Raw genomic sequence first — 56,938 nt, forward strand, 5'->3', positions numbered from 1 at the left:
TCACCGATTGCTTCTCTCCAGAGATGCTGCCGGTCCCGCTGAGTTACTCCAGCATTTTGTGTCCATCTTCAATTTTCTTGGCCCCGCTCTGGGAATAGAAGTGGGGGCGGATCCGGACTGCAACGGCCGTGAGCCCCAGGCCGAGCTCGGCGATCGTTTGCCTGCTTCTGCTGCTGTTGGAGGTGAGACGTTGCGTCGCGCCAGGGTCTTGGGCCTGTCCCACTTTGGCCGTCAGTTACGCCACAGGCCGTTGGCGCGCGAAGATTTTGTTCACTAATAAAATTTCGGAGCCCCGCGCGATGTCGCGCACAACTACATACCCCTCCGCGCTTCTCAGTGGGACCGGCCCCGCGTGGCCACACGATGCCCGTGTGCCTCAACACGACCACGAGGTTGCATAACTTGTGAGCCAAGGACACGTAAGTGGGACAGGGCCTTAAGAATCTGCAACTGTTTCTATTTGTGCCAAGCCCAACTCACACAGCCTAAAATACACTGACATTCTACAGAACCTGTCCTGCAACTGCTAAAGGTTATTTACAGCAGGTTTGACAGGGAGTTCGTTCAAAATTAATCTACCACTCCGATAGACAATAGACAATAGGTGCAGGAGTAGGCCATTTGGCCCTTCGAGCCAGCACCGCCATTCAATGTGATCATGGCTGATCATCCCCAATCAGTACCCCATTGGGCCGAATGGCCTGTTTCATTACAGTGTAACTCTATGACCACCCACACACAACGTGACTGCAGTTTCTAAGATGAGTTATAGGAGTATATAAAATTACAAGAGGCGTGGATCGAGTAGATAGATCTTTATTGCAGGATAAAGGCTAGAGGGCAAAGCTTCAAGGTTAGAGGGGCAGAGTTAAAAGGAGATGTGTGGGGCAGGTTTTTTTTACACAGAGGGTGGTGGGTGCCTGGAACGTGCTGCCAGGGGTGGTGGTGGAGGCAGATACGATCGTGGTGTTTAAGAGGCTTTGGGATAGGCGCGTGGATATGTAGCTTTAGGATTAGGTTTATTATTGTCAAGTTTACCGAGGTAAAGTGAAAAATATTGTTTTTGCATTTAAGAATAAGGAGTAAGCCATTTAGAACGGAGACGAGGAAACACTTTTTCTCACAGAGAGTGGTGAGTCTGTGGAATTCTCTGCCTCAGAGGGCGGTGGAGGCCGGTTCTCTGGATGCTTTCAAGAAAGAGCTAGATAGGGCTCTTAAAGATAGCGGAGTCAGGGGATATGGGGAGAAGGCAGGAACGGGGTACTGATTGGGGATGATCAGCCATGATCATATTGAATGGCGGTGCTGGCTCGAAGGGCCGAATGGCCTACTCCTGCACCTATTGTCTATTATCTATTGTCGCCCTTTCTACCCACATTTGGCCCATGTCACTCTAATCCTTTCCTTCCTGTGTACGTATCATTTAAGTGTTGATTGATCTAGCAATACAAAGTGGAAACAGGCCCTTCGGCCCACCGAGTACATGCCGACTATCCTTCACCGGTTCACACTAGTTCTATGCTATCCCACGTTTTCATCCACTCCCTGCACACTAGGGACAATTTACAGAGGGCCGATTATCCTACAAACCAGCACGTCTTTGGAGTGTGGGAGGGAACCGTAGCACCCGGAGAAAACCCGCGCAGGTCACCGGGAGAACGTACAAACTCCGTACAGACAGCACCCGAGGTCAGGATTGAACCCGGGTCTCCGGCGCTGTGAGGCAGTGGCTTTACCCGCTGCACCGCCGTACCGACCCTGTATCGTGCCTGCGCCAACTGGAAACGTGTGTTACACAGGGCAGCACGGTGGCGCAGCGGTAGAGTTGCTGCCTCACAGCGCCGGTGACCCGGGTTCCCTCCCGACTACGGGCGCTGTCTGTACGGAGTTTGTACCTTCTCCCCGTGACCTGTGTGGGTTTTCTCCGGGTGCTCAAATTTCCTCCCACACTCCAGAGACACGCAGGTTTGTAGGTTAATTGGCTTGGTGGGTAAATGTAAATTGTCCCTAGTGTGTGTAGAATCGTGTTAGTGTATGGGGATCGCTGGTCGGCAAGGACTCGGTGGGCCGAAGGGCCTGTTTTCACGCTGTGTCTCTAAAACACAGTGGAAAAATCTTTTCAATTAATGACCAAGGAGCTGTAAATAGTTGAGACATTCCTGCATAATAAAGGACAAAGGCTGGGAACTTTAACTGTGATTGTAAGCGGCCCCACCCCACAAGGAGAATATTTGCCTTTCAGTTGCCTTTCCCTGCCGGAACAGCAATATCTGAAGCTGTAAAATAAATCTTACTCGCGCACGAGCCCCACGCCTGTGTTTCAACGTCAGGATTAGAGATACAGTGGGGAAACAGGCCTTCCGGCCCACCGAGCCTGCACCGACCAGCAATAGGCAATAGACATTAGGTGCAGGAGTAGGCCATACGGCCCTTCGAGCCAGCACCACCATTCAATGTGATCATGGCTGATCATCCCCAATCTGTACCCCGTTCCTGCCTTCTCCCCATATCCCCTGACTCCGCTATCTTTAAGAGCCCTATCTAGCTCTCTCTTGAAAGCATCCAGAGAACCGGCCTCCACCGCCCTCTGAGGCAGAGAATTCCACAGACTCACCACTCTCTGTGAGAAAAAGTGTTTCCTCGTCTCCGTTCCAAATGGCTTACTCCTTATTCTTAAACTGTGTGGCCCCTAGTTCTGGACTCCCCCAACATCGGGAACATGTTTCCTGCCTCTAGTGTGTCCAAACCCTTAATAATCTTATATGTTTCAATGGACGACAGATGGCACAATGGGCTAAGTGTTCGGCTGGCGACCGGAAGGTAGCCGGTTCGAATCCCGCTTGGAGTGCATAATGTCGTTGTGTCCTTGGGCAAGACACTTCACCCACCTTTGCCTGTGTGTGAATGTGTGTGAGTGATTGGTGGTGGTCGGAGGGGCCGTAGGCGCAGATTGGCAGCCACGCTTCCGTCAGTCTGCCCCAGGGCAGCTGTGGCTACAGAAGTAGCTTACCACTACCGAGTGTGACTGAGGAGTGAATGAATAATGCGATGTAAAGCGCCTTGAGTATTAGAAAGGCGCTATATAAATCCCATCCATTATTATTATTATTACAATGCTGAGAACTATATTCTGCACTCTGTATCTACCTATAAACATGCTCCGTGGATTGTCACCTTGTCGTGGTGGAGAAGCTTGTGTGGTCCTGAGATCCTGAGAGCGATGCCGTCTGGAGCTATGCTCCTGGTAGGGCCACCCATGGCGGTAAGGTCGAGGGGGAGGTCTCTGACAAAGAGCAATCCAACCAAGACCTCAACGGTGGAACAGGCGGAGGATGATGGCTGACCTTAGTGGAGCGTCACAACGGCTGGGAAGGCGGATGAAGGCTGCAGCAGAAAAGGGTCTCCGGTCGTCTTGGACTCCATGCCACTGGATCCTGACCCAGATCTGTCAAGGACCGTGGGGTGGCTGTCTGTGCACCAGTCTCCCCACGTTAAACAAAGTCACGCACAGGCCTCCTCCATGAGAGGACAGTCATACACGTTTCCAGTGACCGCTGATGCTGATGATGATGGTTCTATCTGGGACATATGACTGTAAACATTCTTGGCTTGTGACTCTTGGTATAACTGATCTGTTTGTGCAGCATTCAGAACAAAGCCTCTCATTGTAGCTTGGTGCAAATGACAATAATACACTGAAACCTAAACAACAGGTTGTATGAACTATCATTAACAATGGCATAAACAATGGGGTAAAATCCTCCGTAAACTGAGGTTCACATATGATGAGCGTTTGACGGCACTGGGCCTGCACTCATGGAGTTTAGAAGGATGAGGGGGTACCTCATTGAAACTTTCCGAATAGTGAAAGGCCTGGATAGAGTGAATGTGGAGAGGATGTTTCCACTAGTGGGAGATGAGAAGTAGAAGGATGAGATGAAGGATCTCATTGAAACATATAAGATTATTAAGGGTTTGGACACGCTAGAGGCAGGAAACATGTTCCCGATGTTGGGGGAGTCCAGAACCAGGGGCCACAGTTTAAGAATAAGGGGGAAGCCATTTAGAACGGAGACGAGGAAACACTTTTTCTCACAGAGAGTTGTGAGTCTGTGGAATTCTCTGCCTCAGAGGGCGGTGGAGGCAGGTTCTCTGGATGCTTTCAAGAGAGAGCTAGATAGGGCTCTTAAAGATAGTGGAGTCAGGGGATATGGGGAGAAGGCAGGAACGGGGTACTGATTGGGGATGATCAGCCATGATCACATTGAATGGTGGTGCTGGCTCGAAGGGCCGAATGGCCTACTCCTGCACCTATTGTCTATTGTCTATTGTCTAAAAACTTCTTTGTGATTGAAGGGCCTGTCCCACCTGCCGATGTTTTCGGCCACTGCCGACATCATTGAATGACGTATCAGCTCACTGAAAAATACACGGTGTGATGATGTATCGACGGGCGGTGTTTTTTCAAGTGTCGCAACATTTTGTTTTGTCGCCGCTGGATTTTGAAATGTTCAAATTCTTTTGGTGACACTGATATGGCGCTGGCAGTCGCCAAAAAAATGGCCAAGTGGGACAACAGGCCCTTTAAAGAATTGTCCAAAGGGTACAAAGTTTAGATCATCAGTCAAGGTGAGATCTCTAACCCAGAGGGTTTTAGTAACAAAATGGAGAGTGAGGGGCATTAGATCCAGCATCACATTTAAAGGAAATTATCTGGCATCAACTTATTCTGGAGAGTATATTAGTTTGCCAGGAATGTAGAGATCTACAGAGAGTGGTGGACACTGCCCGGTCCATCACAGTACTGACCTCCCCACCATCGAAGGCATCTGCCTCAAAAAGGCAGCCAGCATCATCAGAGACCCACACCACCCTGGCCACGCTCTCATCTCGCTGCTACCATCGGGAAGAAGGTACAGGAGCCTGAAAACCGTGACCTCCAGGTTCAAGAACAGCTTCTTCCCAGCAACCATCTTGAACACTACACAACTAAATTACAGACTGTCTTGATCGTACTAAAACCTCTGTGGGGGTATTGGGGTCATTAGATTAGTTTAGTGTAGATTAGAAACACAGCGACGAAACAGCCCCTTCAGCCCATCGAGACCACGCCCATCGAGTCCACGCCTATGTTTCTATGTTCTAGAAACATAGAAACATAGAAACATAGAAATTAGGTGTAGGAGTAGGCCATTCGGCCCTTCGCTATTCCACTTTCTCATCCACTCCCTACACACTAGGGACAATTTTTTTTTTTTAATTATTATTTTTTTTTTTTAAAGAAGTAAGGAAAGTGAGCAAGAGTCGTGAAGGTGCAGGAAAGTGTTGGGAAAAGAAAGCCCCTTAGAAAAGAAGTTAGAGAAGGAAGTAAAGAAAGGAAATAGACCCTAGAAAAGAAATGAAAAAAAAAGAGAAACAATCGCTCTGTTATAACACAAAACTCCGCAAAAAAGGATATACCAACCGTATTTTATACCCCCCGTTACCAGATCCTGGCACCATTTATTTTTTAAATTACTATTGCACCTTATGCTTGTAGTAGTTCCATAAATGCAGACCACGTCTTTTGGAAGTGGTCTGCTTTGCCTGCTAGGAGGAGTCTCATCTCTTCCAAGTGTAGTGTTTCGAACATGTTTGAAATCCACATTTTTATTGTTGGTATAGGAGCATTTTCCCAGAATTTGAGTATAAGCTTTTTTCCCCATTATTAGCCCGTAATTAAGTAGGTTCTTTTGAAACACGTTTAATTCGGGGTTACCTTCCGATATTCCAAAAATGATCCATTCTGCTTTTGGTACAAGTTTTATTTAAAATAATTTTGTGAAGATTTCAAATATTTCGTTCCAGAATTTTTGGATTTTTATACAAAAAACAAAAGAGTGCGCTATGTTAGCTTCTTGAGACTGACATTTATCACAAGTGGATGAGACGTTAGGGAAAAGTTTATTTATTTTAGTTTTTGAATAGTATAGTCTATGTAATGTTTTGAATTGAATTAGAGTATGTCGTACGTTGATCGAGCATTTATGCACATATAGTAAGTGTTTATCCCAGCTCTCTTTTGAAATGTTTATAGCTAGTTCTAACATAATATCTTTATATGCAGACGATGTACTACTGTATATCACAAAACCCCAAATCAGTATACCAAACATATTAAATCTAATTGAGGACTTTGGATCTTTCTCAGGATACAGAATAAACTGGAACAAAAGTGAAATTATGTCGATAAAACCGAAAGACTCAACACATCTCTTAAAATTCCCCTTTAAAATAGCCACAGAAAAATTCAAATATTTGGGAATTGAAATTACTAGAAACTATCACGCTATGTTTAATGCCAATTATAGTCCCTTACTTAAGAAACTAAATAATCTAATCAAATTCTGGAAAACGCTCCCGATGTCTTTAATAGGTCGAATAAATGCTATAAAAATTATCTTTTTACCACAAATCCTATAATTATTTCAATCAATACCTATATATCTTCCAAAAAGGTTTTTCAAAAAATTGGACTCAGACATTACAAATTTTGTATGGGATTATAAATCCCACAGAATACAAAGAACACACCTTAGTAAACCAAAAGAGATTGGTGGTCTAGCACTCCCTAACTTTATGAGCCAAACCAGACCATGATGGAGAAGGTGAGAACAGACTCTACGATGGCCGTGTAGAATTGGACCATCATTGCCCGTGGCAGATTGTGTTTCCTCAGCTGCCGCAGGAAGTACATCCTCTGTTGGGCCTTTTTGACTGTGGAGTCGATGGTAGCCCCCCACTTAAGGTCCTTGGAGATGATGTTTCCCGCTGTTTATTGAGGTTTTTTATCTGTGAGTACTCTCTTTACAAAGCCATTATGCTGCAGCCTCTATCCCATTATCAGTACATATGATAATTATAATAATTATATATGATAATTAAACTCTCCTGACTCTTCACTCTTCAAGCTGCTATTGTTTGCTTCAAGACAACAACTCTTTAAAGCAAGGCTAGTAAATCTGGGATAGATACTGAGTTCATCATTTTATTGAAGTGTATAAATTCATGAGGGGAGTAGATCGGGTGAATGCACAGGAGACAAAAAATGCTGGAGAAACTCAGCGGGTGAGGCAGCATCTATGGAGCGAAGGAATAGGCGACGTTTCGGGTTGAGACCCTTCTTCAGACAGATGTGGGGGGGTGGGGGGAAAAAGAAAGGAAGAGGCGGAGACAGTGGGCTGTGGGAGAGCTGGGAAGGGGAAACATAGAAACATAGAAAATAGGTGCAGGATTAGGCCATTCGGCCCTTCGAGCCTGCACCGCCATTCAATATGATCATGGCTGATCATCCAACTCAGTATCCTGTACGCAATCTCTCCATACCCTCTGATCCCTTTAGCCACAAGGGCCACATCTAACTCCCTCTTAAATATAGCCAGTGAACTGGCCTCAACTACCTTCTGTGACAGAGAATTCCACAGATTCACCACTCTCTGTGTAAAAAATGTTTTTCTCATCTCAGTCCTAAAAGATTTCCCCTTTATCCTTAAACTGTGACCCCTTGTTCTGGACTTCCCCAACATTGGGAACAATCTTCCTGCATCTAGCCTGTCCAACCTCTTAAGAATTTTGTAAGTTTCTATAAGATCCCCCCTCAATCTTCCAAATTCTAGAACAAGGAAGGAGAAAGCAAGGACTACCTGAGATTTGTAGAAGTCAATGTTTATACCGCTGGGGTGTAAACTGCCCAAGCGAAATATGATGTGCTGCTCCTCCAATTTGCGGTGGGACTCACTCTGGCCATGGAGGAGGCCCAGGACAGAAAGGTCAGATTCGGAATGTGAGGGGGAGTTGAAGTGCTGAGCCACCGGGAGATCAGGTTGGTTATTGCGGACCGAGCGGAGGTGTTGGGCGAAGCGATCGCCAAGCCTACGCTTGGTCTCACCGATGTAGATCAGCTGACACCTAGAGCAGTGGATGCAATAGATGAGGTTGGAGGAGGTGCAGGTGAACCTCTGTCGCACCTGGAAAGACTGCTTGGGTCCTTGGATGGAGTCTTTTACCCAGAGTAGGGGAATCAAGAACCATAGAACATAGGTTTAAGGTGAGAGGGGAAAGATTGAATAGGTGATCTGAGAGGAATCTTTTTCACACAGAGGGTGGTGGGTGTATGGAACACGCTGCCAGAGGAGGTGGTTGAGGCTGGTACCATAACAACAATTCAATGACATTTGGACAGGTACATGGATAGGAAAGGATATTGGCCAAATGCAGACAAATAGGACTAATGTGGATGAGGCATGTTGGTCGGCATGGAGGAGTTGGGCCGAAGGGCCTGATTCTATTGACTACGTGCTCTAAGGCATTTAATTCAGTTAGATTTGATTTCTCAAGCGGCATGTTTTGGCAGCAGCAAGGTGTAGCTGCTGGAGGAAACTGTAGTAAATGTCAATACTTGTTTAGTTTAATTTAGATTAGTTTAGAGATACAGCGCAGAAACAAGCCCTTGCCCCCCCCCCCCCCCCCCCCCCCCCCCCGGGTCCGCGCCGACCAGCGATCCCCCGCCCACACTAACACTGTCCTACACACACTGGGGGCAATGAATCCATTTGACATTGTAGACGGATGTAAAACAACATGAAGATCAGACACACACTAGGGACAAGCTCCAATTAGACCAACGCGTGTAGATGTGATGTGTGGAGGAGTCAGAGGCATTGTAGAAAGATGTTCCATGTTCCATGTTCTGTGTTCTGTGTTCCATGTTCTGTGTTCTGTTCAGTGTTCCGTGTTCCATGTTCCATGTTCCATGTTCCGTGTTCCATGTTCCGTGCTTCATGTTCCGTGTTCCATGCTCGATGTTCTGTGTTCCGTGTTCCGAATTCCGTGTTCCGTGTTCGATGTTCTGTGTTTTATGTTCTGTGCTGGGGTGTTCTGCACGGGTTACTGATTGGGGACGATCAGCCATGATCGCATTGAATGGCGGTGCTGGCTCAAAGGGCCGAATGTCCTCCTCCTGCACCTATTGTCTACGTTTCTGTGTGTTCTGTGTTTTGTGTACCGTGTTTTATGTTCTAATTCAGTTCAGTTCATTGTCACGTGTACCGAGGTACAGTGAAAAGCTTTTGACCTTGCACTAAACGTTATTCCCTTTATCATGTATCTGTACACTGTGGACGGCTCGATTGTAATCATGTATTGTCTTTCCGCTGACTGGTTAGCGCGCAACAACAGCTTTTCACTGTACCTCGGTACACGTGACAATAAACTAAACTCAACTAAACTTCACGCAATACTCCAAATGGTTTTTAAAACTCGTTACAAACAGGCAGTGTTAATTCCTCCCTCTGTTTTATTGAAAAGTGTGGCATTAACATGGTTATCAAAGGAGTCGTACACAATAACCAGACAATGAATAGATTAAAATGCTGGAGAAACTCAGCGGGTGAGGCAGCATCTATGGAGCGAAGGAATAGGTGACGTTTTGGGTCGAGACCCTTCTTCAGAATAGGTGACGTTTCGGGTTGAGACCCTTCTTCAGACTGATGTAGGGGGTGGGGGGGGGGGCTCCCCCCCCCCCCCCACCCCCACATCAGTCTGAAGAAGGGCCTCGACCCGAAACGTCACCAATTCCTTCGCTCCATAGATGCTGCCTCAGCCGCTGAGTTCCTCCAGCATTGTTGTCCACCTTAGACTGAATGAACGGTACATTTTTGCAGAGCATCGGGCTGATTGTGTACTGTCATTGAGGTTCGTGGACACTGCAATCACATTGAAGACAGATGTAAAACAAGATGAAACTCAGACACGTCGGTGTGTTGGGGACGCAGGTAAAGTGTTGCGGCAGCAGGTGCGACGGATGTCTGTTCAGGAGGATGTTTTCCACCTCACGATGGAGCTGATCGCGTGTATCGTGTAGAGTAAGGTCGCCACAAACGCAAACACCTGCAACGCACACAAAGTGTCACATCATAACCACATCTCGATATGGAGAGCAGCTCCCACAATCAACATGGCATCTTTACAAATAAATGTATTCAGGTCAACTTTCCATTCTACACCAAATATAGTCTTGTACTTCATCAGCCATTGGAGCAGAATGAGGCCATTCGGCCCGATCGATGGCTGATCTATCTCTCCCTCTCAACCCCATTCTCCTGCCTTCTCCCCATAACCCCTGACACCCGCACTAATCAAGAACATGTCAATCTCAGGGTACTGATTGTGGATGATCAGCAATGATCACATTGAATGGCGGTGCTGGCTCGAAGGGCTGAATGGCCTACTCCTGCACCTATTGCCTATTGTCTATTGTCTCTGCTTTAAAAATACCCATTGACTTGGCCTCCACAGCCTTCTGTGACAATGAATCCCACAGATTCACCGCCCTCTGACTAGAGAAACATAGAAACATAGAAAAAACATAGGAATTCCTCCTCATCACCTTTCTAAAGGTACGTCCTTTTATTCTGAGGCAGTGCCCTCTGTTCCTAGACTCTCAATCACAATAGACAATAGGTGCAGGAGTAGGCCATTCGGCCCTTCGAGCCAGCACCGCCATTCAATGTGATCATGGCTGATCATCCCCAATCAGTACCCCGTTCCTGCCTTCTCCCCATATCCCCTGACTCCGCTATCTTTAAGAGCCCTATCTAGCTCTCTCTTGAAAGTATCCAGAGAACCGGCCTCCACCGCCCTCTGAGGCAGAGAATTCCACAGACTCACCACTCTCTGTGAGAAAAAGTGTTTCCTCGTCTCCGTTCTAAATGGCTTACTCCTTATTCTTAAACTGTGACCCCTGGTTCTGGACTCCCCCAACATCCGGAACATGGTTCCAACCTCTAGCGTGTCCAAACCCTTAACAACCATATATGTTTCAATAAGATCACCTCTCATCCCTCTAAACTCCAGAGTGTACAAGCCCAGCCGCTCCATTCTCTCAGCATATGACAGTCCCGCCATCCCGGGAATTAACCTTGTAAACCTACGCTGCACTCCCTCAATAGCAAGAATGTCCTTCCTCAAATTAGGGGACCAAAACTGCACACAATACTCCAGGTGTGGTCTCACTAGAGCCCTGTACAACTGCAGAAGGACCTCTTTGCTCCTATACTCAACTCCTCTTGTTATGAAGGCCAACATGACATTCACTCTCTTCACTGCCTGCTGTACCTGCATACTTACTTTCATAGACTGATGTACAAGGACCCCCAGATCCCGTTGTACTTCCCCTTTTCCCAACTTGACACCATTTAGATAATAATCTGATATTCCTGTTTTTGCTACCAAAGTGGATAACCTCACATTTATCCGCATTAAACGTTATCTGCCATGCATCTGCCCACTCCCCCAACCTGTCCAAGTCACCCTGCATTCTCATAGCATCCTCCTCACAGTTCACACTGCCACCCAGCTTTGTGTCATCTGCAAATTTGCTAATGTTACTTTGAATCCCTTCATCCAAATCATTGATGTATATTGTAAATAGCTGCGGTCCCAGCACCGAGCCTTGCGGTACCCCACTAGTCACTGCCTGCCATTCTGAAAGGGACCCGTTAATCCCTACTCTTTGTTTCCTGTCCGCCAACCACTTCTCTATCCATGTCAGCACTCTACACCCAATACCATGTGCTCTAATGTTGCCCACTAATCTCCTATGCGAGACCTTGTCAAAGGCTTTATGTAAGTCCAGGTACACTACATCCACTGGCTCTCCCTTGTCCATTTTCCTAGTTACATCCTCAAGAAACAATGGTGGGGAGTGTGGTGTGTGAGAGACTGGGCTACATCTACAATGGTGGGGAGTGTGGTGTTTGTGGGACTGGGCTACATCTACAATGGTGGGGAGTGTGGTGTGTGTGGGACTGGGCTACATCTACAATGGTGGGGAGTGTGGTGTGTGTGGGACTGGGCTACATCTACAATGGTGGGGAGTGTGGTGTGTGTGGGACTGGGCTACATCTACAATGGTGGGGAGTGTGGTGTGTGAGGGACTGGGCTACATCTACAATGGTGGGGAGTGTGGTGTGTGTGGGACTGGGCTACATCTAAAATGGTGGGGAGTGTGGTGTGTGTGGGACTGGGCTACATCTACAATGGTGGGGAGTGTGGTGTGTGTGAACCATGCTGAATTTCCCCAGCCTCCTCAGTCGGTAGAGGCCTTTGTGACTGTCCCATTTATGTGGTTGCTCCACGAGAGATCATTGGTAATATTAACGTCACAGAAACTGGAAGCTCATTTGTGTAAGAAGGAACTGCAGATGCTGGTTTACACTGAACACAGACACACAAAAGCTGGAGTAACTCAGCGGGACAGGCAGCATCTGTGGAGTGAAGGAATGGGTGACATTTCGGGTCGAGGCCCTTCTTCAGACTCAGGGGAAAGGAAAGCAAAAGATATAGATGGTGATTATAGAGAGATATAGAACAAATGAATGAAAGGTATGCAATAAAGTACCGATGATCAGGGAAAAGCAGAGCCCACAATGGTCCATTGTTGTCTGTGAGCTAGGTGAAAATGAGTTAAGGACAGTGAAACTCAACAAGCTAACATGTCCTATTTTGACAGGGTGGATGAGGGGCCATGCTGTAGCTTGTATGATTCTATCGTTCGAAGGTGAGAACAGATACATGGTACTTACAGTAGCAGCAATGTTGATTCTGTAGGTCTTTCCATAATATAGACCAGCTCTGGTGTCTGTGGCTTGCAAAACAGCAATACTTAAATAAAAGACAGCTGCTATGAAATGGTAAAAAACATCCTGCAAGAGAAAGGAGACAAAGGAAGAGAAACCGATCAATATTACCAGGGTTTTAGTTGTGTGAGAAAGTTTAAACCGATGATAGACACAAAATGCTGGAGTAACTCAGCGGGTCAGGCAGCATCTGTGGAGAACATGGATAGGTGACGTTTCACAGAGTGCTGATGTAACTCAGCGGGTCAGGCAGCATCTGTGGAGAACATGGATAGGTGACGTTTCACAGAGTGCTGGAGTAACTCAACGGGTCAGGCAGCATCTGTGGAGAACATGGATAGGTGACGTTTCACAGAGTGCTGGAGTAACTCAGCGGGTCAGGCAGCATCTGTGGAGAACATGGATAGGTGACGTTTCACAGAGTGCTGGAGTAACTCAGCGGGTCAGGCAGCATCTGTGGAGAACACGGATAGGTGACGTTTTGGGTTGGAGATGATGTATTGTAAATACACTGGTGATAACATGTCACAGCTCAGTATTACGGTGCGTTCACACCGGGATGGCAGCGGGCATGGACTTACCACCACAGTCCATCCTGAGGAACATCTCTGGACCCCGAGCATGTACAGGATGAAGAGTACCGTGGTTATAACGAAGCAGAAGACTGAGACGAACATCACCCAGCCTTGATCGTAGACAAACGCAACTCTCGCTGAAGCCACTAGGATCCATACCAGGCCTCCAAACACCTGGAAAACATCGCAGAAACATGTAGTTACGCACAGAGTCATGTAGTGTCACAGCACAGATGGGGTAAAAGGAGCCAATGAATAATATTAATATAATATCAAGGGGGGTGGTTAGTGTGTTTAAAGATATCCAAATGTCTTTAAAAAGCTGTGATAGCCATCAAGTTGTAATCAAGGACCAGTCCAACCCTGGCCACTCCCAGCATCCAGAGAACCGGCCTCCACCCCCCTCTGAGACAGAGAATTCCACAGACTCACAACTCTCTGTGAGTTCATCTCTTCATCTCTCTCCACAACCACACCTCTGCTACAGCCACAGTCACTCAAGGCGTTCCCCAAGGCTCCGTACTCGGCCCCCTCCTCCATCATCTACATCCTCCCCCTTGGTCAGATACTCCGCCACTTCAATCTGGACTTCCACTGTTACGCCGATGACACCCAGATCTACCTCGGCACCAAATCCCCCCACAACCCCCCCCCCCCCCTCTCCCATATCAACCGCCCCCCCCCTCTCCCATATCAACTCCTATAAAAACCTGGATGCAACATAACTTCCTCAAACTAAACAGCGATAATACAGAATTCCTCCTCATAGGCTCCAAAGCCACACTCAGCAAAATCAATAACCCCACTCTCACCATCGACGGCACCACTGTCTCCCCATCTCCCCAGGCCCGCAACCTTGGCGTGATCTTTGATTCCACCCTCTCCCTTGAGCCTCACATCCGCCATGTCATTAAAACCTCTTTCTTTCATTTCTGCAACATCGCCAAACTCAGACCCTCTCTCACACCTCCCGCTGCTGAAAGACTCATCCATGTCTTCATCTCCTCCCGACTGGACTATTGCAACTCACTTCTCCTTGGCATCAGCTCCACCTACATCAACCGACTCCAACTGGTCCAGAACGCAGCCGCCCGACTCATCACCCACACCAAATCCTGGCATCACATCACTCCAGTCCTCAAACAACTTCACTGGCTTCCCATCTCCCACCGGATCACCTACAAAATCCTGATCCTCACCTACAAAGCCCTCCACCATCTGGCCCCCCCATATCTCATTGACCTCCTCTCCCCCTACCAACCCTCACGGTCCCTCAGATCCACATCAGCCGGTCTCCTCTCCATCCACGTCCAACCTCCGCAGTTTTGGGGACAGAGCCTTCTCCAGGGCAGCTCCCAGGCTCTGGAACTCCCTCCCCCAACTGATCCGCAATTCCGTGTCCCTCACCATCTTCCAGTCCCGCCTCAAGACCCATCTCTTCACCTCTGCCTATCCTTAGCCCCACGTCCCCCTCCCTTTTCATCTGTGCTTGAATTGCCTCGTATTGTGTTTTGAAATGAATCCTGTCTTTACTTTGTGTACTAGTCATGTCTCTACTATTTATTTCATTCCCTGTACATGTTTTTCCTCTACCTGCTAAATTTTTGTAAGGTGTCCTTGAGACTCTTGAAAGGCGCCCATAAATAAAATTTATTATTATTATTATTATTAGAAATAGTGTTCCCTCGTCTCCGTCTAAATGGCTTACTCCTTATTCTTAAACTGTGGCCCCTGGTTCTGGACTCCCCCAACATCAGGAACATGTTTCCTGCCTCTAGCGTGTCCAAGCCCTTAATAATCGTATATGTTTCAATGAGATGCCCTCTCATCCTCCTAATGGCCCTGTCTCACGGTGCGAGTCCAGCCACGAGTGATCCCGGGTAAAAAATCAAACTCGTGTTTTTCTACGAGATTCCAAGTTTACGTTCACGAGTTTAAACGAGTTCCCACGTGTTTGTCTAAGTTTGCCGTTTACTTCTCATTTCTGCGATGTACCAAGATCCTCTCCCGAGTTACTCTTGAGCCAACAACAGCTACCGACATGTGGAAAAATCATCACATGGTGAAAATGATGTCATGATGTTTTATTTTCACTATAAAAAGCCTCCCATGTTTAAATTTCTTACGGTTACGGAATCAAGGGATATGGGGAGAAGGCAGAAACTGGGTACTGATTTTGTATGCCAGCCCCTTTAAATATCACGGACAGCTCAGTGTGAAGTGGTGCTGGAATTATATATGTGAAATAGTCTTGGGAATTGTATTACCGATCCTAAATGCCCTATTTAAATTATAGATGGTTTAGTTTGTTGTGAAGTAGCGCTGGATTTAACATCTCAGTCTATTAAAATTGACTTATCTCACTGAACGAAAACATGCAATATGTTTCCAGGCAAATATCCAGTGGTTGAGAATTAAATAGCAGTCATTTTAAACCGGCGGTTGTAGTCAATAATACGGTAACCGAATTATATTTATTCATTGCTTAAGAGGACGATGTAAACATAGTGAGGTTAGTGAGCAGAGTCTAACATTAACCGCTCCTCGTACTGTTGTGTAGGAAACGTAGAAACATAGAAACATAGAAAATAGGTGCAGGAGTAGGCCATTCGGCCCTTCGAGCCTGCACCACCATTCAATATGATCATGGCTGATCATCCAACTCAGTATCCTGTACCTGCCTTCTCTCCATACCCCCTGATCCCTTTAGCCACAAGGGCCACATCTAACTTCCTCTTAAATATAGCCAATGAACTGGCCTCAACTATCTTCTGCGGGAGAGAATTCCAGAGATTCACCACTCTTTGTGTGAAAAATGTTTTCCTCATCTCGGTCCTAAAAGACTTCCCTCTTATCCTTAAACTGTGACCCCTTGTTCTGGACTTCCCCAACATCGGGAACAATCTTCCTGCATCTAGCCTGTCCAACCCCTTAAGAATTTTGCAAGTTTCTATAAGATCCCCCCTCAATCTTCTAAATTCTAGCGAGTACAAGCCGAGTCTATCCAGTCTTTCTTCATATGAAAGTCGTGACATCCCAGGAATCAGTCTGGTGAACCTTCTCTGTACTCCCTCTATGAGTAGTCCTATCACCAGCTACAGAGCAGTCCTGACCTCCTACATCATTGTGGATGACTATCTTTAATCGGACTTTATCTTGCACTAGACGTTATTCTATTTATCCTGTATCTCTACACTGTGAACAGCTCAATTGAAATCATGTATTGTCTTTCTGCTGACTGGATAGCATGCAACAAAAGGCTTTTCACTGTACCTTGATGCATGTGACAATAAACTAAACTATAGTGGCAGCCTCTACAACCTCCTCTGGCAGCTCGTTCCATACACCCACCACCCTTTGTGTGGAAAGGTTACCCCTCGGATTCTCATTACATTTCCCCTCTCTCACCTTAAACCTATGTCCTCAAGTTCCTGATTCCCCTACCCTGGGGAATAGACTCTTATAAGATCATGATTACAAGTGGTAGGAGTAGAATTAGGCCATTCGGCCCATCAAGTCTACTCCACCACTCATTCATGGCTGATCTATCTCTCCATCCTAACCCCATTCTCCTGCCTTCTCCCCATAATCCCTGACATCCGCACTAATCAAGAATCTATCTATCTCTGCCTTAAAAATACCCACTGACTTGGCCTCCACAGACAGCTGTGGCAATGAATTCCACAGATTAAAGAAGTCAAAGGGAGGTGTGTATCTTCTGCCCAATGAGAGAAGGAATGACCGGGGTGGGACAGGGACAAGTCATTGATGATGTCGGCTGCTTTCCTGAGGCAGCGTGAAGTGTAGATGGAGTCAATGGTGGGGAGTGTGGTGTGTGTGGGACTGGGCTACATCTACAATGGTGGGGAGTGTGGTGTGTGTGGGACTGGGCTACATCTACAATGGTGGGGAGTGTGGTGTGTGTGGGACTGGGCTACATCTACAATGGTGGGGAGTGTGGTGTGTGTGGGACTGGGCTACATCTACAATGGTGGGGAGTGTGGTGTGTGTGGGACTGGGCTACATCTACAATGGTGGGGAGTGTGGTGTGTGTGGGACTGGGCTACATCTACAATGGTGGGGAGTGTGGTGTGTGTGGGACTGGGCTACATCTACAATGGTGGGGAGTGTGGTGTGTGTGGGACTGGGCTACATCTACAATGGTGGGGAGTGTGGTGTGTGTGGGACTGGGCTACATCTACAATGGTGGGGAGTGTGGTGTGTGTGGGACTGGGCTACATCTACAATGGTGGGGAGTGTGGCGTGTGTGGGACTGGGCTACATCTACAATGGTGGGGAGTGTGGTGTGTGTGGGACTGGGCTACATCTACAATGGTGGGGAGTGTGGTGTGTGTGGGACTGGGCTACATCTACAATGGTGGGGAGTGTGGTGTGTGTGGGACTGGGCTACATCTACAATGGTGGGGAGTGTGGTGTGTGTGGGACTGGGCTACATCTACAATGGTGGGGAGTGTGGTGTGTGTGGGACTGGGCTACATCTACAATGGTGGGGAGTGTGGTGTGTGTGGGACTGGGCTACATCTACAATGGTGGGGAGTGTGGTGTGTGTGGGACTGGGCTACATCTACATCTCTCTGTAATTTATTGTAGTCTTGGGCAGAGCTGGACTAACTCAGCGGGTCAGGCAGCATCTGTGGAGAACATGGATAGGTGACGTTTCACAGAGTGCTGGAGTAACTCAGCGGGTCAGGCAGCATCTGTGGAGAACATGGTTGGATGACATTTCGAGTTGGGACCCTTCTTCATACTGATTGTCGTAATGGGTTTGTAGTGTGACAGTTCACCAGAGATGCGCGTCTCACCTGCTGAGTTACTCCAGCACTTTGTGTCTGGTTTTTATAAACAAGTATCTGCAGTTTATACACTGTTCTATGTTCTCTGCACCATCACATTCAGGAGCAGTTTCTTCCCCACGGTTATCGAACTCTTGAACTGAACCCTATCTGCTGGGGATGAATTCCTGATCTTCCAACCTATCTCATTGTTCCCTTTGCACTTTTCCTAATCTGCACTTTCCCTGCAGCTGTAACACTATACTCTGCACTCTCTTGAATCTTCTCTCTTGCATGATGTGAGGAGCTGTTTCACCAGTTTGCTTGTGGCCTCAACTGTGGTCTGAAGTGCCTGGGTAACACGGCCACAAGGCCTCTGCATTGTACCTCAGCTCACTAATGGGCCCCAAAGCAGAGGCATCTACAGAACTATCCCGAGCTAATTCTGCTACCACCATCATCTACTGCGACAAGTGACGGCTTCCACTGATTGTCGCCGGAAGCATGCGTCCTTCTCCCCATATCCCCTGGATCCGCTATCTTTAAGAGCCCTATCTAGCTCTCTCTTGAAAGTATCCAGAGAACCGGCCTCCACCGCCCTCTGAGGCAGAGAATTCCACAGACTCACAACTCTCTGTGTGAAAAAGTGTTTCCTCATCTCCGTTCTAAATGGCTTACTCCTTATTCTTAAACTGTGTGGCCCCTGGTTCTGGACTCCCCCAACATCAGGAACATGTTTCCTGCCTCTAGCGTGTCCAAGCCCTTAATAATCTTATATGTTTCAAACTCCGTACAGACAGCACCCGTAGTCAGGATGGAACCCGCGTCTCTAGCGCTGTGAGGCAGCAACTCTACCGCTGCGCCACAGTGCTGCCCTGTGACGTTATTGAGTTTGTGGAATTAACCTCCAGTGTCAGTGGTTAAGGCAGGAATCACTTCAGCAAACACATCCATGTCAAGAATCAATTGGTGGATGAATGAAGTAAAGGGTTTGGAAGGTAAATACAAAGAGGGTGTAATCATGATTAGATCAGTTTGCTTTAGCTGTGTATTAAGACCAACATGACCTGGGTGGTGAAGGTTTTTATGCTTGTCATTCCCGTAAACATCTTTCTATAGGCCTTCCCGACGTAACACACCTGTTCTGTTTCTGCTTAAGAAACAACTGCAGATTCTGGAAAAATCAAAGGTGGACAAAAATGCTGGAGGAACTCAGCGGGTGAGGCAGCGTCTATGGAGCAAAGGAAATAGGTGACGTTTCGGGTCGAGACCCTTCTTCTGATGTGGGGGTGGGGCGGGGAGGGGGGGAGGGAAGAAGAAAGGAAGATGCGGAGACAGTGGGCTGTGGGAGAGCTGGGAAGGGGAGGGGAAGGAGGGAGAAAGCAGGGACTACCTGAAAATGGAGAAACTTGGGCTGTCCACACCAAAGATCCTATAGCGGAGCAAGATAGACCACTCCTGCTAAATACAATGGGCTGACGTGTAGTACGCAACGGAGCGGAACGTGGGCCTTTTTTTCATCCATTTCAGTAACTCGACCCGACCCGACCTGACCCGCAGTGTAATCAACGTTGCAGGGGAACAGTTTGTGTTAATAAATTATAATTCTGAAAATGAGGAGAAGATTTTTACCAAATATCTTTTATTTTTACGAGGATGTTTCCGTAACCGGCTTCCGTCTCCGCACTCGTATCCTACGGGATCTTTGATGCGGAGACGGAAGCCGGTTACGGAAATGGGGCCGAAAATTACCCACGAATCTGCCCATGACCATACTACGTCTTTTTCGTCGAGTGATCTATCTTGCTCGCTGTAGGATCTTTGGTTTACATCCCAGCGGTAGGAACATTGACTTCTCCAATTTCAGGTAGTTCCTGCTTTCTCCCTCCTTCCCCTCCCATTCCCAGGTCTCCCACAGCCTACTGTCTCTGCCTCTTCCTTTCTTCTTCCCGCCCGCCCCCCCCACCCTCCCCCACCCCCACATCAGTCTGAAGAAGGGTCTCAACCGGAAACGTCACCTATTCATTCACTCCATAGATGCTGCCTCACCCGCTGAGTTTCTCCAGCATTTTTGTTCTGTTTCTGCATTCAGGTTTGTCCACACATTAGAAATCCACAAACACAGCCACCATGGTGACCTCAATTATACCTCGACAGTCGTGTAACAAATCACTTCCAAAGCAGAACAGATGCTGAGTTTAGAAGGATGAGGGGTTATCTTATTGAAACATATAAAATTATAAAAGGACTGGACAAGCTAGATGCAGGAAAAATGTTCCCAATGCTGGGCGAATCCAGAACCAGGGGCCATAGTCTTAGAATAAAGGGGAGGTCATTTAGGACTGAGGTGAGAAAAATGTTTTCATCAGAGAGTTGTGAATTTGTGGAATTCCCTGCCACAGAGGGCAGTGGAGGCTGAATCACTGGATGGATTTAAGAGAGAGTTAGATAGAGCTCTATTGGCTAGTGGAGTCAAGGGATATGGGGAGAAGGCAGGCACGGGTTATTGATTGGGGAGGTCAGCCTTGATCACATTGAATGGCGGTGCTGGCTCGAAGGGCCGAATAGCCTCCTCCTGCACCTATTTTCTGTGTTTCTATGTTTCTAAACTAAGTTTGGCCTTGTGGGTGAGTGGAGTGTGAGTGGAGGGGTTGTTGTTCAGACTGGATGCAGGTGACCAGCGTCCAGTGCTGTGGTCATTGCTCGCTCCGCTGTTTGACCGCTACTTCAACAGTTTGGAAGACAATAACCATGGCAGCTTATTTGTGATTGCCTTTGGATAGACTCGGTTTGTACTCGCTAGAATTTAGAAGATTGAGGGGGGATCTTATAGAAACCTACAAAATTCTTAAGGGGTTGGACAGGCTAAATGCAGGAAGATTGTTCCCGATGTTGGGGAAGTCCAGAACAAGGGGTCACAGTTTAAGGATAAAGGGGAAATATTTTAGGACCGAGATGAGAAAAACATTTTTTACACAGAGAGTGGTGAATCTGTGGAATTCTCTGCCACAGAAGGTAGTTGAGGCCAGTTCAATGGCTATATTTAAGAGGGAGTTAGATGTGGCCCTTGTGGCTAAAGGGATCAGAGGGTATGGAGAGAAGGCAGGTACAGGATACTGAGTTGGATGATCAGCCATGATCATATTGAATGGCGGTGCTGGCTCGAAGGGCCAAATGGCCTACTCCTGCACCTATTGTCCATTGTCTATTGTCTATATTGGAGAACATCGGAATCTTTGATCGGACTTTACTGGCTTTAGCTTGCTCTATGATTTACTCATGTTGATTGTGTATATGTACAGATGTGGACGGCTCGATTGTAATCATGTCTTGTCATTCCATTGACAGGTTAGCACGCAACAAACCTTTTCACTGTACCTCAGTAATTGGTAGATTAGGTTCAGGTTTGGGTTGAATATTGTTATGTGTACTGAGGTGCAGTGAAAAGCGTAAGGGCCTGTCCCACGGTGATTTTTTCGGCAACTGCGGGCGTGATGGACTGACGTATCAGGTCATCGGAACATTAGCGGCGTGGTGCGGCGTGACGATGTATTGATGTGCGGTGATTTTTCAAGTGTCGCTGCATTTTTTATGTCGCCGCTGGATTTTGAAATGTTCAAAATCTTTTGGTGACACTGATATGATGCCGAAAAAAATGGGCAAGTGGGACAGGCCCTTTAGTTTCCCACGCAATCCAATCATAGAAACATAGAAACATAGAAATTAGGTGCAGGAGTAGGCCATTCGGCCCTTCGAGCCTGCACCGCCATTCAATATGATCATGGCTGATCATCCAACTCAGTATCCCGTACCTGCCTTCTCTCCATACCCTCTGATCCCCTTAGCCACAAGGGCCACATCTAACTCCCTCTTAAATATAGCCAATGAACTGGCCTCGACTACCCTCTGTGGCAGGGAGTTCCAGAGATTCACCACTCTCTGTGTGAAAAAAGTTCTTCTCATCTCGGTTTTAAAGGATTTCCCCCTTATCCTTAAGCTGTGACCCCTTGTCCTGGACTTCCCCAACATCGGGAGCAATCTTCCTGCATCTAGCCTGTCCAACCCCTTAAGAATTTTGTAAGTTTCTATAAGATCCCCTCTCAATCTCCTAAATTCTAGAGAGTATAAACCAAGTCTATCCAGTCTTTCTTCATAAGACAGTCCTGACATCCCAGGAATCAGTCTGGTGAACCTTCTCTGCACTCCCTCTATGGCAATAATGTCCTTCCTCAGATTTGGAGACCAAAACTGTACGCAATACTCCAGGTGTGGTCTCACCAAGACCCTGTACACCTGCAGTAGAACCTCCCTGCTCCTATACTCAAATCCTTTTGCTATGAAAGCTAACATACCATTTGCTTTCTTCACTGCCTGCTGCACCTGCATGCCCACTTTCAATGACTGGTGTACCATGACACCCAGGTCTCGCTGCATCTCCCCTTTTCCTAGTCGGCCACCATTTAGATAATAGTCTGCTTTCCTGTTTTTGCCACCAAAATGGATAACCTCACATTTATCCACATTATACTGCATCTGCCAAACATTTGCCCACTCACCCAGCCTATCCAAGTCACCTTGCAGTCTCCTAGCATCCTCCTCACAGCTAACACTGCCCCCCAGCTTCGTGTCATCCGCAAACTTGGAGATATTGCCTTCAATTCCCTCATCCAGATCATTAATATATATTGTAAATAGCTGGGGTCCCAGCACTGAGCCTTGCGGTACCCCACTAGTCACTGCCTGCCATTGTGAAAAGGACCCGTTTACTCCTACTCTTTGCTTCCTGTTTGCCAGCCAGTTCTCTATCCACATCAATACTGAACCCCCAATGCCGTGTGCTTTAAGTTTGTAAACTAATCTCTTATGTGGGACCTTGTCGAAAGCCTTCTGGAAGTCCAGATACACCACATCCACTGGTTCTCCCCTATCCACGCTACTAGTTACATCCTCGAAAAATTCTATAAGATTCGTCAGACATGATTTACCTTTTGTAAATCCATGCTGACTTTGTCCAATGATTTCACCACTTTCCAAATGTGCTGCTATCCCATCTTTAATAACTGACTCTAGCAGTTTCCCCACTACCGATGTTAGACTAACTGGTCTGTAATTCCCCGTTTTCTCTCTCCCTCCCTTCTTAAAAAGTGGGGTTACGTTTGCTACCCGCCAATCCTCAGGAACTACTCCAGAATCTAAAGAGTTTTGAAAGATTATTACTAATGCATCCACTATTTCTGGAGCTACTTCCTTAAGTACTCTCGGATGCAGCCTATCTGGCCCTGGGGATTTATCGGCCTTTAATCCATTTAATTTACCCAACACCACTTCCCGGCTTCCCGGCTACTCAATTCCTCCAACTCCTTTGACCCGCGGTCCCCTGCTATTTCCGGCAGATTATTTATGTCTTCCTTAGTGAAGACGGAACCAAAGTAGTTATTCAATTGGTCCGCCATATCCTTGTTCCCCATGATCAACTCACCCGTTTCTGACTGCAAGGGACCTACATTTGTTTTAATTAATCTCTTTCTTTTCACATATCTATAAAAACTTTTGCAGTCAGTTTTTATGTTCCCTGCCAGTTTTCATTCATAATCTATTTTTCCTTTCCTAATTAAGCCCTTTGTCCTCCTCTGCTGGTCTCTGAATTTCTCCCAGTCCTCCGGTATGCTGCTTTTTCTGGCTAATTTGTACACATCATCCTTCGCTTTGATACTATCCCTGATTTCCCTTGTTATCCACGGATGCACTACCTTCCCTGATTTATTAATTTGCCAAACTGGGATGAACAATTTTTGTAGTTCATCCATGCAGTCTTTAAATGTCTTCCATTGCATATCCACCGTCAACCCTTTTGGAATTAATTGCCAGTCAATCTTGGCCAATTCACGTCTCATACCCTCAAAGTTACCTTTCTTTAAGTTCAGAACCATTGTTTCTGAATTAACAATGTCACTCTCCATCCTAATGAAGAACTCAACCATATTATGGTCACTCTTGCCCAAGGGGGCACGTACAACAAGACTGCTAACTAACCCTTCCTCATTACTCAATACCTAGTCTAAAATAGCCTGCTCTCTCGTTGGTTCCTCTACATGTTGATTTAGATAACTATCCCGCATACATTCCAAAAAATCCTCTTCCTCAGCACCCCTGCCAATTTGATTCACCCAATCTATATGTAGATTGAAGTCACCCATTATAACGGTTTTGGCTTTGTCGCACGCATTTCTAATTTCCTGTTTGATACCATCTCCAACTTCACTACTACTGTTAGGTGGCCTGTACACAACACCCACCAGCGTTTTCTGCCCCTCAGATCAGATCAGATAACATCCACCTCCTCTTTAATCGGACTTTATCTTGCACTAAACGTTGTTCCCTTAATCCTGTACACTGTGGACGGCTCGATTGTAATCATGTATTGTCTTTCCACTGACTGGTTAGCCCGCAACACGAGTTTTTCACTGTACCTCGGTACACGTGACAATAAACTCAGACAATGGCTATAGTTCTCAGCATTGTAGTGCACCAGTTCCACAGACAAAGTCCAATGTCCGCAATGGGGTAGAGGTGAATCGGACAGGACCCTAGCTTATGGAAGGGCCGTTCAGAAGCCTGATAACACTTTCCTGGTAACTCATTCAACTCGGTGAAGTGGGCAGTGAAGAAAGTTAACTTAGATTGCAACGGGTTCTGGACCAAATCAGTAAGAATTTAACTTGAACACAAGTGAGTTTAACTTAGAGAAGTGTGAGGTGTTGGATTTTGGGAAGTCTAACATGGACAATAGACAATAGACAATAGACAATAGGTGCAGGAGTAGGCCATTCGGCCCTTCGAGCCAGCACCGCCATTCAATGTGATCATGGCTGATCATCCCCAATCAGTACCCCGTTCCTGCCTTCTCCCCATATCCCCTGACTCCGCTATCTTTAAGAGCCCTATCTAGCTCTCTCTTGAAAGTATCCAGAGAACCGGCCTCCACCGCCCTCTGAGGCAGAGAATTCCACAGACTCACAACTCTCTGTGAGAAAAAGTGTTTCCTCGTCTCCGTTATAAATGGCTTATTCCTTATTCTTAAACTGTGACCCCTGGTTCTGGACTCCCCCAACATCGGGAACATGTTTCCTGCGTCTAGCGTGTCCAAGCCCTTAACAATCTTAAATGTTTCAATGATATCTCCTCTCATCCTTCTAAACTCCAGAGTGTACAAGCCCAGCCGCTCCATTCTCTCAGCATATGACAGTCCCGCCATCCCAGGAATTAACCTTGTAAACCTACGCTGTACTCCCTCAATAGCAAGAATGTCCTTCCTCAAATTAGGGGACCAAAACTGCACACAATACTCCAGGTGTGGTCTCACTAGGGCCCTGTACAACTGCAGAAGGACCTCTTTGCTCCTATATTTGATTCCTCTTGTTCTGAAGGCCAACATGCCATTCGCTTTCTTCACTGCCTGCTGTACCTGCATGCTTACTTTCATTGACTGATGTACAAGGACCCCCAGATCCTGTTGTACTTCCCCTTTTCCCAACTTGACGCCATTTAGACCTACAAAGTGAATGGTAGGACTCTGGGTAGTGTTGTAGAGCAGAGGGATCTTGGAGCGCAGGTACATGGTTCCTTAAAGGTGGCATCACAGGTAGATAGGGTGGTCAAGAATGCTCTAGGTACATTGGCCTTCATCAGACAGGGTATTGAGTATAGATGTTCAAGAAGGAACAGCAGATGCTAGAAAATCAAAGGTAGACAAAAGTGCTGGAGAAACTCAGCGGGTGCAGCAGCATCTATGGAGCGATGGAAATAGGCAACGTTTTGGGTCGAGACCCTTCTTCAGACAATACTCTTCAGAGTATAGACATTGTGATGTAATGTTACAGTTGTACAAGATGTAGGTGAGGCCGCATTCGGAGATTTGTGTTTGGTTTTGGTCACCTTGCTATTGAAGGATGATGTTAAGCTGGGAAGGGAGCAGAGAAGTTTTACGGGGATGTTGTTAAGATTTGGGGGAGAGATTGGGCAGGCTAGGACTTTATTCCTTGGAGTACCTGAGGCTGAGGGGTGATCTTTTAGATGTGTATAAAATCATGAGGGGAATAGATAGGATGGATATATCTCGATAATCGCCCTGGCTTCCTCCATCAGTATTCCACTAAGCTGCTCACGGACCTGCAGTGGCATCATTCTCACATCACTGAAGAAGGGTCTCGACCCGAAACGTCACCTATTCCTTCGCTAAATTGATGCTGCCTCACCCGCTGAGTTTCTCCATCAATTTTGTCTACCTTCGATCTTTCCAGCATCTGCAGTTCTTTCTTAAACGTGACCAATCTCACCATCAGTGTCAAGGTACAATCCCTGACTCACCTTATCAGTGACTTCAGTCCAGTTTCACATTCAGTCTCTTTTCGCTTTCGTTCTGAGACAGAGTGATAGTGAACTCTGCATTAACTTTACGAGGACGTTCCCAGAACTCGAGGGCCAAAGCTACAGGGAGAGGTGGGGCAGTTTTATTCCTTGGAGCGCAGGAGGATGAGAGAGAGAGAGGTGATCTTATAGAGGTGTACAAAATCATGAGGAGAATATGTTCATGGTCCCGATGTTGGGGGGAGTTCAGAACCAGGGGCCACAAACAGTCTAAAGGGCTAAGCCATTTAGAACGGACATGAGGAAACACTTTTTCACACAGAGAGTTAGTTGTGAGTCTGTGGAATTCTCTGCCTCAGAGGGCGGTGGAGGCAGGTCCTCTGGATACTTTCAAGAGAGAGCTAGATAAGGCTCTTAAAGATAGCGGAGTCAGGGGATATGGGGAGAAGGCAGGAACGGGGTACTGATTGGGGATGATCAGCCGTGATCACATTGAATGGCGGTGCTGGCTCGAAGGGCCGAGTGGCCTACTCCTGCACCTGTTGTCTATTGTCTGTTGTCTTTCCGCTGACTGGTTAGCGCGCAACAAAAGCTTTTCACGCTACCTCGGTACACAGGACAGTAAACTCAACTACATCCACACATACAGTCAGCAGCTGGAATGGAATAAAGTCAGGGTACTCACAAACTCGCCCAGCATCAGCAGCTCGGGAAAGGAGACAAACACACTACATCCGGACGGGATGGTGCTGCCGGAGTCATCTGGCGACGACATGTTGGGTTTGATGCAGTGAGGAGCGTGAGGAGAGAGAGCGGACGCAGACCAGAGCGGGCACGGATATCTCACTCTCTGCCCAGAGTCTTCCCAGGGTCCGGCACCAAGGTGTGTCCCTCTGAGTTAATCATTCCTCCACCAATCTCCTCACCTTTGCATGACTCGCAGGCAGAGGCAGGCGGGGTTGGGCAGGGCAGTGATTGTACAAAATCTTTGTTTGCCCTTGCACTGTGGAAGATGCAGAATTCTTCATTATTTAATGTGAGCTGTTATGTTATGTTCTGTTATGTTGTCTGTTTATGATGTCTTGTTTATTCTTCTGTACAGCACTTTGGTCAACATTGGTTGTCTTAAAGTGCTTAACAAATAAAGTTGGATTGGATTGGATTGGATTAATCGTAGGGGAAAGGTTGTGACTTGCAAAAATGTTTCTCGATCAGTACCGTGTGGACTGAGCAATTTGTTTCACTCAGCAAGGTCCCAAATCCACAGGTGTAACTCTACGAAGACATCATTACGTACACAGAGGGGGGACCTTATAGAAACCCTTTGGTACCAGCTTGTATGATGTATGGTAGTTATAGAATGGGATATTATGTAAGAATCCAGGGTGGATATATATGGGAAAGTTTAGATTAGATTAAGATTGGATAAATTAGAGGGACATATATACTTATATAATCGTGTATATGTTTGTTCTATATTTGTTTTGTTTTTTTATTCCTTATGTCTCTTTTTTCTCTCGGCTGTCACTAGCGCTGATTTGATAAACTCATATAAGAAAAAACACAATATGAAACGGTATGTAACTTTATATGAGGATTCACCAAGGGGGAGGAGCTCAATGTATAACAACATCACGGAGGTCTATACATTTTTTGCCATCGTTGATGGCTATTCGTCCTTAAGGTATCTTCCCTTAGATACCTTAATAGCACCTTTTTTTTTAAAGCACAATCAAGATTTTTATCTGTTTAATTTTTTTGAAAGTAATTGTGTATCACATTCTTTTTTTCTTTTTCTAAGGCACTTTACAAGAAGGAGATGCAATATAAATCTAATAAACCGGGATGACCACCCAAGTCCTAAAGTTCTGAGGTATTTGTTTGCACCATATGATTCAGGAATATTACCCTGATTTACAATGCAAGATGATAGACAAATAAAGAATGGAGGAATTACATTTTGTAGTTGGAATATAAGGGGTGCCAACGAACCAATTAAGAGGGGTAAAATTTTTGCCCAACTAAAATCGTTGAAAAGCGACATAATGTTTTTGCAGGAGACACACATGAAACAACAAACACAAATAAGATTAAAGGCGAATTGGATAGGCCAAACATACTACTCCTCATTTACTTCTAAATCTAGGGGTACAGCTATTCTTATTAGGAAAGGTATTCCTTTTAAATTAAAGAATACCATATCAGATAAAGAGGGAAGATATATTATAGTTTCGGGTGAAATTTATGCAACCCCACTAACTTTGATAAATATTTATGCTCCGAATTTTGATAACCCCCACTTTTTGATAAAATTATTGACATAATATCAGAGTTTAATTACCAAAATGTGATAATAGGGGGGGACTTTAACTGTGTTTTAGATTCATATCTAGATAAATCAGCAAAACAAAAGAAGAGTAATTTAAAATCTAAAACTAGCGAACTTCTAAATACATATATAAAAAATACTAATATAATAGATGTATGGAGATCTGCTAATCCAGTTGGAAGGGAATACTCGTTTTACTCTTCGGTGCATAAAACTTATTCAAGAATTTATTATTTTTTAGTGGATATGAAATTAATGCCATATACAAACAACCCAACATACCACATTAGTAGTATTTCAGATCACTCCCCGTTGACATTTTCAGTAAAATTTGAGGGAATGCCGGGTAAAAATTTTTTTTGGAGGTTTAATACACATATTTTAAATGACGTGCAAGACTCAATATTTAAAACAACAAATGGAACTTTTTTTCGATACAAATGATATACCAGGTACTTTGCCTTCTTTATTATGGGAAACTTTTAAGGCATTTATGAGAGGAATTATAATTTCATATCAAAGTTTTCAAAATAAAAAGAATAAGACAGAACAATTGTTGTTAGAACAAGAAATCAGACAGTTAGAGTTGGATAATGCCAAAGATTCCACGACAGATAAACACAATAAGATAATATTACTGAAATTTAAACTTAATCGAATTTTATCGGCAAGAGTAATAAGACTATTCCAAATGACAAAACAGGAACATTTTGAGTTTGGTGACAAACCACATAAGCTTTTAGCTCGCCAATTGAAAAAACAAGAAAAGGAAAATACTATAACCAAAATTAAATCAGAGAAAGGTGAATTACTAATACTACCTAAAGATATTAATAATAGATTTGCCCAATTTTACCAAAACTTATATACATCTAAAATTAAAAGAGAAGATAGTAAAATAAAAAATTTTCTATATAATTGTAATCTTCCAATACTGGACCTTTTGGAACAAGAGGAATTAGGAGCTCAAATTACAATCAAAGAAATAGGTGAAACAATAAAATCGCTGAAAAATGGTAAGACACCGGGACCAGATGGTTTTAATAATGAATTTTATAAAAAATTTCAGGAGATAACGACCCCTTATTTATTTAATTTATACTCCCATGCTTTTAAAGAAAACAAACTACCTGAAACACTAACAGAATCAACTATTACGCTTATTCCAAAAAAAGATAAAGATTTAGAAGATCCGGGCTCGTACAGAGCTATATCACTTTTAAATACAGATCAGAAAATTTTAGCAAAGATTTTAGCAAGAAGATTAAGCAAATATATTAGTAAATTGATAAACCCTGATCAAACGGGGTTTATACCTAAAAGATACTCATTTAATAATCTGAGACGTCTGTTTAATATAATGTACTCGCATAAAGTAGAGGAAGAAGATATATCAATTATTTCTTTGGATGCAGAGAAAGCATTTGATCAGGTAGAGTGGCAATACTTATATAAAGTACTACAAAAATTTAATATGGGAGAGAATTTTATAACATGGGTAAAATTATTATATGATAAACCGATGGCAAGAATTTTAACTAATAACATGTTATCTCAAAAATGTCAACTATCAAGGGGTAATAGACAGATATGTGCACTATCACCCCTGCTATTTGCCCTTATGATAGAACCCCTGGCTGAAAGTATAAGAATTCATCCGAATATTCAAGGCTATAATACCAGAGACTCAAAGAATAAAATCTCATTATATGCAGACGATATACTTTTATATATTACAAAGTCACAAACGAGCATACCAAATTTATTAAACTTAATAGAGGAATTTGGGTCTTTTTCTGGATATAGAATAAACTGGAATAAAAGTGAAATCATGACATTAAAACCTCAAGAACCTACACACTTACTGAAGTTCCCCTTTAAAATCGCAACAGAAAAATTTAAATATTTGGGTATTCAGATTACTAGAAAATATAAAGCATTATTCAATGCTAATTTCATGCCTTTATTAAATAAACTTAATACGTTGATTAAATTTTGGAAAACACTTCCCTTATCATTATTAGGTAGAATAAATGCAATAAAAATGATCTTCCTACCACAATTACTATACCTATTTCAATCTATACCGGTATATATACCAAAATATTTTTTTTTTAAATTAGACTCTAACATTACTAATTATATTTGGGACTATAGATCACATAGAATCACAAAAAAACACTTATGTAAACCAAAAGAGGTCGGGGGACTTTCACTTCCGAATTTTATGTATTATTACTGGGCAGTGCATATTAAGAATATGATTTATTGGTTGGATAGTTCTACCCAACAGACAGAATGGATAAAAATGGAGAAGGAGGATTGCCATCCTTGTAATATAGGAACGATCCTCTTCTCCCCAAAAAAACTGAATAACACAATATATAAGAAGAACCCAATTATATATGGTACAATAAGAATTTGGAAACAAATAAAATTATCTTTAAAATTAAGAAATCTATCACTGTTAATGCCAATAGCGAATAACCCTTTATTTAAACCATCTCTTATTGATAAGACATATAACCAATGGGAAAGTCTCGGAATTAGAAGGATCGGGGATATGTATGAAATGGGAAACTTACTATCATTCCAACAACTACAATTAAAATTTAAATTGAAAAACAACCAATATTTTAAATATCTTCAGATTTGCGATTTCGTGAAAAAATATATACAAGGATATCAAAAAGTAACTCCTGACTTATTGGAAGAGGCAATGAATATTGAAGCTGACTCACAAAAATTAATATCATATTTATATAATAGTATTCTAAATATAGACCTACCATCGACAGAGGTACTTAGAGAAGAGTGGGAACGGGAACTAATGATAAAAATTACGAAGGTTAAATGGGAAAAATACCTGATATATATTCACAAATGTTCAATTAATGTAAGACATAATTTAATTTAATTTAAAATTGTACATAGATTATATTATTCAAAAACAAGATTGAACAAATTTTATCCAAATATATCCGCCACTTGTGATAAATGTCTAGCCCAAAAGGCAACTATAACACACTCCTTAGTCTCCTGCATAAAACTTTATAGATTTTGGAATGATATTTTTGAAATATTTACAAAATTATTCAAGACAAGAATGGAACCTAATACTGAAATGATTATATTTGGCGTAATGGAAGATGGGAATAAATTGAACACATCTCAAAATCTATTCCTTAACTATGGTTTAATAATAGCAAAAAAATTAATTCTTAAATTTTGGAAGGGTACATCAATACCAACGCTTAAAATGTGGATTGCAAGTATGTTGGACACCGCTCATCTTGAGGAAATGCGATTCCTCCTAATGGATAAATCAGACCAATTCACAACGAGTTGGTCTCCATTCGTCGTTTTTTTGGAATCATATGGTGCAACACAATTGTAAAAAATAACTGTTTCAGGACTGGACGAGGGTTGGTCAAGACTATAAATAATGATCTCCTCTTTTTTTCTTTTCTTTTCTTTTCTCTATTCTCTCTCTCAACTTTCTTCATTTACTCGTTTTCTTTTTTCACACACTATATATTTCACATCTTTCTATCCTTTACTATCTAACTTCTTTTTCTTATTCTAATCTTTTTTCAGTGTAACAAAAAAAAAAAAAAAAAAGAAGTTGTACATAAAATGTATTATGAAAATATATATTAGGCACTTTGGTGCCATATGACTGTACTTACTTCTAATAAAATAAAATATTAAAAAAAAAAAAAAAGAAACATAGAAACATAGAAAATAGGTGCAGGAGTAGGCCATTCGGCCCTTCGAGCCTGCACCGCCATTCAATATGATCATGGCTGATCATCCAACTCAGTATCCTGTACCTGCCTTCTCTCCATAATACCCTGATCCCTTTAGCCACAAGGGCCACATCTAACTCCCTCTTAAATATAGCCAACGAACTGGCCTCAACTACCTTCTGTGACAGAGAATTCCACAGATTCACCACTCTCTGTGTAAAAAATGTTTTTCTCATCTCAGTCCTAAAAGATTTCCCCTTTATCCTTAGACTGTGACCCCTTGTTCTGGACTTCCCCAACATTGGGAACAATCTTCCTGCATCTAGCCTGTCCAACCTCTTAAGAATTTTGTAAGTTTCTATAAGATCCCCCCTCAATCTTCTAAATTCTAGAACAAGGAGGGAGAAAGCAAGGACTACCTGAAATTTGTAGAAGTCAATGTTCATACCGCTGGGGTGTAAACTGCCCAAGCGAAATATGATGTGCTGCTCATCCAATTTGCGGTGGGACTCACTCTGGCCATGGAGGAGGCCCAGGACAGAAAGGTCGGATGGGGAATGGGAGGGGTAGTTGAAGTGCTGAGCCACCGGGAGATCAGGTTGGTTATTGCGAACCGAGCGGAGGTGTTGGGCGAAGCGATCGCCAAGCCTACGCTTGGTCTCACCGATGTAGAGCAGCTGACACCTAGAGCAGCGGATGCAATAGATGAGGTTGGAGGAGGTGCAGGTGAACCTCTGTCGCACCTGGAAAGACTGCTTGGGTCCTTGGATGGAGTCTTTTACCCAGAGGAAGGGAATCAAGAACCATAGAACATAGGTTTAAGGTGAGAGGGGAAAGATTGAATAGGTGATCCGTCAGATCCGCGGGGGCGCGGGGTGATCCGTCAGTTACCCGGTGAGTGAGAGAGAGGCTCCGGTGGATCAGGGCGGGTGTATGGAACACGCTGCCAGAGGAGGTGGTTGAGGCTGGTACCATAACAACAATTCAATGACATTTGGACAGGTACATGGATAGGAAAGGATATTGGCCAAATGCAGACAAATAGGACTAGTGTGGATGAGGCATGTTGGCCGGCATGGAGGAGTTGGGCCGAAGGGCCTGATTCCATTGACTACGTGCTCTAAGGCATTTAATTCAGTTAGATTTGATTTCTCAAGCGGCATGTTTTGGCAGCAGCAAGGTGTAGCTGCTGGAGGAAACTGTAGTAAATGTCAATACTTGTTTAGTTTAATTTAGATTAGTTTAGAGATACAGCGCAGAAACAAGCCCTTCGCCCCCCCCTCCCCCGAGTCCACGCCGACCAGCGATCCCCCGCCCACACTAACACTGTCCTACACGCACTGGGGGCCATGAATCCATTTGACATTGTAGACGGATGTAAAACAACATGAAGATCAGACACACACTAGGGACAAGCTCCAATTAGACCAACGCGTGTAGATGTGATGTGTGGAGGAGTCGGAGGCATTGTAGAAAGATGTTTCATGTTCTGTGTTCTGTGTTCTGTGTTCCATGTTCTGTGTTCTGTTCAGTGTTCCGTGTTCCATGTTCCATGTTCTGTGTTCTGTGTTCCATGTTCTGTGTTCTGTTCAGTGTTCCATGTTCCATGTCCCATGTTCCATGTTCCGTGTTCCGTGCTTCATGTTCCGTGTTCCATGCTCGATGTTCCGTGTTCCATGTTCCATGTTCCGTGTTCCGTGTTCCGTGTTCGATGTTCTGTGTTTTATGTTCTGTGCTGGGGTGTTCTGCACGGGTTACTGATTGGGGTTGATCAGCCATGAATGGCGGTGCAGGCTCGAAGGGCCGAATGTCCTCCTCCTGCACCTATTGTCTACGTTTCTGTGTGTTCTGTGTTTTGTGTACCGTGTTTTATGTTCTAATTCAGTTCAGTTCAGTTTGGTTTATTGTCACGTGTACCGAGGTACAGTGAAAAGCATTTGACCTTGCACTAAATGTTATTCCCTTTATCATGTATCTGTGCACTGTGGACGGCTCGATTGTAATCATGTATTGTCTTTCCGCTGACTGGTTAGCGCGCAACAACAGCTTTTCACTGTACCTCGGTACACGGGACAATAAACTAAACTCAACGAAACTTCACGCAATACTCCAAATGGTTTTTAAAACTCGTTACAAACAGGCAGTGTTAATTCCTCCCTCTGTTTTATTGAAAAGTGTGGCATTAACATGGTTATCAAAGGAATCGTACACAATAACCAGACAATGAATAGATTAAAATGCTGGAGAAACTCAGCGGGTGAGGCAGCATCTATGGAGCGAAGGAATAGGTGACGTTTTGGGTCGAGACCCTTCTTCAGAATAGGTGACGTTTCGGGTCGAGACCCTTCTTCAGACTGATGTGGGGGTGGGGGGGGACATCAGTCTGAAGAAGGGTCTCGACCCGAAACGTCACCAATTCCTTCGCTCCATAGATGCTGCCTCAGCCGCTGAGTTCCTCCAGCATTTTTGTCCACCTTAGACTGAATGAACGGTACATTTTTGCAGAGCATCGGGCCGATTGTGTACTGTCATTGAGGTTCGTGGACACTGCAATCACATTGAAGACAGATGTAAAACAAGATGAAACTCAGACACGTCGGTGTGTTGGGGACGCAGGTAAAGTGTTGCGGCAGCAGGTGCGACGGATGCCTGTTCAGGAGGATGTTTTCCACCTCACGATGGAGCTGATCGCGTGTATCGTGTAGAGTAAGGTCGCCACAAACGCAAACACCTGCAACGCACACAAAGTGTCACATCATAACCACATCTCGATATGGAGAGCAGCTCCCACAATCAACATGGCATCTTTACAAATAAATGTATTCAGGTCAACTTTCCATTCTACACCAAATATAGTCTTGTACTTCATCAGCCATTGGAGCAGAATGAGGCCATTCGGCCCGATCGATGGCTGATCTATCTCTCCCTCTCAACCCCATTCTCCTGCCTTCTCCCCATAACCCCTGACACCCGCACTAATCAAGAACATGTCAATCTCAGGGTACTGATTGGGGATGATCAGCCATGATCACATTGAATGGCGGTGCTGGCTCGAAGGGCTGAATGGCCTACTCCTGCACCTATTGCCTATTGTCTATTGTCTCTGCTTTAAAAATACCCATTGACGGCCTCCACAGCCTTCTGTGACAATGAATCCCACAGATTCACCGCCCTCTGACTAGAGAAACATAGAAACATAGAAAAAACATAGAAATTCCTCCTCATCACCTTTCTAAAGGTACGTCCTTTTATTCTGAGGCAGTGCCCTCTGTTCCTAGACTCTCAATCACAATAGACAATAGGTGCAGGCGTAGGCCATTCGGCCCTTCGAGCCAGCACCGCCATTCAATGTGATCATGGCTGATCATCCACAATCACTACCCCGTTCCTGCCTTCTCCCCATATCCCCTGACTCCGCTATCTTTAAGAGCCCTATCTAGCTCTCTCTTGAAAGTATCCAGAGAACCGGCCTCCACCGCCCTCTGAGGCAGAGAATTCCACAGACTCTCTGTGTGAAAAAGTGTTTCCTCGTCTCCGTTCTAAATGGCTTACCCCTTATTCTTAAACTGTGACCCCTGGTTCTGGACTCCCCCAACATCCGGAACATGTTTCCTGCCTCTAGCGGGTCCAAACCCTTAATAATCTTATATGTTTCAATAAGATCACCTCTCATCCTTCTAAACTCCAGAATGTACAAGCCCAGCTGCTTCATTCTCTCAGCATATGACAGTCCCGCCATCCCGGGAATTAACCTTGTAAACCTACGCTGCACTCCCTCAATAGCAAGAATGTCCTTCCTCAAATTAGGGGACCAAAACTGCACAGAATACTCCAGGTGTGGTCTCACTAGAGCCCTGTACAACTGCAGAAGGACCTCTTCGCTCCTATACTCAACTCCTCTTGTTATGAAGGCTTTCTTCACTGCCTGCTGTACCTGCATACTTACTTTCATTGACTGATGTACAAGGACCCCCAGATCCTGTTGTACTTCCCCTTTTCTCAACTTGACACCATTTAGATAATAATCTGCCTTCCTGTTTTTGCTACGGAAGTGGATGACATCACATTTATCCGCATTAAACTTTATCTGCCATGCATCTGCCCACTCCCCCAACCTGACCAAGTCACCCTGCATTCTCATAGCATCCTCCTCACAGTTCACACTGCCACCCAGCTTTGTGTCATCTGCAAATTTGCTAATGTTATTTGAATCCCTTCATCCAAATCATTGATGTATATTGTAAATAGCTGCGGTCCCAGCACCGAGCCTTGTGGTACCCCACTAGTCACTGCCTGCCATTCTGAAAGGGACCCGTTAATCCCTGCTCCTTGTTTCCTGTCTGCCAACCACTTCTCTATCCATGTCAGCACTCTACCCCCAATACCATGTGCCCTAATTTTGCTTTCTGAAAGTCCAGGTACACTACATCCACTGGCTCTCCCTTGTCCATTTTCCTAGTTACATCCTCAGTGTGGGGAGTGTGGTCTGTGTGATGGACTGGGCTACATCTACAATGGTGGGGAGTGTGGTGTGTGTGGGACTGGGCTACATCTACAATGGTGGGGAGTGTGGTCTGTGTGGGACTGGGCTACATCTACAATGGTGGGGAGTGTGGTGTGTGTGGGACTGGGCTACATCTACAATGGTGGGGAGTGTGGTCTGTGTGGGACTGGGCTACATCTACAATGGTGGGGAGTGTGGTGTGTGTGGGACTGGGCTACATCTACAATGGTGGGGAGTGTGGTGTGTGTGTGCCATGCTGAATTTCCCCAGCCTCCTCAGTCGGTAGAGGCCTTTGTGACTGTCCCATTTATGTGGTTGCTCCACGAGAGATCATTGGTAATATTAACGTCACAGAAACTGGAAGCTCATTTGTGTAAGAAGGAACTGCAGATGCTGGTTTACACTGAACACAGACACACAAAAGCTGGAGTAACTCAGCGGGACAGGCAGCATCTGTGGAGTGAAGGAATGGGTGACATTTCGGGTCGAGGCCCTTCTTCAGACTCAGGGGAAAGGAAAGCAAAAGATATAGATGGTGATTATAGAGAGATATAGAACAAATGAATGAAAGGTATGCAATAAAGTACCGATGATCAGGGAAAAGCAGAGCCCACAATGGTCCATTGTTGTCTGTGAGCTAGGTGAAAATGAGTTAAGGACAGTGAAACTCAACAAGCTAACATGTCCCATTTTGACAGGGTGGATGAGGGGCCATGCTGTAGCTTGTATGATTCTATCGTTCGAAGGTGAGAACAGATACATGGTACTTACAGTAGCAGCAATGTTGATTCTGTAGGTCTTTCCATAATATAGACCACCTCTGGTGTCTCTGGCTTGCAAAACAGCAATACTTAAATAAAAGACAGCTGCTATGAAATGGTAAAAAACATCCTGTAAGAGAAAGGAGACAAAGGAAGAGAAACCGATCAATATTACCAGGGTTTTAGTTGTGTCAGAAAGTTTAAATCGATGATAGACACAAAATGCTGGAGTAACTCAGCGGGCCAGGCAGTGGCAGAAAGTGGTGAGTCTGTGGAATTCTCTGCCTCAGAGGGCAGTGGAGGCAGGTTCTCTGGATACTTTCAAGATAGAGCTAGATAGGGCTCTTAAAAATAGCGGAGTCAGGGGATATGGGGAGAAGGCAGGAACGGGGTACTGATTGGGGATGATCAGCCATGATCACATTGAATGGCGGTGCTGGCTCGAAGGGCCGAATGGCCTACTCCTGCACCTATTGTCTACTTATCACACAAACCAACCTCGCCTCTATTGACCCCATCTATACCTCACGCTGCCTCGGCAAGGCCAGCAGCTTAATAAAGGACGGGTCGCACCCCGGCCACTCCTTCTCCCATCAGGCAAGAGGTACAGAAGTGTGAAAACGCACACCTCCAGATTCAGGGACAGTTTCTTCCCGGCTGTTAACAGGCAACTGAACCATCCTACCACAACTAGAGAGCAGTGCTGAACTACTATCTACTTCTTTGGGGAAACTTGGCCAGCATCTGTGGAGAACATGGATAGGTGACGTTTCACAGAGTGCTGGAGTAACTCAGCGGGTCAGGCAGCATCTGTGGAGAACATGGATAGGTGACGTTTCACAGAGTGCTGGAGTAACTCAGCGGGTCAGGCAGCATCTGTGGAGAACATGGATAGGTGACGTTTCACAGAGTGCTGGAGTAACTCAGCGGGTCAGGCAGCATCTGTGGAGAACATGGATAGGTGACGTTTCACAGAGTGCTGGAGTAACTCAGCGGGTCAGGCAGCATCTGTGGAGAACATGGATAGGTGACGTTTCACAGAGTGCTGGAGTAACTCAGCGGGTGCAGCAGCATCTATGGAGCTAAGGAAATAGGCAACGTTTCGGGCCGAAACCCTTCCGGGTTTCAGCCCGAAACGTTGCCTATTTCCAGAAGGGTTTCGGCCCGAAACGTTGCCTATTTCCTTAGCTCCACAGATGCTGCTGCACCATAACTCAGCGGGTCAGGCAGCACCTGTGGAGAACATGGATAGGTGACGTTTTGGGTTGGGGATGATGTATTGGTGATAACATGTCACAGCTCAGTATTACACTGCGTTCACACCGGGATGGCAGCGGGCATGGACTTACCACCACAGTCCATCCTGAGGAACATCTCTGGACCCCGAGCATGTACAGGATGAAGAGTACCGTGGTTATAACGAAGCAGAAGACTGAGACGAACATCACCCAGCCTTGATCGTAGACAAACGCAACTCTCGCTGAAGCCACTAGGATCCATACCAGGCCTCCAAACACCTGGAAAACATCGCAGAAACATGTAGTTACGCACAGAGTCATGTAGTGTCACAGCACAGATGGGGTAAAAGGAGCCAATGAATAATATTAATATAATATTAAGGGGGGTGGTTAGAGTGTTTAAAGATATCCAAATATCTTTAAAAAGCTGTGATAGCAATCAAGTTGTAATCAAAGATCAGTCCAACCCTGGCCACTCCCAGTATCCAGAGAACCAGCCTCCACCCCCCTCTGAGACAGATAATTCCACAGACTCACAACTCTCTGTGAGTTCATCTCTTCATCTCTCTCCACAACCACACCTCTGCTGCAGCCACAGTCACTCAAGGCGTTCCCCAAGGCTCCGTACTCGGCCCCCTCCTCTTCATCATCTACATCCTCCCCCTTGGTCAGATACTCCGCCACTTCAATCTGGACTTCCACTGTTACGCCGATGACACTCAGATCTACCTCGGCACCAAATCCCCCCACAACCCCCACCCCTCTCCCATATCAACTCCTGTTTGTCAGCTATAAAAACCTGGATGCAACATAACTTCCTCAAACTCAACAGCGATAAAACAGAATTCCTCCTCATAGGCTCCAAAGCCACACTCAGCAAAATCAATAACCCCACTCTCACCATCGACGGCACCACTGTCTCCCTATCTCCCCAGGCCCGCAACCTTGGCGTGATCTTTTATTCCACCCTCTCCCTTGAGCCTCACATCCGCCATGTCATTAAAACCTCTTTCTTTCATCTCCGCAACATCGCCAAACTCAGACCCTCTCTCACACCTCCCGCTGCTGAAAGACTCATCCATGCCTTCATCTCCTCCCGACTGGACTATTGCAACTCACTTCTCCTTGGCATCAGCTCCACCTACATCAACCGACTCCAACTGGTCCAGAACGCAGCCGCCCGACTCATCACCCACACCAAATCCTGGCATCACATCACTCCAGTCCTCAAACAACTTCACTGGCTTCCCATCTCCCACCGGATCACCTACAAAATCCTGATCCTCACCTACAAAGCCCTCCACCATCTGGCCCCCCCATATCTCACTGACCTCCTCTCCCCCTACCAACCCTCACGGTTCCTCAGATCCACATCAGCCGTTCTCCTCTCAATCCACAAATCCAACCTCCGCAGTTTTGGGGACAGAGCCTTCTCCAGGGCAGCTCCCAGGCTCTGGAACTCCCTCCCCCAACTGATCCGCAATTCCGTGTCCCCCACCATCTTCCAGTCCCGCCTCAAGACCCATCTCTTCACCTCTGCCTATCCTTAGCCCCACGTCCCCCTCCCTTTTCATCTGTGCATTAATTGCCTCGTATTGTGTTTTGAAATGAATTCTGTCTTTACTTTGTGTACTAGTCATGTCCCTACTATTTATTTCATTCCCCTTACATGTTTTTCCTCTACCTGCAAAATTTTTGTAAGGTGTCCTCGAGACTCTTGAAAGGCGCCCATAAATAAAATTTATTATTATTATTATCATTAGAAATAGTGTTCCCTCGTCTCCGTTCTAAATGGCTTACTCCTTATTCTTAAACTGTGGCCCCTGGTTCTGGACTCCCCCAACATCAGGAACATGTTTCCTGCCTCTAGCGTGTCCAAACCCTCAATAACCTTAAATGTTTCAATGAGATACCCTCTCATCCTCCTAATGGCCCTGTCTCACGGTGCGAGTCCAGCCACGAGTGATCCCGGGTAAAAAATCAAACTCGTGGTTTTCTACGAGATTCCAAGTTTACGTTCACGAGTTTAAACGAGTTCCCACGTGTTTGTCTAAGTTTGCCGTTTACTTCTCATTTCTGCGATGTACCAAGATCCTCTCCCGAGTTACTCTTGAGCCAACAACGGCTACCGACATGTGGAAAAATCATCACATGGTAAAAACGATGTCATGATGTTTTATTTTCACTATAAAAAGCCTCCCATGTTTAAATTTCTTACGGTTACGGAATCAAGGGATATGGGGAGAAAGCAGAAACTGGGTACTGATTTTGTATGCCAGCCCCTTTAAATATCACGGACAGCTCAGTGTGAAGTGGTGCTGGAATTATATATGTGAAATAGTCTTGGGAATTGTATTACCGATCCTAAATGCCCTATTTAAATTATAGATGGTTTAGTTTGTTGTGAAGTAGCGCTGGATTTAACATCTCAGTCTATTAAAATTGACTTATCTCACTGAATGAAAACATGCAATATGTTTCCAGGCAAATATCCAGTGGTTGAGAATTAAATAGCAGTCATTTTAAACCGGCGGTTGTAGTCAATAATACGGTAACCGAATTATATTTATTCATTGCTTAAGAGGACGATGTAAACATAGTGAGGTTAGTGAGCAGCCTCTAACATTAACCGCTCCTCCTACTGTTCTGTTGTGTAGGAAACGTAGAAACATAGAAAATAGTGCAGGAGTAGGCCATTCGGCCCTTCGAGCCTGCACCGCCATTCAATATGATCATGGCTGATCATCCAACTCAGTATCCTGTACCTGCCTTCTCTCCATACCCCCTGATCCCTTTAGCCACAAGGGCCACATCTAACTCCCTCTTAAATATAGCCAATGAACTGGCCTCAACTACCTTCTGTGGCAGAGAATTCCACCACTCTCTGTGTGAAAAATGTTTTTCTCATCTCGGTCCTAAAAGACTTCCCTCTTATCCTTAAACTGCGACCCCTTGTTCTGGACTTCCCCAACATCGGGAACAATCTTCCTGCATCTATCCTGTCCAACCCCTTAAGAATTTTGCAAGTTTCTATAAGATCCCCCCTCAATCTTCTAAATTCTAGCGAGTACAAGCCGAGTCTATCCAGTCTTTCTTCATATGAAAGTCGTGACATCCCAGGAATCAGTCTGGTGAACCTTCTCTGTACTCCCTCTATGAGTAGTCCTATCACCAGCTACAGAGCAGTCCTGACCTCCTACATCATTGTGGATGACTATCTTTAATCGGACTTTATCTTGCACTAAACGTTATTCCATTTATCCTGTATCTCTACACTGTGGGCAGCTCAATTGAAATCATGTATTGTCTTTCTGCTGACTGGATAGCATGCAACAAAAGGCTTTTCACTGTACCTTGACGCATGTGACAATAAACTAAACTATAGTGGCAGCCTCTACAACCTCCTCTGGCAGCACGTTCCATACACCCACCACCCTTTGTGTGGAAAGGTTCCCCTCGGATTCCCATTACATTTCCCCTCTCTCATCTTAAACCTATGTCCTCAAGTTCCTGATTCCCCTACCCTGGGGAATAGACTCTTATAAGATCATGATTACAAGTGGTAGGAGTAGAATTAGGCCATTCGGCCCATCAAGTCTACTCCACCACTCATTCATGGCTGATCTATCTCTCCATCCTAACCCCATTCTCCTGCCTTCTCCCCATAATCCCTGACATCCGCACTAATCAAGAATCTATCTATCTCTGCCTTAAAAATACCCACTGACTTGGCCTCCACAGTCAGCTATGGCAATGAATTCCACAGATTAAAGAAGTCAAAGGGAGGTGTGTATCTTCTGCCCAATGAGATAAGGAATGACCGGGGTGGGACAGGGACAAGTCATTGATGATGTTGGCTGCTTTCCCGAGGCAGCGTGAAGTGTAGATGGAGTCAATGGTGGGGAGTGTGGTGTGTGTGATGGACTGGGCTACATCTACAATGGTGGGGAGTGTGGTGTGTGTGGGACTAGGCTACATCTACAATGGTGGAGAGTGTGGTGTGTGTGGGACTGGGCTACATCTACAATGGTGGGGAGTGTGGTGTGTGTGATGGACTGGGCTACATCTACAATGGTGGGGAGTGTGGTGTGTGTGGGACTAGGCTACATCTACAATGGTGGAGAGTGTGGTGTGTGTGGGACTGGGCTACATCTACAATGGTGGGGAGTGTGGTGTGTGTGGGACTGGGCTACATCTACAATGGTGGGGAGTGTGGTGTGTGTGGGACTGGGCTACATCTACAATGGTGGGGAGTGTGGTGTGTGTGGGACTGGGCTACATCTACAATGGTGGGGAGTGTGGTGTGTGTGGGACTGGGCTACATCTACATCTCTCTGTAATTTATTGTAGTCTTGGGCAGAGCTGGAGTAACTCAGCGGGTCAGGCAGCAACTGTGGAGAACATGGTTGGATGACATTTTGAGTTGGGACCCTTCTTCATACTGATTGTCGTAATGGGTTTGTAGTGTGACAGTTCACCAGAGATGCGCGTCTCACCTGCTGAGTTACTCCAGCACTTTGTGTCTTGTTTTTATAAACAAGTATCTGCAGTTTATACGCTGTTCTATGTTCTCTGCACCATCACATTCAGGAGCAGTTTCTTCCCCACGGTTATCGAACTCTTGAACTGAACCCTATCTGCTGGGGATGAATTCCTGATCTTCCAACCTATCTCATTGTTCCCTTTGCACTTTTCCTAATCTGCACTTTCCCTGCAGCTGTAACACTATACTCTGCACTCTCTTGAATCTTCTCTCTTGCATGATGTGAGGAGCTGTTCCACCAGTTTGCTTGTGGCCTCAACTGTGGTCTGAAGTGCCTGGGTAACACGGCCACAAGGCCTCTGCATTGTACCTCAGCTCACTAATGGGCCCCAAAGCAGAGGCGTCTACAGAACTATCCCGAGCTAATTCTGCTACCACCGTCATCTACTGCGACCAAGTGACGGCTTCCACTGATTGTCGCCGGAAGCATGCGTCCTTTTCAGGACAGAGAACCGGCCTCCACCGCCCTCTGAGGCAGAGAATTCCACAGACACACAACTCTGTGTGAAAAAGTGTTTCCTCGTCTCCGTTCTAAATGGCTTACTCCTTATTCTTAAACTGTGGCCCCTGGTTCTGGACTCCCCCAACATCGGGAACATGTTTCCTGCCTCTAGCGTGTCCAAGCCCTTAATAATCTTATATGTTTCAAACTCCGTACAGACAGCACCCGTAGTCAGGATGGAACCCGCGTCTCTAGCGCTGTGAGGCAGCAACTCTACCGCTGCGCCACCATGCCGCCCTGTGACGTTATTGAGTTTGTGGAATTAACCTCCAGTGTCAATGGTTAAGGCAGGAATCACTTCAGCAAACACATCCATGTCAAGAATCAATTGATGGATGAATGAAGTAAAGGGTTTGGAAGGTAAATACAAAGAGGGTGTAATCATGATTAGATCAGTTTGCTTTAGCTGTGTATAAAGACCAACATGACCTGGGTGGTGAAGGTTTTTATGCTTGTCATTCCCGTAAACATCTTTCTATAGGCCTTCCCGACGTAACACACCTGTTCTGTTTCTGCTTAAGAAACAACTGCAGATTCTGGAAAAATCAAAGGTGGACAAAAATGCTGGAGGAACTCAGCGGGTGAGGCAGCGTCTATGGAGCGAAGGAATAGGTGACGTTTCGGGTCGAGACCCTTCTTCTGATGTGGGGGTGGGGCGGGGAGGGGGGGCGGGAAGAAGAAAGGAAGAGGCGGAGACAGTGGGCTGTGGGAGAGCTGGGAAGGGGAGGGGAAGGAGGGAGAAAGCTGGGACTACCTGAAATTGGAGAAACTTGGGCAGTCCACACCAAAGATCCTATAGCGGAGCAAGATAGACCACTCCTGCTAAATACAATGGGCTGACGTGTAGTACGCAACGGAGCGGAACGTGGGCCTTTTTTTCATCCATTTCAGTAACCGGACCCGACCCGACCCGCAGTGTAATCAACGTTGCGGGGGAACAGTTTGTGTTAATAAATTAATAAGATTTTTACCAAATAATTAATAAGATTTTTACCAAATAACTTTTATTTTTACGAGGATGTTTCCGTAACCGGCTTCCGTCTCCGCACTCGTATCCTACGGGATCTTTGGTGCGGAGACGGAAGCCGGTTACGGAAATGGGGCCGAAAATTACCCATGAATCTGCCCATGACCGTACTACGTCTTTTTCGTCGAGTGGACCATCTTGCTCGCTGTAGGATCTTTGGTTTACTCCCCAGCGGTATGAACATTGACTTCTCCAATTTCAGGTAGTCCCTGCTTTCTCCCTCCTTCCCCTCCCCTTCCCAGCTCTCCCACAGCCCACTGTCTCCGCCTCTTCCTTTCTTCTTCCCACTCCCCCCCCACCCCCCACCCACACATCAGTCTGAAGAAGGGTCTCGACCGGAAACGTCACCTATTCATTCACTCCATAGATGCTGCCTCACCTGCTGAGTTTCTCCAGCATTTTTGTTCTGTTTCTGCATTCAGGTTTGTCCACACATTAGAAATCCACAAACACAGCCACCCATGGTGACCTCAATTATACCTCGACAGTCATGTAACAAATCACTTCCAAAGCAGAACAGGTGCTGAGTTTAGAAGGATGAGGGGTTATCTTATTGAAACATATAAAATTATAAAAGGACTGGACAAGCTAGATGCAGGAAAAATGTTCCCAATGTTGGGCGAATCCAGAACCAGGGGCCATAGTCTTAGAATAAAGGGGAGGTCATTTAGGACTGAGGTGAGAAAAAACGTATTTACCACAGAGTTGTGAATTTATGGAATTCCCTGCCACAGAGGGCAGTGGAGGCCAAGTCACTGGATGGATTTAAGAGAGAGTTAGATAGAGCTCTATTGGCTAGTGGAGTCAAGGGATATGGGGAGAAGGCAGGCACGGGTTATTGATTGGGGAGGTCAGCCTTGATCACATTGAATGGCGGTGCTGGCTCGAAGGGCTGAATGGCCTCCTCCTGCACCTATTTTCTGTGTTTCTATGTTTCTAAACTAAGTTTGGCCTTGTGGGTGAGTGGAGTGTGAGTGGAGGGGTTGTTGTTCAGACTGGATGCAGGTGACCAGCGCCCAGTGCTGTGGTCATTGCTCACTCCGCTGTTTGACCGCTACTTCAACAGTTTGGAAGACAATAACCATGGCAGCTTATTTGTGATTGCCTTTGGATAGACTCGGCTTGTACTCGCTAGAATTTAGAAGATTGAGGGGAGATCTTATAGAAACCTACAAAATTCTTAAGGGGTTGGACAGACTAGATGCAGGAAGATTGTTCCCGATGTTGGGGAAGTCCAGGACAAGGGGTCACAGTTTAAAGATAAAGGGGAAATATTTTAGGACTGAGATGAGAAAAACATTTTTTACACAGAGAGTGGAGAATCTGTGGAATTCTCTGCCACAGAAGGTAGTTGAAGCCAGTTCAATGGCTATATTTAAGAGGGAGTTAGATGTGGCCCTTGTGGTTAAAGGGATCAGAGGGTATGGAGAGAAGGCAGGTACAGGATACTGAGTTGGATGATCAGCCATGATCATATTGAATGGCGGTGCAGGCTCGAAGGGCCGAATGGCCTACTCCTGCACCTATTGTCCATTGTCTATTGTCTATATTGGAGAACATCGGAATCTTGGACGACAGATGGCACAATGGGCTAAGTGTTCGGCTGGCAACCGGAAGGTAGCTGGTTCGAATCCCGCTTGGAGTGCATACTGTCGTTGTGTCCTTGGGCAAGACACTTCACCCACCTTTGCCTGTGTGTGTCCTTGGGCAAGACACTTCACCCACCTTTGCCTGTGTGTGTGGATGTAATTATGTGAAGCACTTTGGGGTCAATGCAAGTTGACTAAAAATGTGCTATATAAATAAAGAAATTTAAATTTAATTTGATCGGACTTTACTGGCTTTAGCTTGCTCTATGATTTACTCATGTTGATTGTGTATATGTACAGATGTGGACGGCTCGATTGTAATCATGTCTTGTCTTTCCATTGACAGGTTAGCACGCAACAAACCTTTTCACTGTACCTCAGTAATTGGTAGATTAGGTTCAGGTTTGGGTTGAATATTGCTATGTGTACTGAGGTGCAGTGAAAAGCGTAAGGGCCTGTCCCACGGTGATTTTTTCGGCAACTGCGGGCGTGATGGACTGACGTATCAGGTCACCGGAACATTAGCGGCGTGATGCGGCGTGACGATGTATTGATGCGCGGTGATTTTTCAAGTGTCGCTGCATTTTTTATGTCGCCGCTGGATTTTGAAATGTTCAAAATCTTTTGGCGACACTGATATGATGCCGAAAAAAATGGCCAAGTGGGACAGGCCCTTTAGTTTCCCACGCAATCCAATCAGATCAGATAACATCCACCTCCTCTTTAATCGGACTTTATCTTGCACTAAACGTTGTTCCCTTAATCCTGTACACTGTGGACGGCTCGATTGTAATCATGTATTGTCTTTCCACTGACTGGTTAGCACGCAACACGAGTTTTTCACTGTACCTCGGTACACGTGACAATAAACTCAGACAATGGCTATAGTTCTCAGCATTGTAGCGCATCAGTTCCACAGACAAAGTCCAATGTCCGCAATGGGGTAGAGGTGAATCGGACAGTACCCTAGCTTATGGAAGGGCCGTTCAGAAGCTTGATAACACTTTCCTGGTAACTCATTCAACTCGGTGAAGTGGGCAGTGAAGAAAGTTAACTTAGATTGCAACGGGTTCTGGACCAAATCAGTAAGAATTTAACTTGAACAAGTGAGTTTAACTTAGAGAAGTGTGAGGTGTTGGATTTTGGGAAGTCTAACATGGGCAATAGACAATAGACAATAGACAATAGGTGCAGGAGGAGGCCATTCGGCCCTTCGAGCCAGCACCGCCATTCAATGTGATCATGGCTGATCATCCCCAATCAGTACCCCGTTCCTGCCTTCTCCCCATGACTCCGCTATCTTTAAGAGCCCTATTTAGCTCTCTCTTGAAAGCATCCAGAGAACCTGCCTCCACCGCCCTCTGAGGCAGAGAATTCCACAAACTCACAACTCTCTGTGAGAAAAAGTGTTTCCTCATCTCTGTTCTAAATGGCTTACTCCTTATTCTTAAACTGTGGCCCCTGGTTCTGGACTCCCCCAACATCGGGAACATGTTTCCTGCCTCTAGTGTGTCCAATCCCTTAATAATCTTATATGTTTCAATTAGATCTCCTCTCATCCTTCTAAACTCCAGAGTGTACAACCCCAGCTGCTCCATTCTCTCAGCATATGACAGTCCCGCCATCCCGGGAATTAACCTTGTAAACCTACGCTGCACTCCCTCAATAGCAAGAATGTTCTTCCTCAAATTAGGGGACCAAAACGGCACACAATACTCCAGGTGTGGTCTCACTAGGGCCCTGTACAACTGCAGAAGGACCTCTTTGATCCTATATTTGATTCCTCTTGTTATGAAGGCCAACATGCCATTCGCTTTCTTCACTGCCTGCTGTACCTGCATGCTTACTTTCATTGACTGATGTACAAGGACCCCCAGATCCTGTTGTACTTCCCCTTTTCCCAACTTGACGCCATTTAGACCTACACAGTGAATGGTAGGACTCTGGGTAGTGTTGTAGAGCAAAGGGATCTTGGAGTGCAGGTACATGGTTCCTTAAAGGTGGCATCACAGGTAGATAGGGTGGTCAAGAATGCTCTAGGTACATTGGCCTTCATCAGTCAGGGTATTGAGTATAGATGTTCAAGAAGGAACAGCAGATGCTAGAAAATCAAAGGTAGACAAAAGTGCTGGAGAAACTCAGCGGGTGCAGCAGCATCTATGGAGCGAAGGAAATAGGCAACGTTTTGGGTCGAGACCCTTCTTCAGACAATACTCTTCAGAGTATAGACGTTGTGATGTAATGTTACAGTTGTACAAGATGTTGGTGAGGCCGCATTCGGAGATTTGTGTTTGGTTTTGGTCACCTTGCTATTGAAGGATGATGTTAAGCTGGGAAGGGAGCAGAGAAGTTTTACGGGGATGTTGTTAAGATTTGGGGGAGAGATTGGGCAGGCTAGGACTTTATTCCTTGGAGTACCTGAGGCTGAGGGGTGATCTTTTAGACGTGTATAAAATCATGAGGGGAATAGATAAGATGGATATATCTCGATAATCGCCCTGGCTTCCTCCATCAGTATTCCACTAAGCTGCTCACGGACCTGCAGTGGCATCATTCTCACATCACTGAAGAAGGGTCTCGACCCGAAACATCACATATTCCTTCGCTAAATTGATGCTGCCTCACCCGCTGTGTTTCTCCATCAATTTTGTCTACCTTCGATCTTTCCGGCATCTGCAGTTCTAAGGGGCAGAAAACGCTGGTGGGTGTTGTGTACAGGCCACCTAACAGTAGTAGTGAAGTTGGAGATGGTATCAAACAGGAAATTAGAAATGCGTGCGACAAAGGCAAAACCGTTATAATGGGTGACTTCAATCTACATATAGATTGGGTGAATCAAATTTGCAGGGGTGCTGAGGAAGAGGATTTTTTGGAATGTATGCGGGATAGTTATCTAAATCAACATGTAGAGGAACCAACGAGAGAGCAGGCTATTTTAGACTGGGTATTGAGTAATGAGGAAGGGTTAGTTAGCAGTCCTGTTGTACGTGCCCCCTTGGGCAAGAGTGACCATAATATGGTTGAGTTCTTCATTAGGATGGAGAGTGACATTGTTAATTCAGAAACAATGGTTCTGAACTTAAAGAAAGGTAACTTTGAGGGTATGAGACGTCAATTGGCCAAGATTGACTGGCAATTAATTCTAAAAGGGTTGACGGTGGATATGCAATGGAAGACATTTAAAGACTGCATGGATGAACTACAAAAATTGTTCATCCCAGTTTGGCAAAAGAATAAATCAGGGAAGGTAATGCATCCGTGGATAACAAGGGAAATCAGGGATAGTATCAAAGCGAAGGATGATGCGTACAAATTAGCCAGAAAAAGCAGCATACCGGAGGACTGGGAGAAATTCAGAGACCAGCAGAGGAGGACAAAGGGCTTAATTAGGAAAGGAAAAATAGATTATGAAAGAAAACTGGCAGGGAACATAAAAACTGACTGCAAAAGTTTTTATAGATATGTGAAAAGAAAGAGATTAGTTAAAACAAATGTAGGTCCCTTGCAGTCAGAAACGGGTGAGTTGATCATGGGGAACAAGGATATGGCGGACCAATTGAATAACTACTTTGGTTCCGTCTTCACTAAGGAAGACATAAATAATCTGCCGGAAATAGCAGGGGACCGCGGGTCAAAGGAGTTGGAGGAATTGAGTGAAATCCAGGTTAGCCGGGAAGTGGTGTTGGGTAAATTAAATGGATTAAAGGCCGATAAATCCCCAGGGCCAGATAGGCTGCATCCCAGAGTACTTAAGGAAGTAGCTCCAGAAATAGTGGATGCATTAGTAATAATCTTTCAAAACTCTTTAGATTCTGGAGTAGTTCCTGAGGATTGGCGGGTAGCAAACGTAACCCCACTTTTTAAGAAGGGAGGGAGAGAGAAAACGGGGAATTACAGACCAGTTAGTCTAACATCGGTAGTGGGGAAACTGCTAGAGTCAGTTATTAAAGATGGGATAGCAGCACATTTGGAAAGTGGTGAAATCATTGGACAAAGTCAGCATGGATTTACAAAAGGTAAATCATGTCTGACGAATCTTATAGAATTTTTCGAGGATGTAACTAGTAGCGTGGATAGGGGAGAACCAGTGGATGTGGTGTATCTGGACTTCCAGAAGGCTTTCGACAAGGTCCCACATAAGAGATTAGTTTACAAACTTAAAGCACACGGCATTGGGGGTTCAGTATTGATGTGGATAGAGAACTGGCTGGCAAACAGGAAGCAAAGAGTAGGAGTAAACGGGTCCTTTTCACAATGGCAGGCAGTGACTAGTGGGGTACCGCAAGGCTCAGTGCTGGGACCCCAGCTATTTACAATATATATTAATGATCTGGATGAGGGAATTGAAGGCAATATCTCCAAGTTTGCGGATGACACTAAGCTGGGGGGCAGTGTTAGCTGTGAGGAGGATGCTAGGAGACTGCAAGGTGACTTGGATAGGCTGGGTGAGTGGGCAAATGTTTGGCAGATGCAGTATAATGTGGATAAATGTGAGGTTATCCATTTTGGTGGCAAAAACAGGAAAGCAGACTATTATCTAAATGGTGGCCGACTAGGAAAAGGGGAGATGCAGCGAGACCTGGGTGTCATGGTACACCAGTCATTGAAAGTGGGCATGCAGGTGCAGCAGGCAGTGAAGAAAGCGAATGGTATGTTAGCTTTCATAGCAAAAGGATTTGAGTATAGGAGCAGGGAGGTTCTACTGCAGTTGTACAGGGTCTTGGTGAGACCACACCTGGAGTATTGCGTACAGTTTTGGTCTCCAAATCTGAGGAAGGACATTATTGCCATAGAGGGAGTGCAGAGAAGGTTCACCAGACTGATTCCTGGGATGTCAGGACTGTCTTATGAAGAAAGACTGGATAGACTTGGTTTATACTCTCTAGAATTTAGGAGATTGAGAGGGGATCTTATAGAAACTTACAAAATTCTTAAGGGGTTGGACAGGCTAGATGCAGGAAGATTGCTCCCGATGTTGGGGAAGTCCAGGACAAGGGGTCACAGCTTAAGGATAAGGGGGAAATCCTTTAAAACCGAGATGAGAAGAACTTTTTTCACACAGAGAGTGGTGAATCTCTGGAACTCCCTGCCACAGAGGGTAGTCGAGGCCAGTTCATTGGCTATATTTAAGAGGGAGTTAGATGTGGCCCTTGTGGCTAAGGGGATCAGAGGGTATGGAGAGAAGGCAGGTACGGGATACTGAGTTGGATGATCAGCCATGATCATATTGAATGGCGGTGCAGGCTCGAAGGGCCGAATGGCCTACTCCTGCACCTAATTTCTATGTTTCTATGTTTCTATGTTTCTTAAACATGACCAATCTCACCATCAGTGTCAAGGTACAATCCCTGACTCACCTTATCAGTGACTTCAGTCCAGTTTCACATTCAGTCTCTTTTCGCTTTCGTTCTGAGACAGAGTGATAGTGAACTCTGCATTAACTTTACGAGGACGTTCCCAGAACTCGAGGGCCAAAGCTACAGGGAGAGGTGGGGCAGTTTTATTCCTTGGAACGCAGGAGGATGAGAGAGAGAGATGTGATCTTATAGAGGTGTACAAAATCATGAGGAGAATATGTTCATGGTCCCGATATTGGGGGGAGTCCAGAACCAGGGGCCACAAACAGTTTAACAATAAGGGGTAAGCCATTTAGAATGGACACGAGGAAACACTTTTTCACACAGAGAGTGGTGAGTCTGTGGAATTCTCTGCCTCAGAGGGCGGTGGAGGCCGGTTCTCTGGATACTTTCAAGAGAGAGCTAGATAGGGCTCTTAAAGATAGCGGAGTCAGGGGATATGGGGAGAAGGCAGGAACGGGGTACTGATTGGGGATGATCAGCCATGATCACATTGAATGGCGGTGCTGGCTCGAAGGGCCGAATGGCCTACTCCTGCACCTATTGTCTATTGTCTATTGAACTGAAACTGATTTAATAAAAGATTAGATATAACTTCTACTCGTTAGAGATAATGTGGTATCATTAAGCCATTAAGTGGGAAAGGGTGCAGAGAAGATGTAATGGGTGTTGCCGGGACTGGAGTGTGGGAGCTACAGGGAGAGGTTGGGCGGGTGGGGAGTTCCCGGTGAGGAATGCTGGTGACAGCTTGCGGTGAAATGAATCTGGCAAGGGTCCGCTGAGAGGAACCAGGGGGTCTTACTGAACATAGACACAAATGCCTACTCCTGCATCTATTGTCTATTGTCTATTGTCTATAATATACAGGGGAACAGAGTCCTTAACCCAGAATTGGGAAATCAAGAACCAGAGGACATTGGTTTAAGGCGAGGGGGGAAAGATTCAATAGGAACCTGAGGGGAATTGTTTTTCACACAGAGGGTGGTGGGTGTATTGAACAAGCTGTCAGAGGAGGTAGTTGAGGCTGCGATTATGCAACTAAGAAACAGTTAGACAGGTACATGGATAGGACAGGTTTAGAGGGATATGGGCCAAGCGCAGGCACTAGTGGGACTAGTGTCGCTGGGACATGTCCCTCTCTGAGCCCCATCTGCATTAGCACGCATTTTTCCCCTCTCCCCCCGTCCAATTCCACTTACATATGCCCTCCTCTAACTTCACAAACATCGCCTATATTTAGCTTACACTTTTTGTCTTTTCATCTCTGATTTTTGTTCACCCTTCTGCCTGACCCGCTGAGTTACTCCAGCACTCTGTGAAACGTCACCTATCCATGTTCTCCACAGATGCTGCCTGACCAGCTGAGTTACTCCAGCACTCTGTGAAACGTCACCTATCCATGTTCTCCACAGATGCTGCCTGACCCGCTGAGTTACTCCAGCACTCTGTGTGTTTTTTAGGTTAAACCGGAGTCTGAAGTATAACAGCAAACTCATTCTGCCAAAGCAAACATTGTCAAACGTACAAGATTTACATTGTATAATTTAGTTTAAGAAGGAACTGCAGATGCTGGAAAAATCGAAGGCAGCCAAAAATGCTGGAGAAACTCAGCGGGTGAGGCAGCATCTATGGAGCAAAGGAATAGGTGACATTTCGGGTTGAGACCCTTCTTCAGACTTACATTGTATAGCTGAAAGAGCTAGATAGGGCTCTTAAAAATAGCGGAGTCAGGGGATATGGGGAGAAGGCAGGAACGGGGTACTGATTGGGGATGGTCAGCCGTGATCACATTGAATGGCGGTGCTGGCTCGAAGGGCCGAATGGCCTACTCCTGCACCTATTGTCTATTGTCTGTTGTTTTTCCGCTGACTGGTTAGCGCGCAACAAAAGCTTTTCACGCTACCTCGGTACACAGGACAGTAAACTCAACTACATCCACACATACAGTCAGCAGCTGGAATGGAATAAAGTCAGGGTACTCACAAACTCGCCCAGCATCAGCAGCTCGGGAAAGGAGACAAACACACTACATCCGGACGGGATGGTGCTGCCAGTGTCATCTGGCGACGACATGTTGGGTTTGATGCAGTGAGGAGCGTGAGGAGAGAGAGCGGGCGCAGACCAGAGCGGGCACGGATATCTCACTCTCTGCCCAGAGTCTTCCCAGGGTCCGGCACCAAGGTGTGTCCCTCTGAGTTAATCATTCCTCCACCAATCTCCTCACCTTTGCATGACTCGCAGGCAGAGGCAGGCGGGGTTGGGCAGGGCAGTGATTGTACAACATCTTTGTTTGCCTTGCACTGTGGAAGATGCAGAATTCTTCATTATTCAATCGTAGGGGAAAGGTTGTGACTTGCAAAAATGTTTCTCGATCAGTACCGTGTGGACTGAGCAATTTGTTTCACTCAGCAGGGTCCCAAATCCACAGGTGTAACTCTACGAAGACATCATTACGTACACAGAGGGGGGATCTTATAGAAACATAGAAACATAGAAAATAGGTGCAGGAGTAGGCCATTCAGCCCTTCGAGCCTGCACCGCCATTCAATATGATCACGGCTGATCATCCAACTCAGTATCCTGTACCTGCCTTCTCTCCATACCCCCTGATCCCTTTAGCCACAAGGGCCACATCTAACTCCCTCTTAAATATAGCCAACGAACTGGCCTCAACTACCTTCTGCGGCAGAGAATTCCACAGATTCACCACTCTCTGTGTGAAAAATGTTTTCCTCATTTCGGTCCTAAAAGATTTCCCCCTTATCCTTAAACTGTGACCCCTTGTTCTGGACTTCCCCAACATCGGAAACAATCTTCCTGCATCTAGCCTGTCCAATCCCTTAAGAATTTTGTAAGTTTCTATAAGATCCCCTCTCAATCTCCTAAATTCTAGCGAGTATAAGCCAAGTCTATCCAGTCTTTCTTCATATGAAAGTCCTGACATCCCAGGAATCAGTCTGGTGAACCTTCTCTGCACTCCCTCTATGGCAATAATGTCCTTCCTCAGATTTGGAGACCAAAACTGTACGCAATACTCCAGGTGTGGTCTCACCAAGACCCTGTACAACTGCAGTAGAACCTCCCTGCTCCTATACTCAAATCCTTTTGCTATGAATGCTAACATACCATTCGCTTTCTTCACTGCCTGCTGCACCTGCATGCCTACTTTTAATGACTGGTGTACCATGACACCCAGGTCTCGTTGCATCTCCCCCTTTCCTAATTGTTTCTTAAGGGGTTGGACAGGCTAGATGCAGGAAGATTGTTCCCGATGTTGGGGAAGTCCAGAACAAGGGGTCACAGTTTAAGGATAAGGGGGATATCTTTTAGGACCGAGATGAGAGAGTGGTGAATCTGTGGAATTCTCTGCCACAGAAGGTAGTTGAGGCCAGTTCATTGGCTATATTTAAGAGGGAGTTAGATGTGGCCCTTGTGGCTAAAGGGATCAGGGGGTATGGAGAGAAGGCAGGTACAGGATACTGAGTTGGATGATCAGCCATGATCACATTGAATGGCGGTGCAGGCTCGAAGGGCCGAATGGCCTACTCCTGCACCTATTGTCTATGTTTCTATGTCTATGTTTCTATGTACACCTGGATGAGAGAACTGTTTGCCTTTGCCCTTGCTATACTGTATAAAATCATGAGAGGAATAGATCGGGTAGACGCACAGAGTCTCTTGCTCAGAGTAGGGGAATCGAGGACCAGAGGTCATAGGTTCAAGGTGAAGGGGAAAAGATTTAATAGGAATCTGAGGGGTAACTTCTTCACACAGAGGGTGGCGGGTGTATGGAACAAGCTGCCAGAGGAGGCAGTTGAGGCTGGGACTATCCCAACGTTTAAGAAACAGTTAGACAGGTACATGAATAGGACAGTTTTGGAGGGATATGGACCAAATGCGAGCAGGTGTGACTAGTGTAGATGGGACATATTGTCCGGTGTGGGCAAGATGGGCTGAAGGGCCTGTTTCCACACTGTATTGCACTGCATTGTATATGGCCATTTGAGATAGTTGGTACAGACCTTTGCCTCTCAGTAACACACACTACACCTTGCAGAATATGCCATAAAACTATCCAGTTCATACAGTCACGAATGAACACGTTTATTGGCCAAGTATTCATATACAAGGAATTTGCCTTGGTGCTCCGCCCGCAAGTGACATACAGTGACAGTTACGAATGACACACAAAACATTAATAATAAAACATTATCGACTCATAGATCTGTGCTGCACGGAGACAGGCCCTTTGGCCCACGTTATCCATGCCGACCAAGTTGGCATAATGGGCTAGTCCCATCTACCTGCATTTGGCCCATATCCCTCTAAACCCATCCTATCCATATCTGTCCAAATATCTTTCAAAAGTCGTAGTTGTACCCGCTTCTACAGCTTTCTCTGGCAGCTCGTTCCAGATACAGACTACCCTCTGAGTGGAACAGTTGCCCCTGAGATATGCTGAGAGAATGGAGTGGCTGGGCTTGTACACTCTGGAGTTTAGAAGGATGAGAGGGTATCTCATTGAAACATATAAGATTGTTAAGGGTTTGGACACGCTAGAGGCAGGAAACATGTTCCCGATGTTGGGGGAGTCCAGAACCAGGGGCCACAGTTTAAGAATAAGGAGTAAGCCATTTAGAACGGAGATGAGGAAACACTTTTTCACACAGAGAGTTGTGAGTCTGTGGAATTCTCTGCCTCAGAGGGCGGTGGAGGCCGGTTCTCTGGATGCTTTCAAGAGAGAGCTAGATAGGGCTCTTAAAAATAGCGGAGTCAGGGGATATGGGAAGAAGGCAGGAACGGGGTACTGATTGGGGATGATCAGCCACGATCACATTGAATGGTGGTGCTGGCTCAAAGGGCCGAATGGCCTCCTCCTGCACCAATTGCCTATTGTCTATTGTCAATCTCTCCCCTCTCACCTTAA

General features: G+C 45.6%; 2 protein-coding genes across 2 annotated transcripts; both read right to left on the bottom strand.

The window, feature by feature from the left end:
* Positions 1 to 9,610: 9,610 nt before the first annotated feature.
* Positions 9,611 to 27,365, bottom strand: LOC116972876 (myelin and lymphocyte protein-like). Its single transcript, XM_033020465.1, has 4 exons — positions 27,098 to 27,365; positions 13,259 to 13,426; positions 12,624 to 12,743; positions 9,611 to 9,927 (listed from the first exon to the last, which is right to left on the bottom strand). The coding sequence occupies exons 1-4, from the start codon at positions 27,185 to 27,187 to the stop codon at positions 9,850 to 9,852; spliced, it is 456 nt and encodes a 151-aa protein (XP_032876356.1). The 5' UTR covers positions 27,188 to 27,365; the 3' UTR covers positions 9,611 to 9,849.
* A 7,778-nt stretch (positions 27,366 to 35,143) lies between these two features.
* On the bottom strand, positions 35,144 to 54,263 carry LOC116973795 (myelin and lymphocyte protein-like). The gene is made up of 4 exons (XM_033022102.1): positions 53,995 to 54,263; positions 39,105 to 39,272; positions 37,766 to 37,885; positions 35,144 to 35,221 (listed from the first exon to the last, which is right to left on the bottom strand). The coding sequence occupies exons 1-4, from the start codon at positions 54,082 to 54,084 to the stop codon at positions 35,144 to 35,146; spliced, it is 456 nt and encodes a 151-aa protein (XP_032877993.1). The 5' UTR covers positions 54,085 to 54,263.
* Between the last annotated feature and the right edge of the window lie 2,675 nt (positions 54,264 to 56,938).

The sequence above is a fragment of the Amblyraja radiata genome, chromosome 5, assembly GCF_010909765.2.
Source record: "Amblyraja radiata isolate CabotCenter1 chromosome 5, sAmbRad1.1.pri, whole genome shotgun sequence".
Lineage (NCBI taxonomy): Eukaryota > Metazoa > Chordata > Chondrichthyes > Rajiformes > Rajidae > Amblyraja > Amblyraja radiata.

Bases quoted from the DNA above. Each gene is read 5' to 3' on its own strand.
- LOC116972876 (XM_033020465.1), bottom strand. From the start codon at position 27,187: ATGTCGTCGCCAGATGACTCCGGCAGCACCATCCCGTCCGGATGTAGT. The intron at 13,427-27,097 runs GTGAGTACCCTG...GATGTTTTCCAG, and splicing joins TGCTGATGCTGGGCGAGTTT to GTGTTTGGAGGCCTGGTATG. The intron at 12,744-13,258 runs GTAAGTCCATGC...TTTCTCTTGCAG, and splicing joins CCTCAGGATGGACTGTGGTG to GATGTTTTTTACCATTTCAT.
- LOC116973795 (XM_033022102.1), bottom strand. From the start codon at position 54,084: ATGTCGTCGCCAGATGACACTGGCAGCACCATCCCGTCCGGATGTAGT. The intron at 39,273-53,994 runs GTGAGTACCCTG...GATGTTTTCCAG, and splicing joins TGCTGATGCTGGGCGAGTTT to GTGTTTGGAGGCCTGGTATG. The intron at 35,222-37,765 runs GTAAGTACCATG...TGTGCGTTGCAG, and splicing joins GAATCAACATTGCTGCTACT to GTGTTTGCGTTTGTGGCGAC.